We start from the raw sequence: 72,089 nt of genomic DNA on the forward strand, positions 1-72,089 counted from the left end.
AGACACACAGCTTCGCTTCTGTCATGATTTGTTGCCATAGAAGACTAAATAAACCCTTGCTCACCAGAATAATGTCATATATCGATAGAATGAATGCTTCAATCTAGTTGACATCGGTAGCTTGTTTTCTCGTTCTTCTTTCATCTCTGCTTCTCTCGCGCAGCAGCCGTTTAGGGACCGTATAAAAAATGCAATAAGCCTAGCAACAAAAAAAACGGGAAAGATTTTCCTTGCAAAATCTCCAGATGACATCTGTTTAACCAGTTTTAAGGAAATTAGAGCTATTAAAAGGTCCCGAACAGTGAAAATCATGTTTTCATGAAATTGGATGCTCTTTGGATGCAGTTTATAGTAGGTTGACCCAAATATGAAAAATGACTGTTGCTGGTAAATTTTCTGAAGAATGAAGACATCAGACAGCAGTGGCTGCTTTTCATTTCAGGTGGACGGGGTGCACCGAAAATTATTTCATACACATTTCAATTGATTGTTATCATTTCACATTCCATCTCCTTTTGTCTTTCTACTTTCATCAAGCTGTAATGACAGACATCTACTATGTCTGCACAGCTTCCCAGGCAACCAGCGCAGCAAGAATGCTGTGATACAAAATCAGCTTTCCGCAAGGCAAAGAAGGGGGGGATATGCTGTGATTCATGTGAAGACAAACCCAACATATTCTAAGTAATAGTTATATATTTCAAATCAATTCAGCTTTTCAGGCACACACATTCCAAATACAAACATTTCAAAGTTTCACCAAAAAGTACACAACCAAATAGTGTATATTTCAAATGGAGTACATAAAAAATACCTGAACACACATCGTAGAATGAGTAGATCCCTACATAAACAAATTGATAGCATCATAACAGTAAATCAAAGGAAATTCAATTCATTATCCATTTAACAAACATGTCCTTTTTCAAAAACATTACAGGCTATGTAGACAGGCTCCTGGATCTCCTCTTTAACAGGTCAACCTTTATCCAGCGCCATATGTGGGAAAGCTGCGCAAACAGTCCATTCCAGAACCCCTTTCTGCACAGTGTGAGAGCCCTGACAAGTAGGAGGTCGTAGCTGGATCTGTCACCCGTTCAATCTCGGAGATGACTGAAGCCAAGTGGGTGACTGAAGCCTGGTTTATTGAAGTGGGTTACGTGAGTTCCCCTCCTCTCCTGCTCCCCTCCCCATCAATCTCTGTAGTTGGTTGCCTTTCCTAAAGCCTGAGTAATTCACTTTTATGTGCAAGCCTATAGCTTGGGTCTCCAGATTTCATCCCTGCAAGGTTATAAGGCCAGCATTTGAATAGCATGCTATGCTCATGCTTAGATTCAAGGTCAAATATGAGTAGTAATTACGTTCCATTTAGGCACTTAACTCGGGTCGGAATTCCCCCTTATTGAATTAAACTCAGTCCTTTTTTCCTCAGTGGGTCTAAGTTTTTCTGCCCAAGTTCCCAAAAGCTTTTGGGAATTGGCATGTATTTGGCACGCTACAATATCTCTCTAAAGCGTAGAAGCACCTCGAAGTAGCAATAAGATATGTTAATAAATGTATGGATATATGAGTCAACCTGCCCATCACTAACGCTATCTAATGCTGCTCACCAGTGTCCAAAACACAGCAAAGGCTGGTCACCAGCAAAAACACAACAAAGGTTGGTTACCAACTAACAGATTGTTAAAATTGAAATAGTGTATTAGATCATCAGATTGTTTAGCATTACATGTACCTCCCCACTTCGCTTACCTCCATTGAAAATGAATGGGGCTCTGTTGTCTCACCACCCCCATTGTGTTACGTAGACATGCACTGTTACCCTGTATTTTCTTTAACCATTATTGCGGGGGGAGATTTCAAAAATAAACACATTCATTGGACCAGCGCCATTGCTGATTGTACAGGACAAGCATTGAAAATGTGACCAGTGGTCGGGATATCAAGTAATAAAGAGGCTGTAGATAATAAAGGGTTATTAGATTAAAGCCGAAAATAAGGATATTTTATATGTTTGGTTCTATGAGATAATCTTCAGCAGCTAACATACATACAGGCTACATACATAAAGCACATACAGGCTACATACATAAAGCACATACAGGCTACATACATAAAGCACATACAGGCTACATACATAAAGCACATACAGGCTACATACATAAAGCACATACAGGCTACATACATAAAGCACATACAGGCTACATACATAAAGCACATACAGGCTACATACATAAAGCACATACAGGCTACATACATAAAGCACATACATGCTACATACATAAAGCACATACAGGCTACATACATAAAGCACATACAGGCTACATACATAAAGCACATACAGGCTACATACATAAAGCACATACAGGCTACATACATAAAGCACATACAGGCTACATACATAAAGCACATACAGGCTACATACATAAAGCACATACAGGCTACATGCATAAAGCACATACAGGCTACATGCATAAAGCACATACAGGCTACATACATAAAGCACATACAGGCTACATGCATAAAGCACATACAGGCTACATGCATAAAGCACATACAGGCTACATACATAAAGCACATACAGGCTACATGCATAAAGCACATACAGGCTACATACATAAAGCACATACAGGCTACATGCATAAAGCACATACAGGCTACATACATAAAGCACATACAGGCTACATGCATAAAGCACATACAGGCTACATACATAAAGCACATACAGGCTACATACATAAAGCACATACAGGCTACATGCATAAAGCACATACAGGCTACATACATAAAGCACATACAGGCTACATGCATAAAGCACATACAGGCTACATGCATAAAGCACACACAGGCTACATGCATAAAGCACATACAGGCTACATACATAAAGCACATACAGGCTACATGCATAAAGCACATACAGGCTACATACATAAAGCACATACAGGCTACATGCATAAAGCACATACAGGCTACATACATAAAGCACATACAGGCTACATACATAAAGCACATACAGGCTACATACATAAAGCACATACAGGCTACATACATAAAGCACATACAGGCTACATACATAAAGCACATACAGGCTACCTAATTCATAAAGGTCATATTAGCTGACTGATATTATCTAATAGAACAAAACATTTAAGATCTCCTATTTTTGGCATTTATCCCAAAACCCTATTCTTTCTCCATTCAGTTTCCCTATAGCAACGGCTGAACATACATTTACATTTAAGTCATTTAGCAGACGCTCTTATCCAGAGCGACTTACTGAACGAACCAGAGCTAACTAATTTCCGTTTTTTAGGACTACAACTGGCAAGCTCTATGAGAGGCTTTGAGGACACCGGTCGGCCATATTGGATACTCCCCTGAAGAAGCTTGCGTCCTCCACAGGAATGAATGTAATTCTACAGTATTTCAATTAAATGTTTTAAGGACAACATGTCATGAATTTAAGTATTTTTTTTTAGTATTGGGGACAGGAACATTGCAAAAAATGATAAATTAAGGAAAAGGTATCATATTTTTTCATATTACATTTTTATCTCACATAATATCATTTAAAAGTATGCATTAAACCTCTTAAGGATCAGGCCCTTCTTTTTCATTTCTGCCTAAAATGACATACCCAAATCTGTAGCTCTATTTAACCAGGTAGGCTAGTTGAGAACAAGTTCTCATTTGCAACTGCGACCTGGCCAAGATAAAGCGTAGCAATTCGACACATACAACAACACATAGTTACACATGGAATAAACAAAACATACAGTCAATAATACAGTAGAACAAAAGAAAACAAAAAAATATATATATAGTGAGTGCAAATGAGGTAAGTTAAGGCAATAAATAGGCCATGGTGGCGAAGTAATTACAATATAGCAATTAAACACTGGAATGGTAGATGTGCAGAAGATGAATGTGCAAGTAGAGATACTGGGTTGCAAAGGAGCAAGCTAAATAAATACAGTATGGGGATGAGGTAGGTAGATAGATGGGCTGTTTACAGATGGGCTATATACAGGTGCAGTGATCTGTGAGCTGCTCTGACAGCTGGTGCTTTAAGCTAGTGAGGGAGATATGACGCTCCAGCTTCAGAGATTTTTGCAGTTCGTTCCAGTCATTGGCAGCAGGAAGGAAAGACGACCAAAGGAGGAATTGGCTTTGGGGGTGACCAGTGAGATATACCTTCTGGAGCGCGTGCTACGAGTGGGTGCTGCAATGGTGACCAGTGAGCTGAGATAAGGCAGGGACCTAGCAGAGACTTTTAGATAACCTGTAGCCAGTGGGTTTGGCGACGAGTATGAAGCGAGGGCCAACCAACAAGAGCATACAGGTCGCAATGGTTTTTAGTGGATGGGGCTTTGGTTACAAAATGGATGGCACTGTGATAGACTGCATCCAGTTTGTTGAGGAGAGTGTTGGAGGCTATTTTATAAATGACATCACCGAAGTCGAGGATCGGTAGGATGGTCAGTTTTACAAGGGTATGTTTGGCAGCATGAGTGAAGGATGCTTTGTTGAGATATAGGAAGCCGATTCTAGATGTATTTTTTGATTGTAGATGCTTAATGTGAGTCTGGAAGGAGAGTTTACATTCTTACCAGACACCCAGGTATTTGTAGTCATCCACGAATCCTAAGTCAGAGCCGTCCAGAGGAGTGATGCTGGACGGGCGAGCAGGTGCAGGCAGTGATCGATTGAATAGCATGCATTTAGTTTTACTTGCGTTTAAGAGCAGTTGGAGGCCACGGAAGGAGAGTTGTATGGCATTGAAACTCGTCTGGAGGTTAGTTGACAGAGTGTCCAAAGAGGGGCCAGAAGTATACGGAATGGTGTCGTCTGCGTAGAGGTGGATCAGAGAATCACCAGCAGCAAGAGCAACATCAGTGTTGTATACAGAGAAGAGAGTCGGCCTGAGATTTGAACCCTGTAGCACCCCCATAGACTACCAGAGGTCCGGACAACAGGCCCTCCGATTTGACACACTGAACTCTGTCTGCGAAGTAGTTGGTAAACCAGGCGAGGCAGTCATTAGAGAAACCAAGGCTGTCGAGTCTGCCAATAAGAATGTGGTGATTGACAGAGTCTAAAGCCTTGGCCAGGTCGATGAATACGGCTGCACAGTAATGTCTCTTATCGATGGCGGTTATGATGTCGTTTAGGACATAGGAAATGGTCTGTAATCTGTTTGTTAACCTGGCTTTCAAAGACCTTAGAAAGACAGGGTAGGATAGATATAGGTCTGTAGCAGTTTGTGTCTAGAGTGTCACCCTCTTTGAAGAGGGGGATGACCGCGGCAGCTTTCCAATCTTTGGGAATCTCAGACTATACGAAAGAGAGGTTGAACCGGCTAGTAATAGGGGTTGGAACAATTTGTAAGGAAACACTTTGAAGTTTGTGTAAATGTGAAATGAATGTAGGAGAACATAACACAATAGATCTGGTAAAAGATAATACAAATAAAAATTATGTTTTCTATTTTTGTTGCATTATCTTTGACATAAAATAGAAATGCCACACATTCAGCTAGGAAGCTGGAGGTCATTTAGATGTTGTCCACAAGAGGGCAACAGTGTATGTGCAAAGTGTCAGACTGATAACTTCAAGAATGAGCAACCTACATGACATTTAGTATGAAGTCACCCAGGTGTCTTTCACGACTTTCCCAAATGTACCCAAGTGGCCGAATTGGTAAATTGATACATTTTCAAGCACAACTATAGAAAACATACAAAAATGCTATGCTAATAAAAAATACAAGTTTACCCACTCCCAGGAATGTCATACATGATGGATCATTAGCTTCCCTACATAAAATGTACTAACAGGAGATGCGACAAGAATGCTGATCCAATGTCTCCAAACACAGAAGTGAAATATTTAAGATAAGAGCCAAGTTAGCAGCCATCACTGATCGAATGTCATAATTGAACACACCACAAACCACACACAGAGTAAAAAAAATACAAAATAAAATACAAAATGTTCACACTATTTACTATTAAAGTATTTAGAACACCCTCTACACAAGATGTTGCTGCTGGTCCCAAGTCCCAAGTCTTTCTGCTGTAAAGCACTTACCATCCTCTACTTGTAGGCTGGCTGGGTATTCACACCTCTCGATGGATAGGTGGGGGGTTTGTTGTGGAGCCAGAGAGAGCAGCAGTCAGACTAAGTGGGGGATGGAGGACTTGAATGTGGTCTCTTTGAAGTCAGTCTTCACCACTAAAAAAAATCCATAAGAACTCAAGTTTATTACTTATTATATTGAACCTTTATTTTAGCAATACATCAAATAAACAACACATCTTTAAACATATATTATATAGAGTAGGAGGAACACTCTGGTGAAGTGTGTGTACCAATTATTTTAAAGAAATGTTTGACCTGGCTCTGTCAGTCAGCTCACTTTAAAGGTCCATTGCAGCCGTTTAAAAAAAATCTCAAAATCAAATCATTTCTAGGTAACAATTAAGTATGTGAATGAGTGTTTTCAAAGCAGGCTGAAATTTCAGCATTATCATAATTTTCACAATTTCACAGTATTATTCCATTCTCATTAGTGGAAATATACACTGAACAAAATATAAACACAACATGCAACAATTTCAAAGATTTTACTGAGTTACAGTCAATTAAAATAAATAAATTAGGCCCTAATCACAAGACCCTAGTGAGGGTGACAAGCATGCAGAAGAACTTCCCTGAGACGGTTTCTGACAGTTTGAGCAGAAATTCATCGGTTGTGCAAACCGTTTCATCAGCTGTCCAGGTGGCTTTGTCTCAGATGATCCCGCAACTGAAGAAGTCAGATGTGGAGGTCCTGGGCTGGCTTGGTTGCGCATGGTCTGCGGTTGTGAGACCGGTTAAATGTACTGCAAAATTCTCTACGATGACATTGGTTGTGGCTTATCGTAGACAAATTCTCATTCAATTCTCTGGCAACAGCACTGGTGGACATTGCGGCAGTCACAAGCCAATTGCATACTCCCTCAAAACTTGAGACATCTGCGGCATTGTGTTGCGTGACAAAACTACACGTTTTAGAGTGGACTTTTGTCACCAGCACAAGGTGCACCTGTGTAATGACCATGCTGTTTAATGAGCTTCTTGATATGCCACACCTGTCAGGTGGATGGATTATCTTGGCAAAGGAGAAATGCTCACTAACGGGGATGTAAACAAATTTGTACTACATTTGAGAGAAGTAAGCTTTTATTGCATATGAATGTTGGGGATATTTTATTTCAGCCCATGAAACATGGGACCAACACTTTACATGTTGTGTTTATATTTTTGTTCAGTAATAAATATATATATCACACATTTTTGACTGCACTGGGCCTTTAAGAACAGTTTTTTGTTCATTCAGAGTTGTGTGTTTTCGAGTTTGGATGTGATCCTTGTCGAGTACATAGGCAATCAAACAACCTCATCTAGTTGACAATGGGCATGACTGTCTACACACGATCCACAAACCATTAGCACATAAAGAAAGCAGCAGATGTTATGAGTTCTTGTCCGCCGCTCTCTCCATCCTTCTGTTTCTCCCTTCATCCTTTTGTTGCCCACTGAGGACCTCCACCCACCCTAACCCCAGATGCCCGACCAACCCTCTTTGTCCTTCAGTGGTGGGCTTGGGTACTGAGGTGGGGGGGGGGGGCAGAGGCCCTTTCAGTCCTCAGGGCAGCTGTGAAGTTCAGAGACCCCCCCCCGTACACACACATCTTTCTGCCCACTCCGACTAGAGTGAGAGGTTGTTACTTCTACATAACCTCCTTAAACCCTAATCTCAAAGTAGCTGAGGAACAAGCTCAACAGTTCAACCAACACGGCTTGATGACCAAAAACAAAGGCAAGTTCACGCATGCCCTTAAAACTAGAATCCTTTATTGCTTCATACATTTTTGGACTTATAAATTAATTATATACCCATGGATTCTTGAAGAATATAACTTAGAAATGCCTTGAGCTTAGTTCAACTGTTGTACCCCATCAAGAACCCAGAATAAGAGTTTTACACTGTAAACAATATACATGTAAACAAACACTGTACAGCCTCAAAACATGGTTAATACTATAATGGTGATATCATGGATGGTCAGTCCTTGCATCCATATCTCTGTCTATATATTTGAGGGTGGTTACATTTCTCCAGGCACATCCCTCAGCTCTTTACCAAAACAGAGGCGAGGTGGCCACTTTGTTATGTTTCAATCTTTAACTGCTCTTTTCTGGATTCAGCACCACAAGCCCCCCTCCAACCAGCAGCCTGTCCCTCCAAAATGTAAATCCCTTCACGCCGACCCTCAGATTGAAATGCATCTAATTACGTATCCCTGCTTGCTGCCATATTTGGTCACGACGGCTATGAAAGGAGGACGTAGGGAGGGAGGGGTTAGAAACAAAATGCAACCTATTGTGTTGAACCTTGACCCCTTCAAGGGTCAACTGGCATGTGACACCAGGAGGGGAGGGGCTTAACATGGGCCTCACATTATCAACCACTCTGCTCCCCCAGGGGCAAAGTTGTTTCGAAGGGATACAGCTTTTGACAAAACACACACCCTTTGCAGAAGGTTAAGAACTTACACAGCAGGTTAGGAGAATTAGGTAAAGGGTTATCTAAAATGTAAAACAATTAAACTTTTGACATCAATTTGACAAAAGTGGTATCATATCTAGACATGACACAGGGGCAAGGGTGTGTGTTGGGGGAGTAGCTAAGTGGGGTGCACAGGTTTTACACCAAGACAAACAGGCAGGCTATGACCAAAACGACAGCCATTCTCTCCACTGAAAACATCTAATGAAACATTGAAGTGCACTACTACTTTCAGACCAATTCTCCAACTCTAATCACAAAGAAGATGAGAGGCAGGCTAGGTTGATTATATCGCGGGTAGCATTCACCTCATCCTGGTGATAATGGACCTAAGAGGGCTGGCTGGCTGGCTGTGGAGAGATCAGTCTGCTGAAGGAAAGCCTATTTGACTTGGGCACAATAGACAGATGGTAGACATTGCCCCATGCCCCCTCCCCCAACCCCAACCCACCATGCCCAACTGGAACAGGGCCCCCCTAGTCTGGACCCTTCCCCTCCCCCTTTCTGCCCTCTCCAGCACCCCATCCATAACCACCAGTGACAAATTCCCCCGACACACACACACACACACACACACACACCACACAAAAGAAAAACATTTAGTTCTTTCCAATCAAGTTTAATGAAAAGATCTTTATAAAGATGACACTCATATCTGTACATTAAGAGACTGCAGGTTAACCAGTGGACTCTGAATCATGACATTGTGTTGAATCACATGGTGCAGCGAGAACCACACGGATCAAGAAACTCCTTAACACAAGCTCTGAGGAATTGAACTTTGGAGTTTCTCAGTAAAGCATGTTGAAGACTGAGAAAAATATATATAATTGAACAAATATTTAGTAGAACAGAGAAACTTGTTGTACAAAGACAGTAAATGAATACATAAAGCCAGCTTTGACATGGTTTCATGCCCAGAAGTCTTAGGAATTATATGAATAGACCTGCTGCCTTAGACTGCCTTTGGTTTAGTTCATAAGTGGCTTGGTTTGGATTAGTAGTGGCACGTGTGACTATGTACATATTTATGCTGCCATAGACACCTTTGGTTTTCAGATAGAGATTAAACAAGAAGCGTCTCTGTAATAGTAACAATACCAGCCTTTAACAGAAGTTGCTTTGACAAAACCAATGCTTTCTGTAGAATACAATACATATTGCATCTGTACCAGGAGTCAGTGGTCCCATACCAATGGATAAGACCACCTATAGAACAGATGACAACAACAACACATTACATTCTCAGAAAAACAGGAAACAATGTAGCACAATAAAAAACATTTCATCTTTGTGTTCTACATGCTTTGGATGAGGTAAAAGTGGTACAAAACACCTATACCACAGGAGCAGTACATTCCCACTGTCTCCAGTGTCTTGGGCTGGGAGCTTGATCTTATTTATAGCCATATCATGTTTAAAGGGTCCGTTCACCCAATAAATCATGGTTTGACGTTCTCACACAGCGTGGTTGTCAAGCTATTTGGGGTTAACTAACCCTTTAACATTGTTACTGCTAATACAGTTTAGAGAGAAACTAAGTAATAAAGCCCCTGACAATCATCCACTGAGATTTCATAAAGCGGTTTAAAACAGGAAACTAATAAATACATTCATCAATAGACTACACTGTCTGTAAGTGACTGCAACAACTTACTTAATAAGAGAGAGACAGTAAGAGATAAATAGAATAATGGAACTGGATAAAGGGTTTGTGACCAAATCCCTGACTGGTGTACTCGGAGGTAATATTTCCTATTCTTAAAAATAATGAGTTGTAGACTAAATAACTTGATATTACAGCCTACTCCCTTTTCACATGTTGTTTCTACCCCTTCGTAAAACATTTGGTTGGTCACAACAAACAATCAACAACAAACAAGATATCAAAAATGGCTTCATCATATTTTCATAACATGCGGATACTTAAGTTTACAGGCTCAACAATACATGCAAATAAACAATGCTGTTCTTTTCTTTGTTTCTAGACGTGAAAAAACGATTCCTTGCCTGAGGTCTGACTGTTCGGTTTATGTAAACAATGAGATCACGCTCCCACACACTCACACTTTACGCCACACAAGCCGTCAGTCGTTCAGTATGTGCTTTGGTTTAGAAAATAGTCTGTTGATTTGGAACAAGCTTGTATCTTTTATACAATGCATGCTGATAACATTCAAGAACTAATATTTTATAATATATTTTAAAAACACCTCTAACTTTTATCCAGAAGTTATTTGAAAGATAATCACCACCCACCTCCTTTAAAAAATCTCTTGCTTTAGGAAACTAGTGTTTTTGCTTTCTGACAGTACAGACAGTTTGACAACACAGCAGAGGGTTCTTCAGTTAAAATGTGAGGAACCATCCCTGAAGATATGGTTTAGAGTTATCACCCTCACAGCTGAAACATGTTTATCCGTTTCGCTCTGCTCTTTCATTTCATCTGTCGACATTCTAAATGCCTGAACCAAAACAACCAGAGTTTTGCAGTTTAACGAAACTCATAAGTGTGGATATGTACTTGATGGACGCCAGACCCTGACATCGATGTTCCTGAGTTATGTACACCTTTCTGAAGTAAAAATGACTTTTTTTCAACACTTAAGTGATAAACATGTAGGAAAGAGAATTTTAAAACTATGTACTTACTAGTCTAAAACAACGCAATTACAACACATTCTTAGATGTTCAGAAATGACACGTATGTAGTCCTCCTGAGGACATAGTGAAGACAAAGTAAGGCAATGAGGTGACGTTGGTCCAATCAACATGAGTCATTTCTACCACAAGGCTGTTTGTGTGGAACTAGGAGTGGACATAATAGCATCGTTAAAACTACACTGACATTGAAAAACGTTAGTTGTTGTTAGTTTGCAATCATTTTCTCTTTGGATTTCACCTTACAATCTCCTACACTTGTACCAGTAACACACTTATCCAGGAAGCAATACTCTCCCCTCCTCACAGCATTAACAGACGAGAGGAACTTGTTGAAAACCAAAAGCAAACTTAATACAGGGATACTGGGAGAGTATCATTAAATGGTTCATCTGAAGAGTGAAGAGGTAGCAGTGTGACAGGGCTAGTAGCAGTAGACCAGCCTTTTAAAAATGCAGACAAAACAACGGTACCAACAGAATGATGCCTGAAATTAAAAAGAAACACCCCTACCTGACCCAAACCCCTTAAAGTAGAAATACCCAGTCTAAACATTCACAAACGCATAACTAAGTTCTCACTAAGTTCTCAAACATTTTACACCCAAGTTAAACTACAAAGTCTGACGTATGAACTACAAATAAAGCAAACATTGCTGTTAGAACACCCCTGATCATGTTCTAATAATGCCACGTTTCCAACAGGCAGTGTATTTAAAGGTGATAAGTTATTATATGCACACTGGCTAGGCTGACTCACCTGTCCTATCTCGCTGGAGAACATAATATTAGTGACTGCTAGCCAACTTTGCCTGGGGTTCAGTATGTGTCTGATAATGAGGCAGGAGAGCCAATGAGGTCCCCCATTGGCCAGCGAGAGACAGCTACAACAGCCTGGAGGAACGACAGCATGGACTGACACCCTGGGAGGGCTAGTTTGGTTGGATGCTAAAAGCTATCATCAAAACATATTTGAGCCACCTGGGATGGGTAGGAAGGCGTCTTTGGTTTTATGTCAGATGGAGAGGTGTGGTGTGTTGACCCTGAGATAGCCAGAACAGCTGGCTGGCTGGCTGAATGTGGATTTATGATGGGTTCTGAGGGTGAAATAATGGTTGGTATTAGTAAGATGAGGAACAGTTCTCAAATAGAGGTACAGAATCATGGTTGCCATGATGAGGGTGATAGTTGTTAAGTGGATGAGGGTATGGGTGATAGTTGTTAAGAGGTTGAGGGTACGGATTAACACTGGTAACCGGGATCCTGGGACTGTCCCCACATTTCCCAAAAAATAATTGTGACAAGACCCGGGAAATTACCAAATTTACCCCAATGTCACAGTAATGCAATTCCACCAAATGCCCAACATCTACAGCAGCAGATTGGCAAAAAATAAAATGGTACATTATCCAAACAGGTTGTCACATGGAAGCCTTTAACTTAGCATATTTTCTTTACACAAAGTCGTCATAAATGCAAAGCAAATGCCGGATTGCACACAAGACCCGAATGCAGTTTAGAGTTCTCATCAGAAATGACAATTCGATCCCGGGCCGACCCAAGCCAGTGAGCTGAAGTATGATCCCAGGCCTGGTCCGACATCACAGAATTAAAAAATGCCAGATTTGTAGATAACAGTAGGCTATATTGATTTAAACTGGTGTTGAGAACAACGTGGTGGAGGTGGGAAGCACCTGAGTGAGGAGACGAGGAAACAGGCATTGGGCCGAGGAAAAGCGCAGAGAGAGGATAACACCTGAGTTATGATCAACTGAATGATGAAAATATTAGAATAAAGTAGGGGAAAGCAAAATTATTGCAAATATCAAATTCTTGGTTACACTGAAACTGCCAAAGTTTTATCCAACCGTTATACTAAATTGAAGCAATAGTTGTGTGTGGTCACCGAGATGATCATTTCAGCAGTTTTAACGGAGACAGCACCATCGCACTGCTTCGAGACAAGCGTGGGGGACTCGTCTAGATAAATCAATCAATGTCCGGTTTTTATTTTCACTGAATCTCCGTTTGGATATTTGGTAGGCTGGGGAAATGTTAGTCAAGTTGAGGTGAGTGCTAATGATCATATTTACTCTAGTTTGCTCATATATTAGCTGATCAGAAAATGTTGCTAGCATGTTATACAACTCTGCTTGCTCTTCACTCACATAGTAGCCTTTCCTACTCGCAACAAAAAGCCTGTGTCAATCAATCAATGTGATTTTGTTTCACTGAATCTCTGTCTATATATTTGGTTGATTTATCTTGGCTGGACAAGTAGAAGTGGTAGTTAATTTATTTGTTTATCACTGATCAGAAACATTTAGATTGGAATAATGTAGCCAAATTCAAGTGTATTATCTATTGACTCAGGTAGTAGCCTTATATAGAGCCTAGGCTATTTTCCTATAGTCCCAATAATCCCACTGAAACCAGAAATCTTGACTCTTGTCCGGAGTGGCGCAGCGGTCTAAGGTACTGCATGTCAGTGCTAGAGTCGTCACTACCCTTGTTCGATTCCAGGCTGTATCACAGCCGGCCGTGATTGGGAGTTCCATAGGGCGGCGCACAATTGGCCCACCAACTTCCGGGTCAGGGTCTGGCCGGGGTAGGCTGTCATTGTAAATAAGAATTTGTTCTTAACTGACTTGCCTAATTAAATAAAGGTTAAATAAATCAAAAACAAAACAATGCATGTCAAAATACCTGGAACATTTCCCCCGCTTCTCTGTGCTGTTTCGTATTTCTGACCATATGAGAGCATCGGTACAGAATGTGAGATCAACAAACAGTACGAGAGTAGAGAATATGGTCCCCGTTAAGATACATTGATCTTTAAACAATTTCCTCTCTTCAACTACTAGTTATTCATGAGCTGATCTGCCATCTGTATAATCATCAACTCCATTCTGCCAAATAGGAGATATTTTGTCATTCGTTGGAGGTTAACAAGCGTAGCAACTTTAGTCATTTGACTTTTGTTTGACTGCAGTTACAAAGTTTGTATGATTCGACAACACTATAGCCTACTCTGGGTGCGCTCTGTGGGTCCTGACCATGCTCTGTCTTGAGATAGCATATTTCAGCAGTAGTCCTGGGCTAAATTAATTGAGTAACATGATCATGCTCGGAATTCATGAACGGCCTGTTTCGCAATTCACAACAATGTCATTGGTGATCAAAGTTACTCTATCATTACTAAATATCAGTTTCACTTGCTGTGAAACCTTTACAGTGGCGCAGCCAAGCCGGCATTGTGGCACAGCGACAATCTTATTTTGGGAGAACCCAGGCATAGTGACATATCTTGGTTTTAAAGGCCTGTGAATGGGCACTTCAATTTTGTTGCGGTATTTCCCGGGACTCTTGCGATAAATATAAATTATTCCCCGTATTAAAACTTGGTAGGTTTTCGAGAAAATATGAATCACTAGTTGAGGGCATGGGTGATAGTTGTTACAAGGGTGAGGGTATAAGTGATAGTTGTTAAGAGGTTGAAAATATTGGTTAAGTTACTCGGGGTGAGTGGTTATAAAGGTGAGGTAATTCATTTCAAGGTGAGTTTCTGAAGTTGAGGTAGAACCCATGTGTGTTTACAAGGGTGAGGAGGTACTATGGGTAACAGAGGCTCCAGATGGTTAGCTGAAAATGAGGTAGAAGCCAGGTGTGTTTACAAGGGTGAGGAGGTACTATGGGTAACAGAGGGTCCAGATAGTTATCTTAAGATGAGGTAGACAGCCTAATAGAACCCAGGTAGCTGTGGTTCTGCTGCAGTAACCATGGTGAAGTGTCCTCTATGAGGGCGAGGTGTGCATCCTCATATGACTAAGGAGGTTGCGTTGCTGGGTGAACTTTCCGCCACACAGCTGGCACTCGTACGGCTTTTCCCCCGAATGGACCCGCATGTGCTCGGCGAGGCGGTACTGTCGTGTGAAGCGCATGCCACACTCCTCGCAGGCGAAGGGCTTGAGGCCCAGGTGACTCCTCATGTGGCGCGTCATGGTGCCTCGCTGAGTGAACAGCTTGCCACAGATGTTACAGGGGAATGGCCTGTTCAGCCAATGGCTCTTCTCGTGTTGCCGTAGTGATGTCGCGTCCTTGCAGCTCTTACTGCAGACTGTGCAGAGATGCCCAGGTTCTTCAGGGTCAGGCTTCATCCCCTTTGATGCAGAGTCATCTGGGCATGTGTCCGGATCTTTGTCCTTCAAGTATCCACCACATTCCTCTTCCTCTTCCTCCTCCTCGTCTTTCAGGTAGAGTTGGTCGTGGGTGTGTGTGTCGACATGGGCATTGAGCTGTTCTGAGCTGGGGAAGCCTTTCCCACAGGGGATGCAGACGTACAGGTTGTCCCCCACACCGGGCTCAAACCCTGGCTGGGGCTGACGGTAGATGTAGTTGGTGTTTCCGTTTCTCCTCCCTTTTCTTCCTCCTCCTCTTCCATTGTGCCCACTCCCCTCACTCTGATCAAGACCGTTCTCCTCTCCATCTACCTCTCCATCCTCCAGCTCTGGGGTCACTTTATCACCTCGGGGCCTCTTGCGAGGGGCTCTGGGCTGGAGGTCTGTGGAGGTCTTTGGAGGCTCTGGCTTAGCACTAGACGTTGTGGGAGGAGTGGGAGTGGGGGAGAGAGAGGAGGAGTGGGGGGAAGAGCTCTGGAGCAGACTGCTGGGGGACACCTCCTCTGTGGCAGTGCTCTCTGACGGACTCCTTTTGGACAGGTCCAGTCCCAGCCCGTTACTCCTACCTTCTCCAGAAGGGCTGAGGGAGGCACAGCGCGAGCCTGAAATAAACACCTTCTCGGACAGATCCTCTCTCAGCCTTCCCTCCTGGCTCGGTCTCTGGTTCCCCTTCTTGGACCCTGAGTGGTTGTTATGGTGCTGGTGGTTGTGGAGGGGGGTGGAGGAGAGGCAGAGGGGGCTAGGGGTGTGTCCATTTGGGGTTGGGGAGGTGGAAGAGGAGGGGGTCATCTTGTTGGAGCTGGAGGGGGTCTGACCGTTGTGTTTGAGCTTCCTGCGACAGAGAGCAGCCAGTTCAGTCAGCTGGAGGTAGGAGGCGGCGATCAGGAGAGACGAGATACTGTGGTCACTGACGGAGTCAGAACTGGACAGACAACCTGTATAGATGAAGTCCAACACCTAGAGGAAAGGGGGGGTAGAGAGTAATCTTTATATTGTAGCTAGGCTTCACAGCATTGATGTGGAAACTAAAACGTTGATTAATGTTTACTGTCCGTGGCTACTAAATTACATGAATGACAGAGTCCCATACAAATATGTCTGTGTATGTGACTGTGGTCAGTGAGACACTGCCCGTCAAGTGACCCACCTGTCTGAAAATGGAGGGGCTGACCATCTCTGTGTCCAGGTTGATGAGGTTGTCGTGGGGGACCAGCGACTTGAAGTAGACGCTGCTAGCCGCCAGGACGTTCTTGTGGGCACGGAACAGCGCGTTCTCCACCACGATGATGACATCACACAGGTATCCTTTGGCTCGCTGCTGGTTCAGCTGCAGTAGCAGCTGCTTTGAATGATTCTGCTGTTCCATCACACACACTTTGGTTTACACACCTGGGGAGAGAGGGAGAGTTCAGTTCTGAGAACTCAAAGGAATCCCACCACTAATGTTCTGAGACTAATTTAAACTCCTGCAGGTCCAAACGTGCTCCTGAAATTCTTGCAATGCCCAGGATGCCTAAAAAAGAAACGTAAAAAGTTGCCCAAGTATGGCCAATACATTACACCTCTCTGCTCACCCTGAAACCATCACACTGTTTTCCTCAAAGATGGGCCTCAACAACATACTGGCAGGAGGAAGAAAGATAAACTAACCACCAACCCACTAACGAATACCAACAAATATCAAAAACCTGGTAAAAATAACCTAAATAGTTTTTTTTGCTGCTCTACCATTTATTCTTGGCCCATTGTAGCTTCTCTGGTAGCAATAGATTCTGAGGAACCAGAGAAAGTAATCATGAAATGGTTCTATTCATTATCACAGCACACAAACACTGTAACCCAGCTCTACAGTATTGTCAGCTAACCCAGTAGACTATGTGCTCCTGATCAGCTATAAATGGAACTCATTAGATGGGTAAAGGACTGCATGTGTTATCGCTAATGCTCATATCGATATACACCCACCCTGACAGTATGTGAAGTGAGAATTCAGGTGGGCTTTGATAATGGCAAATTCTTAACTGCTTTCGAAAAAGAAACAAGTTAGGCTGCGTTCACACAGGCAGCACAATTCTGATATATTTTTTCTTTTGACCAATCAGATCATGAAAAAGATCTGATGTGATTGGTCAAAAGACACAGAGGAAAAAACATCATAATTGGGCTACAAATTCTTATTTTCAATGACGTCCTAGGAACAGTGGGTTAACTGCCTTGTTCAGGGGCAGAACGACAGATATTTACCTTGTCAGCTCGGAGATTCAATCTTGCAACCTTTAGGTTAGTAGTCCAATGCTCTAACCACTAGGCTAATTAGTTTAGCCAGTCAGGAACATCGCCAGAATACAGATCCCAGCAGAATATCACGGGCTGCCCTACACTGGTGCGGTATCAGGGGGAAACAGGGTCTTCTTAAAGCAGTCTTCTTCGAAGCAGAACACAAATACTCACAGATTGGGGATCGAGACAGTGTACGAAAACAAAGTGTAGGACCCCCCACCCCCTTTTGCCCTCAGAACATGCCCAATTCGTCTGGGCATGGACTCTAGACGGTGTTTGAAAAGCTGGCCCATGTTGACTCCAATGCTTCTCAAGTTGGCTGGATGTCCTTTGGGCGGTGGACCATGCTTGATAGACACGGGATTCTGTTGAGCGTGAAAACCCCAGCAGCGTTGCAGTCCTTGGCAAAAACCGGTGCGCATGGTACCTACTACCATACCCAGTTCAAAGGCACTAAAATATTTTGTCATGCCCATTCACCCTTTGAATGGCACACATAAAAGACAGTACTGTGCAGCCGTCTTCATCCACCTGGCCAAGGCTTTCGACTCTGTCAATCACCATATTCTTATCAGCAGACTCAGTGGCCTCGGTTTTTCTAATGACTGCCTTGCCTGGTTCACCAACTAATTTGCAGACAGAGTTCAGTGTGTCAAATCGGAGGGCATGTTGTCCGGTCCTCTGGCAGTCTCTATGGGGGTGCCACAGGGTTCAATTCTCGGGCCGACTCTTTTCTCTGTATATATCAATGATGTTGCTCTTGCTGCAGGCGATTCCCTGATCCACCTCTACGCAGACGACACCATTCTGTATACTTCTGGCCCTTCCTTGGACACTGTGCTATCTAACTTCCAAACGAGCTTCAATGCCATACAACACTCCTTCTGTGGCCTCCAACTGCTCTTAAACGCTAGTAAAACCAAATGCATGCTTTTCAACCGATCACTGCCTGCACCCGCACGCCTGACTAGCATCACCACCCTGGATGGTTCCGACCTAGAATTTCTGGACATCCATAAGTACCTAGGTGTCTGGCTAGACTGTAAACTCTCCTTCCAGACTCATATCAAACATCTCCAATCTAAAATCAAATCTAGAGTCGGCTTTCTATTCCGCAACAAAGCCTCCTTCACTCACGCCGCCAAACTTACCCTAGTAAAACTGACTATCCTACCTATCCTCGACTTCTGCGATGTCATCGACAAAATAGCTTCCAATACTCTACTCAGCAAACTGGATGCAGTTTATCACAGTGCCATCCGTTTTGTTACTAAAGCACCTTATACCACCCACCACTGCGACCTGTATGCTCTAGTCGGCTGGCCCTCGCTACATATTCGTCGCCAGACCCACTGGCTCCAGGTCATCTACAAGTCCATGCTAGGTAAAGCTCCGTCTTATCTCAGTTCACTGGTCACAATGGCAACACCCACCCGTAACACACGCTCCAGCAGGTGTATCTTACTGATCATCCCTAAAGCCAACACCTCATTTGTCCGCCTTTCCTTCCAGTTCTCTGCTGCCTGTGACTGGAACGAATTGCAAAAATCACTGAAGTTGGAAACCTTTATCTCCCTCACCAACTTTAAACATCTGCTATCTGAGCAGCTAACCGATCGCTGCAGCTGTACATAGTCCATCGGTATATAGCCCACCCAATTTACCTACCTCATCCCCATACTGTTTTTATTTATTTACTTTTCTGCTCTTTTGCACACCGGTATATCTTCCTGCACATGACCATCTGATCATTCATCACTCCAGTGTTAATCTGCTAAATTGTAATTATTCGCCTATCTCCTCATGCCTTTTGCACACAATGTATATCAACTCTTTTTTTATACTGTGTTATTGACTTGTTTAATTGTTTACTCCATGTGTAACTCTGTGTTGTTGTCTATTCACACTGCTATGCTTTATCTTGGCCAGGTCGCAGTTGTAAATGAGAACTTGCTCTCAACTAGCCTACCTGGTTAAATAAAAGGTGAAATAAAATAAAAATACACAATCCATGTCTTAATTGTCTCAAGGCTTAAAAATCCTTTAAGCTGTCTTCTCCCCTTCATCTATACTGATTGAAGTGGATTTAACAAGTGACATCATATTGGATCATAGCTTTTACCTGGATTCACCTGGTCAGTCTGTCATGGAAAGAGCAGGCGACGGTGTGTTGTACACTCAGTGTATAATCAGTGTTAGGAACTAGGCTTACTGTTAACATAAGCCTACAACCATTATCATATGCCAGGTATTGGTATTCAAACACCTGCTTTAGATAAAGTTTTTTATGTAAACAACTTGATTGGAGCAATTAACAATAGTTCTATTTACAGTACTGAACTTCAGCAAAACTTAAAACCGAACTACTCTCTCGTTCTAATCTTCCATATCCCCCTCCTCCAATCTGCTGCCCTACATCTGTACGAGTAGCATTTACATGAGTCATTTCGCAGACGCTCTTATCCAGAGCAACTTACAGTAGTGAGAGTATACACACACATACACATATCCCCTGTGGGAATCAAATCCACAAACCTTGTCATTGCAAGTACCATGCTCTACCAACTGAGATGCACGGGACCCTTGGGTAATTTAAAGACAGGATGGTACAACATTTGAAATAGTACTACTGATAACGCATCTCATCAGTCTTGCCATCAATACAGTATCACAAAACACACGCTCCCGCACCCAAAAATACACACTGAAACAAAAGAGTTGTTTGGGTAATCCATCTAATGACTGCACAACACACTGATGGTGATAAGATGCTGAGGGTCCATTTATGAGCCTACAGCCCCGTTCTGCCCCCCTCCTTCCCTGCCTGCTCAAAAATCACCTCATCGCTTAAGATGAGAGAACCATAGACTTACAGTATATAATCAAGCCATAACCAGGAAAGCAGGCTGGACAGAACAGGCCGTAACCAAGGCATCTGGAGGGAAGAGAGAACAGAGAGCAGGCCATATAACCAGGTGGTCTGGTCTGGAGAGGATGTCTGGCCTGCAGGATCAATGAGTTAGCCTGGCTAGAATCTGATAAACACTCCTGTTTATAAATAATTTCAATATAGGTTGCCTGTACTGTTCTATCTTGTGTTCTAAAACTGTTCTAGTCTGTGTTCTGTAACTGTTCTAGTCTGTTCTGTTCTACCCAGTGTTCTGTGCTACCCAGTGTTTTGTAACGGTTCTAGTCTGTTCTGTTCTACCCAGTGTTCTGTAACTGTTCTAGTCTGTTCTGTTCTACCCAGTGTTCTGTTCTACCCAGTGTTCTGTAACCGTTCTTGTCTGTTCTACCCAGTGTTCTGTAACTGTTCTAGTATGTTCTGTTCTACCCAGTGTTCTGTTCTACCCAGTGTTCTGTAACTGTTCTTGTCTGTTCTGTTCTACCCAGTGTTCTGTTCTACCCAGTGTTCTGTAACCGTTCTTGTCTGTTCTACCCAGTGTTCTGTAACTGTTCTAGTATGTTCTGTTCTACCCAGTGTTTTGTAACTGTTCTAGTCTGTTCTGTTCTACCCAGTGTTCTGTAACTGCTCTTGTCTGTTCTGTTCTACCCAGTGTTCTGTAACTGTTCTTGTCTGTTCTGTTCTACCCAGTGTTCTGTTCTACCCAGTGTTCTGTAACCGTTCTTGTCTGTTCTACCCAGTGTTCTGTAACTGTTCTAGTATGTTCTGTTCTACCCAGTGTTTTGTAACTGTTCTAGTCTGTTCTGTTCTACCCAGTGTTCTGTAACTGCTCTTGTCTGTTCTGTTCTACCCAGTGTTCTGTAACTGTTCTAGTCTGTTCTGTTCTACCCAGTGTTCTGTAACTGTTCTAGTCTGTTCTGTTCTACCCAGTGTTCTGTAACTGCTCTAGTATGTTCTGTTCTACCCAGTGTTCTGTAACTGCTCTAGTCTGTTCTGTTCTACCCAGTGTTCTGTAACTGTAACTGTCCTGGTCTGTTCTGTTCTACCCAGTGTTCTGTAACTGTTCTAGCGTTCAGTCCTAGCCTGTGGGTTCTAACCTGTTTTCTGTAATATCCTATGTTCTGTTAGCCCGTGTTCAGTTTGGCTGTCCAGTGTTTCATCTGGTCTTCCTGGCAGAGATCACTGCCAGTAAATCACATGATCTGGTAATCTAGCTGGGCTGTAGGCATTAGGTCCGCTACAGGATGCAGTTTGGCCCTCTGGTAAGACCTAGGGGATACTGATCACCTGAACCAGTCCAATTGACACTCCTTAATGCTCATTCACTTAAATTAACTGTTTTCTAGGAATAAAATAAACGTCCTTTCCACTCACCAGGTGGGCTGAACGTAGAGCGGGACATGAAAAATAACATCCCCATTGTTGAGCACTCACAGAACACTCCAGGTGTTCTGGAAAAGGGCACCCCAAGGATAGACCATGTCACATGTTTACTCCTAACTAGCTAACATAATTATTACTAAACACATGTTAACTCCTAACAGAATTAGTTTGTTAGATGCATGCCAAGATTTGAGGAGTGTAGTTGGCTGGCTCTTGCTACCTTCTGATGGAAGACATTTTTTTTTTTCAAGTCTATTTGCTTCATATTATGGCAACTTTGTTCCGTCCAAGTTTGTGTTCATTCAGTTCAACCAAAAAAGGCCAGTAAGTTTTTACAGCCACAATCCTGAGTTTGTGTTTCAGCCAAACAGTAGTCTTACCACCTGGTATAAAGCTGAGGGATGTGGCTGAGGAAATGTAACCACTAGAACTTATAGACCAAGCTAAAAAAAGCAGAGACTGGCTGTACATAATAACATTGATTTGACGCCACAGTTTTTAAACATATTGCTACACATTGTTTGTGTAAAACTGAAATGGCAATAAAACATACAAATTTGAGTAAAATAACCTCAGGCCTATTCTGGACCATGATAGGGTAAGAAAGTTGTACTAGCGGATGTAAATAATCATGATGCTTTTGTTATATATTCTTCAGGAACCAATGGGTAGAAATCATTCATAGAAATTTAACAGCAGGAAATATTCTAAGAGATCGTGGCAGCGATCAGAAAATAAATAAATAAACCAAATCTACAAATTCCAGAACAATTATTTTTTATTTCAGCTATATATACACTATTTTGTAGAAATTCTGCTAGATTTTGGTCAAACCTACGCAGCAAAACGTTAAATCAATGCTACTGGTTGCTATGTTGCAAAAGCCCAACGTTTCTCACATACTGGAGAAACATTTAAATTCAATGCGGTGACCATCATCCTACAAGCATTCCAAACCAGTGTTGCTCTACCATGATCTAAAACAGGGATCAACAATTAGAAATTGTCCCGTGGCTGAATCTTTCTTGAGCAGATGGTCAGAACATAATTACAAATAATTTGTAGACTGGAAATTGACTGCAAGAAGTCCAAATAGATATAATATTTAACGAAAACAATTAATTCAAATCTTGCTTACATTTGTATACAATCACATATAAATCTATATTAGCATGGGTATACTTTGGATCAAAATTTCCAAAAATATTATCACTTGCAGCTGATTTGCTGGTGTTTTTACATTTTAACTCTAACAATAATAATAAACTCTAAAATGTATGATTCATTGATACAGTTGAGAGAACAAAATTTTGAAAAAAAAAAAAAAATCAATAGGCGATAGGCCTACTCGTCTACCACACAATTGATAATGCCCTACGTGCAGAGGGGGTGGCGAAGGGATCCACCAATGTCTTTTATTCAATTAGCATATATCTCTCTATATATCTCTATATATCTATATATATATATATATCTCAGTTGCAATAGAGAACTTGTTCTCAACTGGCCTACCTGATTAAATAAAGGTGAAATAAAATATATATATATATATAAATATATATATATTTTTTTTTTACATTTATTTTATTTCACCTTTATTTAATCAGGTAGGCCAGTTGAGAACAAGTTCTCTATTGCAACTGAGACCTGGCCAAGATAAAGCAAAGCAGTGTGACACATACAACAACACAGAGTTACACATGGAGTAAACAATAAACAAGCTAATAACACAATAAACAAGTCAATGACACAGTAGAAAAAAGAAAGTCTGTATACAGTGTGTGCAAAAGGCATGAGGAGGTAGGCAATAAATAGGCCATAGGAGCAAATAATTATAATTTAGCAGATTAACGCTGGAGTGATAAATGAGCAGATGATGTGCGATCGGTTAGCTGCTCAGATAGCTGATGTTTGAAGTTGGTGAGGGAGATAAGTCTCCAACTTCAGCGATTTTTGCAATTCGTTCCAGTCACTGGCAGCAGAGAACTGGAAGGAAAGGCGGCCAAAGGGGGTGTTGGCTTTGGGGATGATAAAGTGAGATATACCTGCTGGAACGTGTGCTACGGGTGGGTGTTGTTATCGTGACCAGTGAACTGAGATAAGGTGGGGCTTTACCAAGCAAAGACATATAGATGACCTGGAGGCAGTGGGTCTGGCGACGAATATGTATTGAGGACCTGCCGACTAGAGCATACAGGTCGGGTAGTATAAGGTGATTTGGTAACAAATCGGATGGCACTGTGATAGACTGCATCCAGTTTGCTGAGTAGAGTGTTGGAAGCTATTTTGTAGATGACATCGCCGAAGTCAAGGATCAGTAGGATAGTCAGTTTTACGAGGGTAAGTTTGGCGGCGTGAGTGAAGGAGGCTTTGTTGTGAAATAGAAAGCCAATTCTAGATTTGATTTTGGATTGGAGATGTTTAGTATGAGTCTGGAAGGAGAGTTTACAGTCGAGCCAGACACCTAGGTATTTATAGTTGTCCACATATTCTAGGTCAGAACAGTCCAGGGTGGTGATGCTAGTTGGGCGGGCGGGAGCGGGCAGCGAACAGTTGAAAAGCATGCATTTGGTTTTACTAGCGTTTAAGAGCAGTTGGAGGCCACGGAAGGAGTGTTGTATGGCATTGAAGCTCGTTTGGAGGTTAGATAGCACAGTGTTCAAGGAAGGACCAGAAGTATATAGAATGGTGTCATCTGCGTAGAGCTGGATCAGGGAATCGCCCGCAGCAAGAGAGACATCATTGATATATACAGAGAAAAGAGTCGGCCCGAGAATTGAACCCTGTGGTACCCCCATAGAGACTGCCAGAAGTCCGGACAAAATGCCCTCCGATTTGACACACTGAACTCTGTCTGCAAAGTAGTTGGTGAACCAGGCAAGGCAGTCATTAGAAAAATGAAGGCTATTGAGTCTGCTGATAAGAATACGGTGATTGACAGAGTCGAAAGCCTTGGCCAGGTCGATGAAGACGGCTGCACAGTATGTGACGTAGAAGTCCGTCACTGGCCGCGGGCAGCATTTGGTTCTTTAACGCACACACAAATTCATCACTCCTCCCTGCGCCATTATAAGATAAGTTAACAATGTGGGTCGACACACAAATTAACATCTGTCTTGGAGCATGCATTTCACACTTGTCAATGTTCATATTTGAGAGATACAATAATTATTATACTTATCAATGTTGTGGATGAGCGCATTGTTTGTTTGTTCTGTTCCTCTCTCTCCATCTCTGTAGCTTCCGGGTATGCTGGAAAAGGACCCGAGCTAAGGGAATTGGGTTGGCTTTATAGTGCCTGTCCCAAATGGCTCATTAATGCATATGGGCATATTGAAAGATATTGTCAGTAGTGATGTAATGTTGTAAATGTTATGTTGTGATATTGTTTAAAACCGTGTTGCAATGTATATCCTTTAGTATGTTTAGAACATGGAAAATGTAGGTTTGTATTGTTAATTGATTAATTAATTAGGGTTAATTGTTCTGAGGGGAGGGGCTAGCCCTACAAAAGGAGCCTCTCTTTCATTCATGGAGAGGCAGTTTGGATTGAGCTGTGGATGGGGCAGCATTGTTTTTAAGCTGTCCTGTAAGGTAGACGTTGATGGCAGTACTGTTGTTTTTTTTGTTCCGGAATCACTTGTAAATAAACACCTTTGCGGTTCCGCCATCTTTTTATTTTGATAGAGGTTAGGTTATCCAGTTTAGCCTTCTGGCCTACTCTACGTGACACAGTACTAACTATTATCGATTGCGGTTATTATATTGTTTAGTACCTTGAGCGTGGCTGAGGTGCACCCGTGACCGGCTCGGAAGCCGGATTGCACAGAGGAGAAGGTACGGTGGGATTCTAAATGGTCAGTGATCTGTTTATTAACTTGGCATTCGAAGACTTTAGATAGGCAGGGCAGGATGGATACAGGTCTATGACAGTTTGGGTCTAAAGTGTCACCCCCTTTGAAGAGGGAGAAAAGCTTCTGCGTCATCCATCTTCAGGGATCTCGGACGATACAAAAGAGGTTGAACAGGCTGGTAATAGGGGTTGCAACAATGGCGGTGGATAATTTTAGAAAGAGAGGGTCCAGATTGTCTAGCCCATCTGATTTATTTGGGTCCAGGTTTTGCAGCTCTTTCAGAACGTCTGCTGTCTGGATCTGGGTGAAGGAGAAGCTGGGGAGGCTTGGGCGAGTAGCTGTGGGGGAGGCGGAGCTGTTGGCCAGGGTTGGAGTAGCCAGGAGGAAGGCATGGCCAGCCGTTGAGAAATGCTTATTGAAATTTTTGATTATCATGGATTTATCAGTGGTGACCGTGTTACCTAGCCTCAGTGCAGTGGGCAGCTGGGAGGAAGTGCTCTTGTTCTCCATGGACTTTACAGTGTCCCCAAACTTTTTGAGTTAGAGCTACAAGATGCAAATTTCTGCTTGAAAAAGCTAGCCTGTGCTTTCCTGACTGACTGTGTGTATTGGTTCCTGTCTTCCCTGAACAGTTGCATATCGTGGTGACTATTCGATGCTATTGCAGTCTGCCACAGGATGTTTTTGTGCTGGTCGAGGGCAGTCAGGTCGGGAGTGAACCAGGGACTATATCTCTTCTTAGTTGTGCATTTTTTAAACAGGGCATGCTTATCTAAGATGGTGAGGAAATTACTTTTAAAGAATGACCAGGCATCCTCGACTGACAGGATGAGTTCAATATCCTTCCAGGATAGGAAGGGGTGGTCGTTTGACCGTGGATAAAGGCAATGAGGCAGTGATCGCTGCAATCCTGATTGAAAACAGCAGAGGTGTATTTGGAGGGCCAGCCCTACATCAAATCAAATTTGATTGGTCACGTGCGCCGGATACAACAGGTGTAGACCTTACAGTGAAATGCTTACTTACGAGCCACTAACCAACAGTTCAGTTTAAAAAAAATATGGATAAGAATAAGAAATAAAGTAACAAGTAATAACAATATATACAGGGGGGTGCTGGTACATGTACATACATCCAATGGTATAAAGTACTTAAGTAAAAATACTGTAAAGTACAACTTAAGTAGTGTTTGGGGGTTTCTGTACATTACTATTTATGTTTTTTTACTTTTACTCCACTATATTCCTAAAGAAAATGTATACTTTTTACTCCCTTACATTTCCCTGGCACCAAAAAGTACTCGTTACATTTTAAATGCTCAGGCAGGACAGAATTATGGTCCAATTCACTCACCTATCAATATAACGCTTTGTCATCCCTACTGCCATTGATCTGGCGGACTCACTAAACACAAATACTGAGTTTGGAAGTTCTTGGAGTGTCCAACGTCTGTCTAAAAATATTTAATCATACTGTCTGAATTGCTTAATATAAGGAATTTGATGTATAGCATTTACTTTTACACAAGTATGACAATTGAGTACTTTTCCCACCACTGCATACATCCAGATTTCAGTTAATATTCTTGGTTTGTTGAAAGTTATTCATCTTATTCCAAAGCTGTGAAAAACAAACAGAAGCCAGCAATCCACAGGCTAAAATTAGTGCAAGTATAGAGGTGGTTGCCAAGCTGGTAATACTAGTTCTGGAATTAGGCTTTGCCCTCTGGGCATACAAGCCATTTGTTAGGCGTTTCTGGTATTTCTTCAAAAAACATAGTGCAACCTCTTGAACACAACCACACATGCCAACTTAAATTAAAAAAAATGACGATCTGAGAAAATTGCATATTTACCTTAATTAATCGATGAACACTTTATTTACTATCCTCTCTCACCTCACAACCCTCGGTTCACAATCTTGCTAAGGCCAAAATGTCATAAATATTCCAACTTTGATTATTTGTCAATTATGCTTTTAAAAACAAATGTAAAATATACTGTATGTTAACAATCCTTCCTACAAAAGGACCCATCTTGTGAAAATACCCAACATCATGGTCTCTTTTTGTCCTTGCTTCGTATTGAATCCCTCTACTGGAGGTATGTTTAGGCCGGAGGTCATCCAGCCTGGTCCTGGACAGCTAGCAGGGGTCTAATCCTAATCAGTACTCACCCAATCGATTTAACCTAACCTGTATTTACCCCGGTTAGTCTCATTGAGATAAAAATCTATTTTGCAGAGAGACCCGGTCCAAGATAGCAACAGGGTCAAAGTTTAAGTGCTGGGCTGGAACTGTCCACATACACGCACAAGACTTTAGAGAGGTAGGGATATTTGAAGAAGTGAGCAAGGCATTGTGAGCAAGACATTCTTGACATTTTCAAAATAAGCCTCTGATCGTCAAACGTCCTCTGTGTTAATGTTGACAGAGTTTATTCTAACCAGAAACTGGTGTACCCGTTCGCCGTGGTTCATGTTAATGTCATGTTCCGTTCCTTCCTTTCAGTGAGAAGGGAGGGGGGTTGGATTGCATTAATCCCAGATACCTGAAATGAGACAGGCTGCCAGTATGGAGTAGGCTACCCCATTCATAGATGCAAACTGTTTTAGAGCCTATTGGCGATAGTGTCTTCTGATCGGGTGAGTTTTGTTAAGAGCCCCAACGCTAATCTAAAACACACATCGCTTGCTGTACGTTTCTGGAAACATAAGGAACGCATCTAACAATATAGATATATTTTTAACAGGTTAAATTACTACACCTTCTTTAGTGTTAGGGGGGTCACACACGGCCATATCTCCACGTTACATCGCTTGTTTTCAGAAGACAGACGGAAGACATAGTTAATAAGCATAGGTGGCTTCCTATCTAGTGTGCTCCAAACACCAGTGCTGTGTATAAGTGTAACTGGGAAGGAAGTGCAGTTCAGAAGCTGGAGGCACACACAGCTTGTAGATCTGTGCAAAACTGCTACAGTAAGTACATTCTTTCTTGCTAATTTGAAAGATAAGGAGCATACCAGCATATGTTTGGAAAATCATTTTGAAAGCGATGATTGACGTTTCTAAACGTTAAAACACAGCTTCGGAATTGTAGTTCACATGGAGCGAACAGTGGGTGAATGTAACTGCTGGAAACCGTACATACGGAGAAGATAGGAGTAGGTTAGTTACCAATAATCTTCCTGCCAGAGTGCCAATAGGAGGAGAGGTAACCTGAAGTGGAGCCAATCAGAGGGGTACACTATGAAGGAAACTATATTGAACAGAAATATACAATGCAACATGTAAAGTGTTGGTCCCATGTTCCATACGCACAAAAAAACTATTTCTGTCACTGATTCCCACAGTACTGCTGCTCATTCCGTTCACCAACCCCGGACTGTCGGTCTGACCACCAACCCCGGACTGTCGGTCTGACCACCAACCCCGGACTGTCGGTCTGACCACCAACCCCGGACTGTCGGTCTGACCACCAACCCCGGACTGTCGGTCTGACCACCAACCCCGGACTGTCGGTCTGACCACCAACCCCGGACTGTCGGTCTGACCACCAACCCCTGGACTGTCGGTCTGACCACCAACCCCGGACTGTCGGTCTGACCACCAACCCCGGACTGTCGGTCTGACCACCAACCCCGGACTGTCGGTCTGACCACCAACCCCGGACTGTCGGTCTGACCACCAACCCCTGGACTGTCGGTCTGACCACCAACCCCGGACTGTCGGTCTGACCACCAACCCCTGGACTGTCGGTCTGACCACCAACCCCTGGACTGTCTTGTCTCATTATTCAGCTTGTCTCATTACACACACCTGGTTCCCATTAATGTTATGGTGCTTTTTTTGGCTGTGTGTTTATAGTAAAAATGAAATAATGTCAAATTAAAATAAGGGGATGATGACACAATCTTTGCGAGAGGAAGGGAATCTGATTCCATTGGTACTCAACTCGTGGCTCAGACACTTTATTCGGGATAAATGGAGTTAAGAGAGTTTGGCGTGTCATTGTGAAAAGGCAATACTGCTCTGTGACCACCATTGACTGGGACGCACAGCCTAAACGCGCAGTTGAACTCAGTTGCCCAAAGTTACCTCGGTAACTCCTCAAACTCGACAAGGCTCTGGTCACAAATTTGAGAGAACCCCGTAAACTGCAGTTATGAAGCCGTACATATTGTGACACTTACAGCCAGGTTCACCCAAGGTGTTCCGGGAAAGGCCAGCGCAAGGATAGCTCATGTCACGTTTACTCCTAACTAGCCAGGGCTGGATTAATGCAAGGGCGGCAATATAGGTAGTAGGGAACAGCAGAGGGAACACCCCCCTATCCACATCAATGGAACAGTAGTGGAGAGGGTAGTAAGTTTTAAATTCCTCTGCATACACAACACAGACAAACTGAATTGGTCCACCCACACAGACAGCATCGTGAAGAAGGCGCAGCAGCGCCTCTTCAACCTCAGGAGGCTGAAGAAATTCGGCTTGTCACCAAAAGCACTCACAAACTTCTACAGATGCACAATCGAGAGCACCCTGGCGGGCTGTATCACCGCCTGGTACGGCAACTGCTCCGCCCACAACCGTAAGGCTCTCCAGAGGGTAGTGAGGTCTGCACAACGCATCACAGGGGGCAAACTACCTGCCCTCCAGGACACCTACACTACCCGATGTTACAGGAAGGCCATAAAGATCAAGGACAACAACCACCCGAGCCACTGCCTGTTCACCCCGCTATCATCCAGAAGGCGAGGTCAGTACAGGTGCATCAAAGCTGGGACCGAGAGACTGAAAAACAGCTTCTATCTCAAGGCCATCAGACTGTTAAACAGCCACCACTAACATTGAGTGGCTGCTGCCAACACACTGACTCAACTCCAGCCACTTTAATAATGGGAATTGATGGGAAATGTAAAATATATCACTAGCCACTTTAAACAATGCTACCTAATATAATGTTTACATACCCTACATTATTTCTCATATGTATACGTATATACTGTACTCTATATCATCTACTGCATCTTTATGTAATACATGTATCACTAGCCACTTTAACTATGCCACTTTGTTTACATACTCACCTCATATGTATATACTGTACTCGATACCATCTACTGTATCTTGCCTATGCTGCTCTGTACCATCACTCATTCATATATCTTTATGTACATATTCTTTATCCACTTACACTTGTGTATAAGACAGTAGTTTTGGAATTTGTTAGTTAGATTACTTGTTGGTTATTACTGCATTGTCGGAACTAGAAGCACAAGCATTTCGCTACACTCACATTAACATCTGCTAACCATGTGACAAATAAAATTTGATTTGATTTTAGTGGCCGCGGGTCAGCTGTTTGTTCACCCGCACCCACCCGCAATTGCTAAAATCCATCCTCAACCGCCCGACTAAGTGATGAAGTGAAAATGTGAGGCCCGCACCTGACCCTAACCTGCAAATATAGAAATGATGCTGTAGGCTACAGTCGGAGATGGAGGACCGATTGTTTTGTCAGGTTTGACAGATACGTTTCTGCTAAGAATTTCAGTAGGCTATCCGTAGGCTTGTCTGTAATTAGATACATGCAGCTTCTCTTCCGTCATTACATGCTGCCCTAGAATAGGGTTTCCCAAACCCGGTCCTGGGGCCCCACTGAGTGAACGTTTTGTTTTTTGCCCTTGGACTACACAACTGATTCAAATAACCAACCCATCAAGCTTTGCCTAGTTGAATTAGCTGTGTAGTGCAAGGGAGAAAAACAAAACATGCACCCAGGGGGGCCCCAGGACGGGGTTTGGGAATCCCTGCACTGGAAGGCCATGCGAACCAGAATAATGTCATAAATGATAGAATGAATGCATCAATCTAGTTGACATAGGTAAAGTTCTGAAATCTCAGCTTCTTTCGCTGAGAAAAGACGTTTAGGAATCAGAGACAAAATACAATAAATAAATACAAAAAATGCAGTCGCATTCTCTCAAGATGCTGAAAGAGAGAAATCATATTTCTCCACTCCTGTTCCCGAGTCAAAATGTACATTTGGTGTATCATTCTACTGCAAGAATTGCTTAATTCTGCAGGCATTAATATTAAGACTGAAAGATTATAGTCAGTGTCCGGATTTCAGTTTCCATTTAACCCCTCCGAACAGTAGGCTACAGTTCCCTTGACGTGCTATAGGCCTATTTGAAGTCCCCTTCTTGTTACTGTCAAATTTGTATAGCGCTTCACAATCATCACACATAACATAAGCATTGCTATCATCCTCTACCACTTCACCAAAACTTTCCTGTACCTCCCTTCTCTTTATTTTCAACTCTCCATTACACAGCTTTTCACTTCTCCATTTTGCTTCAGTGGATCGACGTTAACTTTTTCCTTTCACAGCATTATAAGGCTGCATTGAGACAATGACTGATCAATGACCCAAGCCCAGCTCATTAAATCCCTACCATTGTGTCGCTGAGTTGTCATAATGCTTCAGCAAATGTACATTATCCCAGGGGCGTTGGAAGACACAATGTAATGTACATAATATATGTCCCTCTTACTGCACTGAATGCCTCTGCTGATCCTACAGTTATTGTATGCTGTAATCATATGCCTATGAACCAAAGTTATACTGTTAGCACTGAGGCGGTGTTCCCTAGCAGGAAGTCCACTATGTGTAACTCACCCTGCACTAACATTAATCACCCAAGCATTTCTACCTCTGCTAAGCTTCCCTGGATAACAAGAACACCTATGTGAGAACTGCAACTGGATCCTGGACTTCCTGACGGACCACCTTCACTCAGGTGGTGAGAGTACAGACAACAAAACATCCCCCACAGGGATGAGGTCAAGCGACCTGGCAGTGTGGTGCCAGGACAACAACCTTTACCTCAATATCAGTAAGAGAGAGGAGCTGATCGTGGACTAAAGGAATGAGGGCCAAACACGGCCCCATCCACACCGATGAGGCTGTAGTGGAGCGGGTCTAGAACTTCAAGTTCCTCTGTGTCCACATTAGAGGTCGACCTATATATGATTTTCCTAACGCCGATACTGATTATTGGAGGACCAAAAAATGCCGATAACGATTAATCGACCAATTGTTAAAATGTATTTGTAATAATGACAATTACAATAATACTGAATGAACACTTATTAACTTAATATAATACATCAAAAATAAATTTAGCCTCAAATAAATCGTTTGGTTTAAATAATGCAAAAACAAAGTGTTGGAGAAGAAAGTAAAAGTGCAATATGTGCCATGTAAAAAAAGCTAACGTTTAAGTTCCTTGCTCAGAACATGAGAACACATGAAAGCTGGTGGTTCCTTTTAACATGAGACTTCAATATTCCAAGGTAAGAGGTTTTAGGTTGTAGTTAATATAGTATTTATAGGGCTATTTCTCTCTATACCATGTGTATTTCATAAACATTTTACTATTGGATGTTCTTATAGGCACTATAGTATTGCCAGTGTAACAGTATAGCTTCCGTCCCTCTCCTCGCCCCTACCTGGGCTCAAACCAGGATATATCGACAACAGCCACCCTCAAAGCATCGTTACCCATCGCTCCACAAAAGCCGCGGCACTTGCAGAGCAAGGGGAACAACTACTCCAAGTCTCAGAGCGAGTGACGTTTGAAATGCTATTAGCGCGCACCCCGCTAACCATTTCACATCGGTTACACCAGCCTAATCTCGGGAGTTGATAAGCCTGCAGTCATAAACAGGTCAATGCTAGAAGAGCTGCTGGCAAAAAGCAGTAAAGTGCTGTTTGAATGAACGAGCCTGCTGCTGCCTACCGTCGCTCAGTCAGACTGCTCTATCAAATCATAGACTTAATTATAACATAATAATACACAGAAATATGAGCCTTTGGTCAGTAATATGGTTGAATCCGGAAACTATAATTTCGAAAACAAAACATTTATAATTTCATTGAAATACGGAACCGTTCCGTATTTTATCTAACGGGTGGCATCCATAAGTCTAAATATTGCTGTTACATTGTACAACCCTCAATGTTACGTCATAATTATGTAAAATTCTGGCAAATTAGTTCGCAACGAGCCAGGCGGCCCAAAATGTTGCATATACACTGCCTCTGCGTGCAATGAACGCAAGAGAAGTGACACAATTTCACCTGGTTAATATTACCTGGTAACCTGGATTTCTTTCAGCTAAATATACAGGTTTAAAAATATATACTTCTGTGTATTGATTTTATGAAAGGCATTGATGTTTATGGTTAGGTACAGTCGTGCAACGATTGTGCTTTTCTCGTAAATGCGCTTTTGTTAAATCATCCCCCGTTTGGTGAAGTTGGCTGTCTTTGTTAGGAAGAAATAGTCTTCACACAGTTCAAAACGAGCCAGGCGGCCCAAACTGCTGCATATACCCTGACTCTGTTGCAAGAGAAGTGATACAATTTACCTAGTAAAAAAAAATTCATGTTAGCAGGCAATATTAAATTAATGCAGGTTTTTTATTTATTTATTTAACTAGGCAAGTCAGTTAAGAACTAATTCTTATTTTCAATGATGGCCTAGGAACAGTGGGTTAACTACCTGTTCAGGGGCAGAATGACAGATTTTAACCTTGTAGCTCGGGGATTTGAACTTGCAACCTTTCGGTTACTAGTCCAACGCTCTAACCACTAGGCTACCCTGCCGCGCCAATCCTGCTTAAAAATATATACTTGTGTATTGATCTTAAGAAAGGCATTGATGTTTATGGTTAGGTACACGTTGGAGCAACGACAGTCCTTTTCTTGACTGCGCACCGCATCGATTATATGCAACGCAGGACACGCTAGATAAACTAGTAATATCATCAACCATAATAACTAGTGATTATGAGTGATTGATTGCTTTTTATAAGATAAGTTTAATGCTAGCTAGCAACTTACCATGGCTTCTTACTGCATTCGCGTAACAGGCGGGCTCCTCGTGGAGTGCAATGAGAGGCAGGTGGTTAGAGCGTTGGACTAGTTAACTGTAAGGTTGCAAGATTGAATCCCCGAGCTGACAACTTAAAAATCTGTCATTCTGCCCCCTGAACCCACCATTCCAAGGCTGTCATTGAAAATAAGAATGTGTTCTTAACTGACTTGCCTAGTTAAATAAAGGTGTAAAAAAATGATGATGATAATAATAATAATAATAATAATAAAAAAAAACATCCAAATCGGTGTCCAAAAATACAGATTTTCGATTGTTATGAAAACTTGAAATCGGCCCTAATTAAAATCAGCCATTCCGATGAATCGGTCGACATCTAGTCCACATCCCAAAGGAATGAACATGGTCTACAAACACCCAGCCTCTTCCCCCTCAGGAGCCTGAAAAGATTTGTCATGGGCCCTCAGAGCCTAAAAATGTTCTAAAGCTGCACCATTGAGAGCATTCTGACTGGCTGCATCACTGCTTGGTATGGCAACTGCTTGGCATCTGACCGCAAGGTACTACAGAGTAGAGGTCGACCGATTAATCGGAATGAACGATTAATTAGGGCCGATTTCAAGTTTTCATAACAATCGGAAATCGGTATTTTTGGGCGGCGATTTGCAGTTTTTTTTTTAACACCTTTATTTAATATTTTTAACTAGGCAAGTCAGTCAAAGAACACATTCTTATTTTCAATGACTGCCTAGGAACAGTGGGTTAACTGCCTTGTTCAGGGGCAGAACAATAGATTTTCACATTGTCAGCTCGGGGGATCCAATCTTGCAACCTTAACTAGTCCAATGCAATAACGACCTGCCTCTTTCTCATTGCACTCCACAAGGAGGCTGCCTGTTATGCGAATGCAGTAAGCCAAGGTAAGTTGCTAGCTAGCATTATACTTATCTTATAAGAAACAAATCAATCATAATCACTAGTTAACTACACATGGTTGATGATATTATCTAGCGTGTCTTGCGTTGCATATAATCTGACTGAGCGGTGGTAAGCAGAAGCAGGTGCGTAAACATTCATTCAAACAGCACTTTCGTGCGTTTTGCCAGCAGCTCTTCGTTGTGCGTCAAGCATTGCGCTGTTTATGACTTCAAGCCTATCAACTTCCGAGATGAGGCTGGTGTAACCGATGTGAAATGGCTAGCTCGTTAGCATGCGCTAATTGTCGTTGTGTTGCTGGTTCGAGCCCAGGGAGGAGCGAGGAGAGGGGCGGAAGCTATACTGTTACACTGGCAATACTAAAGTGCCTATAAGAACACCCAATAGTCAAAGGTTAATGAAATACACTGCTCAAAAAAATAACGGGAACACTTAAACAACACAATGTAACTCCAAGTCAATCACACTTCTGTGAAATCAAACTGTCCACTGAGGAAGCAACACTGATTGACAATACATTTCACATGCTGTTGTGCAAATGGAATAGACAACAGGTGGAAATTATAGGCAATTAGCAAGACACCCCCAATAAAGGAGTGGTTCTGCAGGTGGTGACCACAGACCACTTCTCAGTTCCTATGCTTCCTAGCTGATGTTTTGGTCACTTTTGAATGCTGACGGTGCTTTCACTCTAGCATGAGACTGAGTCTACAACCCACACAAGTGGCTCAGGTAGTGCAGCTCATACAGGATGGGACATCAATGCGAGCTGTGGCAAGAAGGTTTGCTGTGTCTGTCAGCGTAGTGTCCAGAGCATGGAGGCGCTACCAGGAGACAGGCCAGTACATCAGGAGACGTGGAGGAGGCCGTAGGAGGGCAACAACCCAGCAGCAGGACCGCTACCTCCGCCTTTGTGCAAGGAGGAGCACTGCCAGAGCCCTGCAAAATGACCTCCAGCAGGCCACAAATGTGCAAGTGTCTGCTCAGACAGTCAGAAACAGACTCCATGAGGGTAGTATGAGGGCCCGACGTCCACAGGTGGGGGTTGTGCTTACAGCCCAACACCGTGCAGGGCGTTTGGCATTTGCCAGAGAACACCAAGATTGGCAAATTCACCACTGGCGCCCTGTGCTCTTCACAGATGAAAGCAGGTTCGCACTGAGCACATGTGACAGTCTGGAGACGCCGTGGAGAACGTTCTGCTGCCTGCAACATCCTCCAGCATGACCGGTTTGGCGGTGGGTCAGTCATGGTGTGGGGTGGCATTTCTTTGGGGGGCCGCACAGCCCTCCATGTGCTTGCCAGAGGTAGCCTGACTGCCATTAGGTACCGAGATGAGATCCGAAGACCCCTTGTGAGATCATATGCTGGTGCGGTTGGCCCTGGGTTCCTCCTAATGCAAGACAATGCTAGACCTCATGTGGCTGGAGTGTGTCAGCAGTTCCTGCAAGAGGAAGGCATTGATGCTATGGACTGGCCCGCCCGTTCCCCAGACCTGAATCCAATTGAGCACATCTGGGACATCACGTCTCGCTCCATCCACCAAAGCCACGTTGCACCACAGACTGTCCAGGAGTTAGCGGATACTTTAGTCCAGGTCTGGGAGGAGATCTCTCAGGAGACCATCCGCCACCTCATCAGGAGCATGCCCAGTCGTTGTAGGGAGGTCATACAGGCACGTGGAGGCCACACACACCCCTGAGCCTCATTTTGACTTGTTTTAAGGACATTACATCAAAGTTGGATCAGCCTGTAGTGTGGTTTTCCACTTTAATTTTGAGTGTGACTCCAAATCCAGACCTCCATGGGTTGATAAATTTGATTTCCATTGATAATGTGTGATTTTGTTGTCAGCACACTCAACTATGTAAAGAAAAAAGTATTTAATAACATTTCATTCATTCAGATCTAGGATGTGTTATTTTAGTGTTCCCTTTTTTTGAGCAGTGTACAAATGGTATAGAGGGAAATAGTCCTATAATAACTACAACCTAAAACTTCTTACCTGGGAATATTGAAGACTCGTGTTAAAAAGGAACCACCAGCTTTCATATGTTCTCATGTTCTGAGCAAGGAACTGAAATGTTAGCTTTCTTACATGGCACATATTTTACATGGAACATATTGCACTTTTACTTTCTTCTCCAACACTTTGTTTTTGCATTATTTAAACCAAATTGAACATGTTTCATTATTTACTTGAGGCTAAATTTATTTTATTGATGTATTATATTAAGTTAAAATAAGTGTTAATTCAGTATTGTTGTAATTGTCATTATTACAAATAAATAAAAAACCTTTAAATAAATTGGCCGATTAATCGGTATCGGCTTTTATGGTCCTCCAATAATCGGTATCGGCGTTGAAAAATCATAATCGGTCGACCTCTACTACAGAGGGTAGTATGCATGGCCCAGTACATCACCTCTATACCAGGCTGTGTCAGAGGAAAGCCCTAAAAATGCTCTACCTCCAGCCACCCAAGTCATAGACTGCTCTCTCTGCTATCGCACGCAACCTGTACCGATGAACCAAGTCTGGAACCAACAGGACCCTGAACAGCTTCTACCCCATACGACTGCTAAATAGTTAACCAAATACCTACCCGGACTATCTGTACTGACCCCCTATTGCACTAACTCGTACATCACATGGAGTGCATTCAGAAAGTATTCAGCCCCCACATGAGACTCGGAATTCATTCTAACATTAAAATATGCAGTACAAATCTCCAAACGTCTTTTAGGTTTTTTTTTATACCACAGTATAATGCTCCAGGGCTAATTTTGTTAGCATTTTGGTTGGATTTTCTAGATACAGAACATAAAACAAGATTTATAAAGCAAGAATTATCTCGTGTCTAATAAAGCAAGTACTGCAATAGTTTGAGCATATGTTGCAGGACAATAAACATATTTTTTTCAGAATATAAAAAAAAGAAAATCAATGTCAAGGGGGTTAGCAACCAATTGACCAACCACTGACGGAGTTGACAACAGAAACTCAAAACAGACATATTCTTGTCTTTAAAAATATAAGTTATATACAAACATTTGTAAAATATGGAAAATTATTAATTTGACAATCCCCCAAAAATTATAATCATTCTATCAGACGTTTCAGCACTCTGACAGAGTTTGTTTTAGGGAGTTGATAAAATTATTAATTTTTCTTTTTTATTCAAATGGTACACAAAGTAACAATTTTGTTTTTCCTCAGTTGCTTTGACTAACTAAAATAAACATTTGAACCAACATTAATATTCTAGCTTAATATTATATAAGGGAGATGGGAGATTTCAATATTATTTAAATCTATCAACAATTGAGAACTTGTCAGACCATAAGTGGTCTTGTTGCACTACAGTTAATGAGGAGATAAGTAAGGGGTTCTCATTGTATAGCTGACCCTGCTAAATAATAATTAATTTATGATTTTAGACAAATCTGACAGAGTTGACCAAACTTCAGAGACATTTTTTTGAAATCACATTTGAGAGAAATATTGCTTAAAGTCAGAGATAGTAACTACAGTACATGTGATACTTTGTTAATATTCATTTATGCCAGTTATTAGAATTTTAAAACACTTTCGTGGCGTTTAAAATTGTGATCCTTTTTTCTGGACCGGGGCATTTCCTGGCAGAGAGCCAACATGAAAATTACTAAAACTGGAAAATTACTAAAAACGAATGTTTTCCGTAATAAAATTCCCCTAAATTACATTTAAGATCAAATAATTAAACAAAATTCACCTTTTCAACTATAAAAATTGAATTTCCCTGCTGGACAAGGATTGTCCCAACTTTCAGGAATCCCTGAGCTACATTGTTTGTTTACAAGACAGAGATGGCAACAAAACAAACATTGGAGTAAAATAACATTAGGCCTATTCTGAGTTATGATACGGTAAGATAGTACCAGCTGATGTAAGCCGATGTAAGTAATCATTGATGCTAATAAGGTATATTCTTTAAGAATCAAATGGGTATAAATCATTAAATGAAATTTAACAGCAGGAAGTATCCAATATTGTAAAAAAAAATACAAATAACATAATAGCTATAATTCCATAACATCAACTTATTGCTACTGCTTACACTATGCAGGTTTCCATGGACCCAAGTTTAATCAACAAAAGCAATGTTAAAAAAAATAATCATTGAGACATGTTTAATGGAAACATCATATAGACAATATTTTTTATGCGTTTCACGGGTGGATTGTTCTTGTCTAACTTGCTTTGAGACAAATGATGATGGAAACTGTTTTTCAAATAAGTTATGATTGTTGAATGATTTTGAAGGTACGAGGGGCATGTGAATCACCTAGGCCTAACTATAAAAAGGTCCATTCCACATTTAATTCTAATTGCTGGCAAAATCTATTTTTTCCAACTATAAAAAAAAGTATGCTTCTTTGCAGGACAACAATTGTCCTGACTTTCAAGAATACCTGAATTGCTTCGCCTTCCTTTTTTGTTCGGCTGGATGCAAGTTTCGCCATATAATTATTTCAGAGCTATAGGAGTGCAAGTTTCACCATGGCACAGACCATGGTGATATGTTGGTACATGAACATTATTGGAATATGGCAAATATTAGTCAATTATGGCATTCTATCCATGCTGGCTTTCGCATGCTACCTGAGACATGAAACAGATAGGTGGGAGGGCAAACTGGTTACCACCAATTTACAAATGAGCATTGCGCAACTTGCCTAAATGGGTAATGGAAACACATCAACCACAATTATGATTTATTTATTTTAAGGTGTGACGTCATTACATCCTGCTGTTTTTAATCGACAATTAAGTTCAATGGAAATGCACCATAGCAGACAAATGTCACATCTATTTCTATGTGAACTTTGTAAATGTTGATAAAATAAAAAATAAAAATCACTGGACAAGTTAAAGGAGTATTGTGTAATATTCTTGATTTGTAATTTCAGAAAATGTCCATAATAAATAAATAAATAAATAAATAAAATGTCAGTAATAGTTTTCCATTATTTTTTCACACAAAAAAATATTTGGGGGCACATACTGGCTACCGGATTCCTTGCTCCGGGCCAAACACTACACCACGCCCACACACGTTCGTTTCTTTGACGTAGTACCTTTAACCGAAACATAGCTGTTGATACACAGTTGAGAGAATACAATCTCGAGAGAAAAAAACCATACAAATGGGCGATACCAGTCTACAACAAAATTGATAACACCTCAGAGTTTCTAAACCCAAAGGCCGAACATCGCGAGACTTCCGGGAACGCTTTAGATAGAACTGCATCGGTCTGCGGACCCAAATGTAGCATGCATCGGTCAGAAAATCCATTCCGACTGAATGAATCAGCGATTCATAATTTTTTGTTGTTGCTCATATTACTTTCTACCTTCCGAGAATACCTCGTATTTTCTGACAACTGATGAGTCCTCTCCTTCAGTGTCGAATTAAGTATGTAACTATGTTAACAATCATTGATCTACAAGTCTTTCTGCATGCCGAACAACTCTAGGGAACGTCAGAAGCCCAGCTTCGCACACTGACCAATGCGAAGTAGTTGGCCTGTTCCTGATCTTACACATCTGTGCAGCACCTTCAGCATTCAAATGCTAAAATAGCTTGCGCGATATTAAGCTGTATTAGTTGAGTGGCAACCCATGTAATTTGCTAGGTTACAGCTTCGCGCTGTTGAAATATGTGTTTTACTGGAATAAAAGTACTGGGGACAACTCATCTGTCTATACCTACATTTGATTTTGATGTTCAAGGTCAACGTCAGCAATAGTTTTGGTAGTGTATATGGTATTTTTTTTATATACTGGGTAAAATGTATAATTTCATAATGAGAAATCTCTTTTTCGAGGCGCACTGCATGGCCAAAACTGGAGGAGAGTAAAAAAAATCTCACTCCAAAAAACCTTCCAAAAGCTAAAAAAAAAAAAAGATTTTGAAATGGGGGTGAAATCCAAAGTTGTGCTATATATATTAATTGGGTATGTCATAGCTCATTTGTAAATGATAAATATAGATATATTACTAGCTCAACCCCTTAATCTGCAAAAACAACAAGTTAATTAGTGGGTGATGGTGATTTCAGAAACAAAGTGGGGGGGACAAAAAACACAACTAAATTGCCCCCCCCTCCCCTAACCAAACAGTGGGGTCGTAGATGCCTAGTGTCCTTTATGGCTCAGATCAGGTGCCTACATATAGTATACAATATAGACATACACCATTTACACACACACATACTGAAGTCAGCTCAGACAGTTCCAGATCAGAGGCCCAGCTCATGAGCTGCATCAACAGCAGATTTGAATTTTGTGCATGAATTGTATCGCATCGATTCGTTCTCTAATCAAACCGAATCGTTTCAAACAAAAACGTATCGCTTCGGTATCGTATCAGAGCCCATGTATCTACATATGTATCGGATCTTCTTGAAAGGGAAAAATGCACATCCCCACGATATAGCCATTTTGACTTTGTGGCTGTGGTAACTAGTGGCAACCCTAGCAGAGGGGGTGGGTAAAGGGGTCCACCAATGCCTTTTATTAAATTAGCCTATATTGATGCGCCTGCCTTGCATATATTAGATTTAAGTAAATGTTTTGTTTGTTTAAAGTTATTTATCTTATTCCAAAGCTGTGAAAAACAAACCGAAGCCCGCAATGCACGGGTTAAAAGGAACACAGGTAAAGAGGTGGTTGCCAAGCTGGCTACACACGGGGAGACCTCTCTGGGCATACGAGCCAAATGTTTGTTGTTTCTGGTGTTTCTTCAAACAACGTAGTGCAACATCTTGAACATGACTACACACACACAAAGTTACATCGCAAAACATACGAGGATCTGAAAAATATTACATAGATTTACCTTAATTCATCGATGAACGCGTTTTTCATTTACCATCCCACCTCACAACCCTCTGTTCGCCATCTTGCCACTGCAGGCTATTTCCCTGGGAAGCCTACCCCCTGGCCCAAATTTAAATAAAAGCCAACTGAAAGGGGGAGAGGAGAAAAGGGCTTGCCTCTGCCTCAGAAATGCCAGACCATCCGCCGATGAGCAGAAGTGCCCTGAACAACCAGGATACAAACCGGATCAATTGACCAGAATCCACATAGATTACAAACGCCTCCGACACACGGTATGTATGGGCCCCTGTCCCGTGGCATTCTACAAACTCAAATATCCTTGAGCCAGGTGCTTGAAACAGACTTGATGTGAAAAACTCACAAGAAGTGATAAGAGGGTGTGGTGCAGGCTGATTATAGGTTACATGTCTCTGTCAAAAAAGGAGTAAATTATTTCAAGTCTTAAACCTTGCTGACATGAAGGCACAGCATTCTTTCACCCTTGTCTCATTGATTGTATGCCAATAATGTGTATTACATCTTATAGTGTGAGATAAAAATAACTGACAGAAATAGTTAGTACACCTCTATCAAATATGAATCTCTCAAAAATAAATGATTAAAAGAAACACAAGAAATACACCCATTTGACATGGTTAATAAACCATGGAAAAGTTGTTTGAAAAACCATTGGTAATTAAATAATAAATACATTCTGTGTTTAAGTTAAACTGTCAATGTGTAAACATGTGACAAGGAGCAGTAAGATAAAAGATTGAACATAGATTGAGCTTGACTAGGGGTGCCTCTCAATAGTGAATTTCAAGTACAGTAGCTTCCTCTGCTTGTATCCTCTCTCTCATGTTCTGATCTGTAAGACCTGGATGCCTCTCTCCTCTGCAGTGGAGGTTGCTGAGGGGAGGATGGCTCAAAATATTGGCTGGAATGGAGTAAATGGAATGGTATCAAACATAATTTCCCTTAGTGGTGCAGCGGTCTCAGGCACTGCATCTCAGAGCTAGAGGTGTTACTACAGACCCTGGTTTGATTCCAAGCTGTATCACAACCGACCGTGATTGGGAGTCCCAAAGGGCGGCACATAATTGGCCCAGCGTCGTCTGGGTTAGGGTTTGGCTGGGGTAGGCCGTCATTGTAAATAAGAATTTGTTCTTAACTGGCTTGCCTAGTTAAATAAAAATTCAATTTACTCCATTCCAGCGTGGGCACTCCATTCCAGCCATCATTATGCACCATCCTCCCCTCAGCAGCCGCCACTGCTCTCCAGCTATCCCTATGAACAGTGGGTCACAAGAAGACAAGGTAAAAAGAGGAGGAGAGGAGATGGTGCCAATTAATCTTTAATTTATTGTGTGTGTGTTTGTGTTTTCTCTGCAAGGGATTATGTTTACCATTATGCCCCCTAGAGGACATAGCATACACTATAATAACACCCATATCAGTATTGTCAAAAATGATATATATACTGACAAGATACTTGTCTCTCCGCCCTAACAACAGGAGTCGTTGTCCACAAAGCGGCATGGCGGTTGACAAGTGCCCGCAAATACATCTCTTTGGATTGGTGGATACATCTAATTATTGTAATAAAGTTTTTAATATTCAGTGAGGGTTGTTGATGTCAACCGCCTGTATTAATTGTAGAGAGATGCTATGCTACTAGCCTCATGTCATTAATTTGCATAGCCATCTCCAGACAACTCCAATATAAAGTGTTTTCAAAAAGTGTCCGGGATGTTACGTGTCCTACTTATATCACTCATAACAACCTAAACATTACAAAACTTATATTCGATTAAATAATCCTCACGTAGCAAATAAGCCATTCTATTTTTTTGTTGATAAAATTCGACACAATCATTGAACTCCATACAAAAACTCCTTACTTAGGCAAGCGAAGGAAACTAAACAACGCCACCTTCTGGAGGAGGTAGATTTTTGTCCGAGTTGGGCCTCTCGCTTCACCTCTTTCTCTCTGGTATCGTCCATGCAAGTTTTTGGAAGTATGGCACTTGTGTAAATTACTTAATTGACAACTTTTACTTTTACTCCACTACATTCCTGAAGAAAAGATGTACTTCCTACTCCCATACATTTTGGTCATTTTCTGACAATTGAGTACTTTTTCCACCACTGAAGTATGGTACCTATGGTATAGCATATGTTCCATCATGGTAGTAGGCTATTCCATAGATTTTAAGGCAAAATTTTGATTCAGTGAGGGATCTATTTTTTTCCCCACACCAAATACAAAACATACACCTATGAACAACAACTTACAGACCAACTACATCACATACGAACAACAACTTACAGACCCACATAAACAAGGACTACATCTCCTCTGCCATGACCTGCATTGTTTATGTGGGTATGTAAGTTGTTGTTCGTTTGTGATGTAGTTGGTTTACACGTTTTGATGACAAAGGGAGGTTTGTTTGCACACCTTATATTGTTCCTGGTGTATAAAACCTATTGGGGAAAAATAAAATCCAGAACACTGGCATTCTTGTACGCTTCAGAATGCTTTATTGATTTGGAAAATGAGCCATTCAGATTAGGCTCACAAGGGGGCATGGCACTATACAAACCATTGTTAAATATTTTGTACTATGTTCTCAGTGCTGGACAAAGTACCCAATTGTCATACTTCAGTAAAGGTAAAGATACCTTAATAGAAAATGACTCAAGTAAAATTAAATGTGATTGCTAAAATATACTCCCTTGTCAAAAGTAGAAGCATAAATCATTTCACATTCCTTATATTAAGCAAGCCAGAAGGTCTGATTTTCTTATTTTTATTTATTTATGGATAGTCAGGGGCACACTCCAACAATCAGACATAATGTACCAATGAAGCATTTGTGTTTAGTGAGTCCACCAGATCAGAAGCAGTAGGGATGACCAGAGAAGTTCTCTTGATAAGTGTGTGAATTGGACCATTTACCTGTCCTGCTAAGCCTTCAAAATGTATGAGTAGGCCTACTTTTGAGTGTCAGGGAAAATGTATGGAGTAAAAACAACATTATTTTCATTAGGAATGTAGGGGAGTAAAAGTTAGTTGTCAAAAAATGTAAAGAGTAAAGTACAGATATATCCCAAAAACAACTTAAGTAGAACTTTAAAGTATTTTTAGTTAACACCTCTTAAGGATCTCACCCTTTTTTCAATTTTCACCTAAAATGACATGTCCAAATCTAACTAATCTAACTACATGTAGCTCAGGATCTGAATCAAGGATATGCATATTATTGATGCCATTTGAAAGGAAACAGTTTGTGTAAATGTGAAATTAATTTAGGAGAATATAACACATTAGATCTGGTAAAAGATAATACAATGAAAAAAACATGCGTTATTATTATTATTATTTTTGTACCAGAGAAAGGGCATAATGTATTATTCCAGCCCATGTGCAATTTAGATGTAGGCCAATAGATGGCAGCAGTGTATGTGCAAAGTTTTAGAATGAACCATTGCATATTTCTTCAAAACGTTGTATCAAGACTGCCCAAATGTGCCTAATTGGTTTATTAATACGTTTTCATAATTGTGCACTCTCCCCAAACAATAGCGTGGTATTATTTCATTGTAATAGTTACCGTAAATTGGGCAGTGCAGTTAGATGAACAAGAATTTAAGCTTTCTGCCCATGTCAGATATGTCTATGTCCAGGGAAATGTTATCTTACCTACAATATATAATAATAATATATCCCATTTAGCAGACGCTTTTGTCCAAAGCGACTTACAAGTCGGCTGGGGCCACTACTTTTACATATGGGTGGCCCTAGCGGGAATCGAACCCACGACGCTTGGCGTTGCAAGCGCCATGCTCTACCGACTGAGCCACACAGGACCACACACAACCTCATGCTAATCACATTAGCCTATGTTAGCTCAACCGACCAACGGTTGAGGGGGGCACGGTTTACACCACTGCATGATCTTATTATTTCAACAGCAACCGGCTATAGGTATGTTTTCAGATGTGATTGTCTCAGCTCAGATGTGATTACACTTTCACTATTTAAATCAGGTGACAAATAGTGGCCCATAATGTGTAGGCTTCTAGGCTAAATACATTGACAAATGCTCTCATTTGACAAAATAACTTCAAGATAATAACTCAAATTACAGTGCGTACACAGTACACACAGTGTACAGAGGTGAGAGTGAGTGGACGATTTGGATATCGCTGTGTATTCTGGGTACAGACAGTAATTCCACGATGGCGGCGAGCAGGAGGCTGCACAAGGTACATTTCCTGATCAATCAAATTAGGATTTTCAAATATTAGATTAAAGAGAATAAAACATTCAGATTGCTAAATCTCCGATAAAATTAAAAGTGTCGTTAAATTGGTTTAATTTAGCCCCACACTGGTAGAAACCTCATGAATCTCAGTAAGCGGAAAATGAAGCTAGCTAAACGTTAGCATGCTAAGCTAACCAGCTAGCAGTTTTTTGGTGATGTTTTGATGTTAGCACCGGTATATTAATATGCAAGATCCGTGTATTGTTAATGTAAATTAAGTACCAATGTGTCATCAAATGTATTTAGATTGAATTCATTATTGTGTCATATATTGCGTGACGCAGGTTCAACATGATTGAACATTGTCTCATAAAAACTTGGCTAGCTAGCTAACGTTACTAGCTGGCTAACTTGCGAACCTTAGCAATGGAGTTAATTGTGCAATGCACAGCAGATACCTAGTTAGCTAACAGTGTGGTTCTATGAGAAAACCAGCTAGTTAGCAACTCAGGTTAATTCCGCTTATTTTTTCAATGTGTAACCGAGGAAGCTAACCAGCTAGCCAATTACATGCATTTCCTCAGATTTGGTTTCTTAGTTTTTAATTTGTTTTGAATCGAAAGCGAAATTGTAGAAATGTATTCTCTGCCAAATACGTTAGCTAAGCTAGTTGAATTTCATTCATTCGACCTCAATAAATTAGCCAGCTAGCTTTCTAGCCAACAGTCACAGCTGACCAACACTGTGTAAACAATCCTCCTGTTCTCAACACTGGGCGTTAACAAACGTAATCGATTAACCTAACTAGCTTTTTGTTTATTTGTGCCACCAGTGGTTATTTCTTAGAACGTTTTTACATAGACTTGTAAACCATGTATTTTCTCCAAACAACCGTAGGACATAGAATAAGTCTACATTCAAGCTCAGATTTATATGGAGAGAAATTAAACCAGGAAGCTGTATGCCCATGTTTTATTGTTATGGGTGTGTTAACTGTAATGTCCTTGTCACAATAACACACTGTAACACTACCTCCAATCTTATGATCTGTAGTGAAAGATTACCGGCCCTGGGATTTATGAGTCATTCCTCTGGTTTGGCAGAGAGCAGTGTTCTGTAGTGAGATCAGTGTGAGAATGCACCGGAACACTTCCTGGGTGGCTGTCTGAGGGAAGGGATGTAGCTGCTTGGCTACCAGGATGAGAGAGAGAGAGAGACAGTTAAGGTGCCCGATATAGGCTCATCCCTAGTACTCGTTGTAGTCATTCGGTCTGTGTTTACCTGTGTGATTCAGTCATTGGGCTGTTTTGGCCTATCGGACACAGCTTGTTTAATGGTTACTAAGACTCAGCCAACAGACATGTTTTATCAGTCCTTTATCTCTAGTTTGATATACACCTTTCTGCTTCCCGTAGTGGTGATGTTTATGGTTTGTGATTAACTGTCATTAATTAGCAGTACAGGAGAACTTGTTCATTATGTTTTCTCTCTCTTTTTCAGGAACTTGATGAAATCCGCAAGTCTGGAATGAAAAATTTCCGTAACATTCAAGTGGATGAAACAAATATTTTGACTTGGCAAGGCCTCATTGTTCCAGTAAGTAGCCTAGCGGCACTACGTACTACTTTCTCCAGACAGAAAACATGAGCAGAATAACAAGGAGGACCGAGGCACTCACAGCGATATTAAAATGTATTTGTTGCTGTGACATGTTCAGCAGGACTCAGTTTACCTTTTAACCAAACATCATTCTCTCTCTTTCTCCCCTCTAAAAGGACAACCCTCCATACGATAAAGGTGCGTTCAGGATCGAGATAATCTTCCCTGCGGAGTACCCCTTCAAGCCCCCCAAGATCACGTTCAAGACGAAGATCTACCACCCCAACATCGACGAGAAGGGACAGGTGTGTCTGCCTGTGATCAGCGCAGAGAATTGGAAACCAGCCACTAAAACTGACCAAGGTACGGTGGAAAGAAGCGCGCACACACACACACACACACACACACACACGGAGAGCGAGACAGAGGCAATGGACACTGGTTTTCTTCTGTAGTTATTATTTGCAATTTTTCATAATTTGTCATTGAAATGCTGTCTGAACCCTAACCCTCTAGTCTCCTCTCCCTCAGAGGCTCATATCTATTTGGCTGGAGAGGTTTCCATCCTGTATCCTCTGCCTGGTTATGGATTTCAATGTGTCTTTCTGACTTGTTTCATATGTCGTCATCCATTGTTACACCATTCTTATGGTCTCTTTTGTCCTGCTTGTCTCTTTGCAGTGATCCAGTCCCTGATCGCGCTGGTCAACGACCCCCAGCCAGAGCATCCTCTCAGGGCAGACCTAGCAGAGGAATACTCTAAGGACCGTAAAAATTCTTTAAGAACGCAGAAGAGTTTACAAAGAAACATGGAGAAAAACGACCTATGGACTGAGAACGCAAACGTGTGACTCCCTCTTCCCTTTCTTCCCTCCCCTCGGGACCCTCTCTCAACTCCTCTCTCTCCCCCCTTCCAAGACCACCTATACCCCCTTTGTTCTTACCCCATCTCCTGAAAATGGCCCTCACACACGTACATATCCTTCTAGCCCCCCTCCTCCTCCTCCTGGGGCGGTATATCTCGGCTCCACTTTGCCCTGGCAACAGGACTTTGTCGTGAATCAGGCTCGTCGGGCACCTCTGGGTGTTAGCTTGTGGCTGTTACTAACTTTCTACTGATTTCTTAAATTAAATTATAAAAGTGCCGGATTTGGGCCAGAGAGAGCAACCTGTAACAGGGAGAGGAAACGAATATGTGGATAAAATGTTGTTCTGCTCATGATTTGTTCACAGAAGTGTATTGATTGCTGGACCTGTATAAAGATTGTTGACTGTTTTGAAAGCTATTTGCTAAATGCTCAACTTGTGGTCTGTTTGCTAACCCTTTTCCTCTCACTCCTTCCCCTCACTAAAATATGTAACATAAAAAAACAACCCCAAAAGCAACTAAATGATAAACATTTAAAGCATCCAGGTTCAGGAGGTGTGTGACAAAATGTTTATTTTATATTTCTTTTTATTGTTTTGCTCAAGTTGCACTTTGCTCTGTGGAACTAGCTTTTAAGTTCACCATAAAACTTCAGTTTGTCACCAATACGATGTTTCAGATGTTATAAAAAGGAGAAGAAAAAAATGTGTGTGAACCTTAATTGAGAAATTATCATGAAATGTTTTGTAAAGCAGATATATGACACTTCCTGTAAAGGTCTGACCATGTGACAGGAAGTACCCCTCTTTACACCTTCGCCCACTTGCCTTTTCCAAGAAGGGAATCGAACTATCACATCTTGTTCCCATGGAAACTGCTTATCATTCTTCCTCTGTGACTGGGGGAATGGCAAAATGTTTTCTGGGTATTGAAGTGATCAGCCCTAGAAAGGCACTGCACAAATTCACTAATCTTGTACACAAATATGTCATACAAAGTGATTTGTGAATCAGATGATTAAATTGCAGAAGTTTAGTCATTTACAAATGTGTTTAGTCATTCCACCTGACCAGTACTAGGAGAAGAACAGCTGCCATTGGGGAATAATAATGGCTTGGACCAGAACATTTGATTATTTTAGTAATATATCTAATTGTAAATGAAAGTTAGCCAGTAACCACCTAGAGGCAGGAGGCAGTTTCCCATCCTGTCCACAGGGATCTGTAAACACTGAAGGGTTAGGACCAATGATGTGATGAATTGGTTGACTGCCAATGAGATGCATGCAAGGTACTGAAGAGACCAGTATATGTCAGTAACACTTTTTCACCACTAGAGGACGATACTTTACAAGAGAAATGGAGCTCCTTATCCAAGGTCTCTATGTCTTCAATTGTTTTTAATTTAACAAATTCTTATTTACACTGACGGCCTACCCCGGCCAAACCAAAACCTGGACTATGCTGGTTCAATTGTGTGCTGCCCAATGGGTCTATCTCTGCCGGGGTTCCTCAACAAGAGACCCACAGGCCAGGTTGCCTTATTTGGCCCCCAAGGTTTTCTGAGCATAAAATTATAAAAAATAAATGGTTTATTTACATTTTTTATAGAGGGCATAAATGACACCAGGAGATCAGCTCCAAGTGATTTTAATTTGAGATGTGTTCCCTATTCCCACGCATAATATAGAGACGTGTTCGTATACAAATTTAAGCAAGGTTTGAAATGATTGTTTTAGTCAAATATATCTTATTTGAGATTCTTCAATTTGAAGTCAAATGGTTTGTAATCATGTTCTGTGCAGATTAGTGATTCTGCGCACTGCTTTGTTCAGATCGATACCCTCACGTGTAGTAGAAACTAGTGTTGTATTTGTCTTTGAAGTGAATGTGGACTCAGTTTCCCATGGTCCTCTAGTCTACACCTCCATTGGAACATTTCCATTGATGGTTTACCCCAGTCTTTTACCCAAAAGGCTCAGACTTTTATGTTTCCATCTACGGGGGCCAGCACCCGTGTCTCACTGGGCCTTTGGCTCCGGGGGACCTGCTCTAATTTGGAGACAACGCAAGGGCCTGGGTATTTTTCAAGTGGCATTTATAATAATGTCTATAACTGTTAACTTTTAACACCTTCTCACAAAGCAACAGTCTTGAGTGATGCTGAGGTCGTTGCAGAGGTTCTGTGCATCACACGTCTTTAGTGTCCCTCCTGATGGAAACACAACACTACAGCTTACATTAACATAAAACGCTGGCGAGCCACTAGTGTGGGAGTAAGTCTCAATGGAAAAGCACCGAAGTGAAGGGCCCGTAGGAGTTGGAGCAGCGAAGTCAGTGTGGTGACCCCTGCTACTGATGATGAGCAACCGAGGATCGTAAGGTTGTGGAAAAATTCATTTACAGACAGCACTACACTATTATGCTGGTGTAGTATTACATAGCTTGACCATTATGTGAATTGTCCAAAGGAAAATTAACATTTTAATAGAGCTCAATGGCAGTTGTGATATTATTAAATGGGATTTATTTTTGCTTTTATTTCAGTGGGTAGTCTAGATTCTACTATAGGACAGATCATTGTGGGATACAGATGAAGAATATGTATGGAAACTTTCAGTAAACTACAAAAAGCTATATTCTGGTTGTTTGTGCATTATACCAAACCCCACGGACAAATCTACAACCCTCATCTCTCAAATTTCTAATGTCTCCTCCTTGGCATTAGACAGAAGACTAGTGGTCAGCACACAGAACACTGCTAAAAATACACCGACCAGATTCAGTTTCCTCTCTGACCATGTTAGTGGTCACAGACCCTCTTACACCTACACACACAAACCCACTGGCACTTGCCCTCTCAGTCACGCAATGTCCAAAGCATAGAAGCAGAACATCTAGAGCAGATCTGCCACCTGGTCTTTCCGACATGCAAAAAAATGTCCTATATGCCCTCTGTTTCTGTGGTCCTCTGACCCTCTCAGTGTAAATATAGCAGGCAGCGATTAGCTGATTATCTCCACGCCACTAAGCTGCTCCAAGTAGCCCAATTACTCTCCTAGAGACAGACAGACGGACAGACGGACAGAATTTACCCTTTTAAGACAGACAGACGTTTTGGCACTGAGGCTGCTCCCATTCTAGTCTGGAGCTCTCAACTGCGATTTGGATTTGATCTAATTGAGACTAACCTGTATGAATAAAGGTTAGATTAGAGACACCTGTGCCAATTCTACTGGTAGTTCCATTGGTGGAATTGGAACTCTGTTCCTCTGTCTGACCTCTAAAAGTGCTTAACTCAGGGTTAAACTCTGTTACTGCAGTAAACCCATTATGGCAGATCAGCTGGTGGGAGACAGAGGCCTGCTGAGAGAAGAGACTCACTGGAGCGATTGGAACTGTACACTGCCAGCCAACAAATCCAGAAAATCACATTGTAGGATTTTTAAGGAATTTATTTGCAAATTATGGTGGAAAATAAGTATTTGGTCAATAACAAAAGTTTATCTCAGTACTTTGTTATATACCCTTTGTTGGCAATGACAGAGGTCAAACGTTTTCTATAAGTCTTCACAAGGTTTTCACACACTGTTGCTGGTATTTTTGCCCATTCCTCCATGCAGATCTCCTCTAGAGCAGTGATGTTTTGGGGCTGTTGCTGGGCAACACGGACTTTCAACTCCCTCCAAAGATTTTCTATGGGGTTGAGATCTGGAGACTGGCTAGGCCACTCCAGGACCTTGAAATGCTTCTCACAAAGCCACTCCTTTGTTGCCCGGGCGGTGTGTTCGGGATCATTGTCATGCTGAAAGACCCAGCCACGTTTCGTCTTCAATGCCCTTGCTGATGGGAGGAGGTTTTCACTCAAAATCTCACGATACATGGCCCCATTCATTCTTTCCTTTACACGGATCAGTCGTCCTGGTCCTTTTGCATAAAAACAGCCCCAAAGCATGATGTTTCCACCCCCATGCTTCACAGTAGGTATGGTGTTCTTTGGATGCAACTCAGCATTCTTTGTCCTCCAAACACGACAAGTTGAGTTTTTACCAAAAAGTTATATTTTGGTTTCATCTGACCATATGACATTCTCCCAATCTTCTTCTGGATCATCCAAATGCTCTCTTGCAAACTTCAGACGGGCCTGGACATGTACTGGCTTAAGCAGGGGGACACGTCTGGCACTGCAGGATTTGAGTCCCTGGCGGCGTAGTGTGTTACTGATGGTAGGCTTTGTTACTTTGGTCCCAGCTCTCTGCAGGTCATTCACTAGGTCCCCCCGTGTGGTTCTGAGATTTTTGCTCACTGTTCTTGTGATCATTTTGACCCCACGTGGTGAGATCTTGCGTGGAGCCCCAGATCGAGGGAGATTATCAGTGATCTTGTATGTCTTCCATTGACAGCTCTTTGGTCTTGGCCATAGTGGAGTTTGGAGTGTGACTGTTTGAGGTTGTGAACAGGTGTCTTTTATACTGATAACAAGTTCAAACAGGTACCATTAATACAGGTAATGAGTGGAGGACAGAGGAGCCTATTAAAGAAGGATTTATAATGGTCTGTGAGAGCCAGAAATCTTGCTTGTTTGTAGGTGACCAAATACTTATTTTCCACCATAATTTGCAAATAAATTCATTAAAAATCCTACAATGTGATTTTCTGAATTCTTTTTCTCATTTTGTCTGTCATAGTTGAAGTGTACATATGATGAAAATTACAGGCCTCTCTCATCTTTTTAAGTGGGAGAACTTGCACAATTTGTGGTTGACTAAATACCTTTTTGCCCCACTGTATATATAGTCAACTTCACAGTGAATGATGGATCTTCTACACTTTTAGTTAGGGTAGAATAATTAGTAGGAGAAAACACAAGCTGTAACATTGCCTTGGAATCAGAGAATTAGTTGTTTTATTGATCAGAGATCAGTGGTTTTATTAGGGTTGATTTTTATTGAGGTTAGTGTTACAGGTAAGACTTTCGCTCCTGGTAGAAGCTGTCCCTAACCACAGATCTAGGATCAGATTATGATACCCCCAACCCCAGACTTAACCATCAAGGGGGATACACCAACACTTGTCCCTGGACCAGTGGAAAGACATTCTACTTCTACTTTACTCCAAATTGCTCAGTTTGGGGATGAGGAGGGATCAGGCCTAACTCCTCTTCTTTGGCCCTCTCTAACCGCAGAGCGGGTCACTCCCTCTCAGACGTTGGGCTCAGGTGTTTTACTTTCTGAACTGGGTGATGGGGGAGGGGACCTTGATGTCCTGGCCCCTTTCCAGCTTCTTCTCACAGTCAATCAGATAGTTGACTCCATCAACCAGCAACTGGACCAGCTCCACCTATACACACGCACCGATACACACAGTTATCAGCGGTCAAGGGGAGTTTAATCTCTAGTCCAGATAGAGATGGTTTACAGTTTCCTTCAGTTATTCATTCATTCATAGAATATCGGTTCTAGTTTTACCTCAGATTTTCCCAGACGGTCGTTGTTGGATATATCAACGGTGTCTCCAGTTGTGGCTGAGTCAACTCCGCCTGTCCCTCTCTTCTGCAGACGCATGTTGTCCAGGATCTTACCAAAGCGAGGGTCCTGCATGGTAAGTACAGAACTTTAATAAATGCTTTGTCTAGGGAAAGAGGGGTCAATGCACAGGGACAATCCAAGCAAAAACTTTGAGGAAAAGGAAAGAGAGAGCGTCTGTGTTACCTTGCTGAGGTTGGGCAGTCTGATGTGCACTCCAGCCCTGAGTCCAGTACCCAGGTTAGAGGGACAGGTCAGGATGTATCCCAGGCGCTCGTTCCACATGAACTCCCAGCCTCTCTCCTGGATCAGCTTCTCCACCTAGAGGATGGGGTGCCACATTAATGATCTACTGTACATGTCCATGTATATTATAGACAAAAGGGTGCTATCTACAACATAAAATGGTTCTTCAGCTATCCTCATAGGATGACCCTTCAAAGAACCCCTTTTGGTTCCAGGTAATACTACCTGGAACCAAAAATGGTTCTACCTGGAACCAAAAAGGGTTCTCCTATGGGGACAGCCGAAGAGCCCTTTTGGAACCCTTTTTTAAGAGTGTACAGACAAGCATCATTACATGTGACATGTAAATGTAAAGTACCTGTTGGAGTCCTCTGCAGAACCTCTCGAACACTCTCTTCATGTTTCCTCCCTTCTCCATGGAGATGACCCTGGTGTGGTCCTCCTCATTGACCCAGATCAAGAAGGTCTTCTCATTGTTGTGCCTGGAGAGAAAGAACACACTCCTAAGAATCTAGAAACATTTGTTGGTTGCATTGATTGTCAACTTCTGTGATCACAGCACACACATGCTGGTTAGAGGATTCTGCTGATGAGAGCCTTGTAGACCCTCCCAGTGGCCCCTGCATCGGGCCATGAAATGCACACGTCAACAAGGGGGGGACAGGCTTGTCAAACAGGAAGTGGTCCTACAGGGGAGAGGAGAGGGAAGGAGGAGGAGGAGGAGAGGGAGGGGAAGAGATAGATAAGGAGGTGGTCACGGAAATGGGAATTCAGGGCTAGGACATTGATGTAATGACACTTTGAGGAGAAGAGGACGAGAGGAGGAGGATGAAGAGTAGTCAGAGGAAGAGACCTTTCCCAATGCCATAATGTTATGGAAACACAGTTCTGCTCTCTACTGGTCTTATCAGATGCCCCTAATCACCGATAGTACGATCTCTACAGCTATTACGATACAAGACAGTGCTACAGGTTTTTAAAGCTACAGGGACAGGGTTGGGCTCTCTACTACTCTGGCCTTACCAGTTTCTTAGTACTAAGTCTCTCTACAGGTAGTGTAGTTTTGGGGACATGGGTTGGCTCTCTACTACTCTGGTCTTACCAGATGCCCCTGGCATCAGGCCAGTCACGGGCCATGAAGGCAGAGGTCAGCAGAGGAGAGACAGGCTTGTCGAACAGGAAATGCTCCTGAGGCAACGTGAGGTTCAGAGGACAAAGGTTAATGAGACTGAAAGTTAAAGATCAAGACTAGTGTAATCTCTCCCAAAGATTACCTCTATTTCCAATCTTAATCTTAGCCGTTAGGATTAAACGCAAAGTCACCCCAGTCTGTCTAGACTGAGTGGATTACCTGGGTAAGACCCTTTTTTCCACTGTGCTAAACTTCCTGAAATCATTGGTAGGCCTACCACTGGGGAATGAAGACAAATGAGTGCAATTAAGAACCATGTCCTCAAATGAGTCGGGTCAAATAAAAGTCATGAAACAATGCTGTCACTACAGTCCAGGTTCCAGTTGCACTATTTCAGCATAATCCTCACAACAATCCCTGCCATTAGCATGGCAATATAAGTAGACATTATCATGGATATGAGGAATCCCATATGCAGTCAGATTATGATAATACATGTATGTACATTTTGGGATAAGAGGCGAAGAGACAGACAAAGAGGAAGAGAGAGAGGGGGATGCAGAGAGAGCGAGAGAGAGAGAGAGATACAGACGGATGACAGACAGTCCCACAGACAGAAAGATAGATAGGTAGATTAAATAGATAGATCGACAGATAGATAGATGTCCTCTGAGTGTCTCACATCAATAAGCTGCTGCTGCTCCTTCTCCGTCATGTCTCCCAGGCTGTAGTAACGTCCGGCCAGATCACCCTTCAGGCCGGCCAGGGCCTGGACGGTCACACGCTCTACCTCACGGCGCTCCGAGCGGGAGCAGCACGGGGGCAGGCTCAGACCACGGATACTACGGCCTGTACGCACGCGAGACGACAGAACGTATTTCTCATCAAACACACCGTTGGTGATCTGAGGAGAAGGAGGTTTATCAGTAAATCGGAGAATAATGGACTATCTCATGTAGTGTGTAGAGGTTACTGGAGGTGTGTGTGTGTTACCTTGGACGCATCCAGATCAGTGGGGTGTTTCATTGTTTTGGGGTCGTAGCCATTGTGTCGGTCTTTGATGACGGGGTCAAATATATCAGCAAACACCTGCAGAGGACAGGATGAACAGTTAACCAAAAGGAGATACCTCCTTCAAAATATAGAAAAACACACACAAACTCAAGCACACATACAGTACCTCATAGCTCTCCTCGTCCCCAGCCACCATGCCAACAGTCTTAATGAACGGGTGGCCAGGGTTGTCCACTCCGGTCTGGATGCACTGGTCCAGGCTCCAGTTGTTAGGGGTCACCTTGTCTCTCAGCTTACCGTAGATAGCAGGGGTCAGGGAGTGCGCCATGCAGTTATTGTGCCTCCTCAGGTCAGGATAGTCAGCGCTGGGGATGATGGGAAAAGTAGTTTTCATTCAAAACATAGAGATTCCAAATTAATTATCCGTCTGTATAGGATGTGAACTGTGAAGGACATTTCAAATAGGGTTTGATTATGGACACACCCCTTGCCAAGAGGGCTGCGGTTTTAGATGTAATGTGTATGTCGTTTTTTTGGACAGGTACATATTAATTGGTTGCTTGATTGATTGAGACAAGTAGAGGAAGTTATTTTAGAGTGCTGGTGATCTGTCTAATCTATGGCTCAAGCCTTAGTTCCTGATCTGGTCTCCCCCTGGCTCCTGTCCCTGTGTGTGTGTGTGTGTGTGTGTGTGTGTGTGTGTGTGTGTGTGTGTGTGTGTGTGTGTGTGTGTGTGTGTGTGTGTGTGTGTGTGTGTGTGTGTGTGTGTGTCAGAAAGGGCGTGAAGGAGGTGACTGGCAACACTTGTATCTACTAAGGATTCATTCCCCGCCCCCCTACCTTAGACTTACATTTGGACTGCACACTGGGTGTCAGATTATAGTTGTTCCTAATTCAATAGATGCAGCTATCCTAGGCCCAACACCTGTATTCCAAAAGAATTATCCGTCTGTGTCACACCCTGACCATAGTTTATTTGTATGTTTCTATGTTTTGGTTGGTCAGGGTGTGATCTGAGTGGGCATTCTATGTTGGATGTCTTGTTTGTCTATTTCTATGTCTGGCCTGATATGGTTCTCAATCAGAGGCAGGTGTTAGTCATTGTCTCTGATTGGGAACCATATTTAGGTAGCCTGGGTTTCACTGTGTGTTTGTGGGTGATTGTTCCTGTCTCTGTGTTTTGCACCAGATAGGGCTGTTTTCGTACGTTTGTTAGTTTCATCGTGTATAGTTTCCTTATTAAATAAAATGAATCACAACTACACTGCATTTTGGTCCGCTCCTCCTTCCCACAACGAGAGCCGTGACAGTCTGTATAGGATGGCCGTCCACAGTCCATTAGAGGCCATGTTGTTTGTAGTCCTACCTGGGTGGATAGAGCTTCCTCCTCTCCTCAGCGGACAGGATGTTGCTGTCGGTCATCAGGTAGCCGGTTGCCATGGTGCCTACTCCCAGGCTGGCCAACAGCACGGCCGTGTTACGGCCGGACATCATTCTTGTGAAGGAGGTCGCCATCTTGGGCAGTTCAGAGGTCAGAATCAGGTCAACTGGGGGAGAGAGAGAGAAATTAGGGAAGTACACATTTCAAAGGTTTTACTTCTTAAAAATTATTAAATATGTATTTATCTATGCATTAGTTTCTTTGTGTGTATGTCCTTCTCATCAGGTGAGCTGTGGGAAGAATCTCCTCCTACAGAACAATACACTTCCTACCTTTAACCCATTGGCCACTACCTTTTGTCTATGAAATACAGACTGTGGATGCTGCAGCTCAAACTTACTCCATGTCCTCAGTTGAGTTACAATGCACTTCCAGTTGGTTGATTGTACTGTATTGTATTTTTAAATGTTTTATATCTTATAGAGTAGATGTAGGTCGTTGATAACGAGCTTACAGTATGAGACGGGAGTATCAGCAGATGGCTGATTAAGCTCAGTCTCCTAAACTGGCCTCACAGGATGGCCTCTTAGCAAGCACAATCTGGCCGCCACCATCAAGGAGGTGTAGGTAGGATGAAGTTGCCCGTATACACTGATCTTAGGTCACCAAGATAAAATTACATTTGGTTTTGCCCCTGCCCGAACAACTTATTCCTCTCAGTATGTCCTGTGACTAAAATCTAAATGTGAAAGCTTGTCCTTCACCACAGTGCAGAGGACAGAGAGAGAGGGAAAGCTGTCTTAAAATAGAGAGGTCTACTGTATTTAGGTCTGTAGAGGTCTAGTAGAGGTCTATTCACTAATCCCTGTCAGAGCGGAAACAAAAGCTGGGATTGACTTCCTGTCTTGATTATCATTCTACACATCTATTCCATCATGATCTGCAGTCGTCAGTTGACTTAGTCCATGCGATTGTTCTTCATTAAGAATACAGGAAGAGTACTATTCCATCAGATCATCAGTTGGCTGCAAAGCTAATGATCCACCCTCTCTGCTCTATGATCCATATCAAGGAAAATTACATGCATATCTGTGTCTGAACACAAGGTAACATCTCTGGGTCATTTAAACTCTATTGACATCAAAGTTGTGGCTGTGTTTTCCTTGATACAGCATGACTAGAACACACTAGATGGCTGAGGAGTCAGAATGGAGGAGGCTGTCAGCACTGCAAATAAATGATTATTTATAGAAATCTGGAGGAGAGAAACAGTGCCAGATGGGTCTAATGCCAAGACCGCTCTTTCTGGAATCAAAACACCACAGGCCTCGTGTTCTGTTCTGCTCTGACATTCTGAACCAGCCACAGTCTCTCGAGACAGGACACAGGCCAAGACAAAGACAGTGGGATGGGAAAGGAGAAAAGAGAGAGAGAGACGCGCACACACACACACACAGCGAGAAAGAGATACAGAGAGTTATAGAGACAGAGAAAGAGATCGAGAGATAAGTGAGAGACAGAAAGAGAGAGATAAGGGAGAGACAGAAAGAGAGAGATGAGGGAGAGACAGAAAGAGAGAGATGAGGGAGAGACAGAAAGAGAGAGATGTGAGAGACAGAAAGAGAGAGATGAGGGAGAGACAGAAAGAGAGAGATAAGGGAGAGACAGAAAGAGAGAGATGAGGGAGAGACAGAAAGAGAGAGATGAGGGAGAGACAGAAAGAGAGAGATGAGGGAGAGACAGAAAGAGAGAGATGAGGGAGAGACAGAAAGAGAGAGATGAGGGAGAGACAGAAAGAGAGAGATGAGGGAGAGACAGAAAGAGAGAGATGAGGGAGAGATGGAAAATAAGAGGTGAACACAGAGATGTAGAAAGAGAAAGCGGGGCTACATCCCTGACAGCAAAGACCAGTGAATCAGTGATAAGGTTATGACAGAAACAGCAACTTTCTGGTATGACAGGCCTATATGGTGGTTTATAAAGGCAGCCATCAGTCAGTCACATTGGATTGTAATGCTTTAAAGCCAGGATTACTACAGATCTAGGATCAGTTTATTATCCTCCCCCAATTCTAATCATCAGGGGGAGAAACGTAAAACTGACCTTAGATCAGTGTCGAGAAGCAACTTTCATCCCTACTAGCCATACGGAGAGGAGTGTTAACACTGTCACACTTAATTGAATTAATTGTATTTTTTTTCTTCCGGGATGGGGGAGGGGGGGGACTGTGGGAGGGGTCTCGAATGGTTGAGGGACAGCTATTGGGGAACTGTGGGTGGATCTTGGAGGGTTCGGGTTTTACAAGATTGTGATCATGAAAAGGGAAACTATGACATATATTTTATATCACCATCATGCACACGCACCCTCACACATAAGGATGGCTCTGTTGCGGAAAGACTGGTACATGTTTCATAGTGTCCTGATGCAGTATTGTTTGTTCTTCATGTTCTAATACTTTTGTGTTACCCCTTCCTTGTGTTTTTTTTTGTAAAAAATAATTGTACAAAAAACAACAACAAAAAACAACAAAAACACTGCTTGAGTGTTTAATATGTGGGGATGTAGTTATCAGACATAATACTACTTCTTTGTAAAGCTCTCATAATGATGCATGAAGCAGTTACTGACAGTTAATAATCTATAGAAGGATTAAGTATCACTATGAACATGCTCTGCTGTCCTTTAGAACATCAGACTAGACCAGGGCTCTCCAACCCTGTTCCTGGAGAGCTGTCATCCTGTAGGTTTTCACTCCAACCCTGTCCCTGGAGAGCTGTCATCCTGGAGGTTTTCACTCCAACCCTGTTCCTGGAGAGCTGTCATCCTGTAGGTTTTCACTCCAACCCTGTTCCTGGAGAGCTGCCTACCATCCTGTAGGTTTTCACTCCAACCCTGTTCCTGGAGAGCTGCCTACCATCCTGTAGGTTTTCGCTCCAACCCTGTTCCTGGAGAGCTGCCTACCATCCTGAAGGTTTTCACTCCAACCCTGTTCCTGGAGAGCTGCCTACCATCCTGTAGGTTTTCACTCCAACCCTGTTCTTGGAGAGCTGCCTACCATCCTGTAGGTTTTCACTCCAACCCTGTTCCTGGAGAGCTGCCTACCATCCTGTAGGTTTTCGCTCCAACCCTGTTCCTGGAGAGCTGTCATCCTGGAGGTTTTTGCTCCAACCCTGTTCCTGGAGAGCTGCCTACCATCCTGTAGGTTTTCGCTCCAACCCTGTTCCTGGAGAGCTGCCTACCATCCTGTAGGTTTTCGCTCCAACCCTGTTCCTGGAGACCTGCCTACCATCCTGTAGGTTTTCACTCCAACCCTGTTCCTGGAGAGCTGTCATCCTGTAGGTTTTCGCTCCAACCCTGTTCCTGGAGAGCTGTCATCCTGTAGGTTTTTGCTCCAACCCTGTTCCTGGAGAGCTGCCTACCATCCTGTAGGTTTTCGCTCCAACCCTGTTCCTGGAGAGCTGCCTACCATCCTGTAGGTTTTCGCTCCAACCCTGTTCCTGGAGAGCTGTCATCCTGTAGTTTTTCGCTCCAACCCTGTTCCTGGAGAGCTGTAATCCTGTAGGTTTTCACTCCAACCCTGTTCCTGGAGAGCTGCCTACCATCCTGTAGGTTTTCGCTCCAACCCTGTTCCTGGAGAGCTGCCTACCATCCTGTAGGTTTTCGCTCCAACCCTGTTCCTGGAGAGCTGCCTACCATCCTGTAGGTTTTTGCTCCAACCCTGTTCCTGGAGAGCAATCAAGCTGTAGGTTTTCGCTCCAACCCTGTTCCTGGAGAGCTATCATCCTGTAGGTTTTCACTCCAACCCTGTTCCTGGAGAGCTACCTACCATCCTGTAGGTTTCCACTCCAACCCTGTTCCTGGAGAGCTATCAAGTTGTAGGTTTTCACTCCAACCCTGTTCCTGGAGAGCTACCTACCATTCTAAGGTTTTCATTCCAACTCTAATCTAGCGCACTTGATTCTAATAATTAGCTGGTTGATAAAATGAATAAAGTTAGTTACAACTGGGGTTGGAGTGAAAACCTACAGGAGGGTATCTCTCCAGGAACAGGGTTGAAGTGAAAACCAACAGGAGGGTAGTTCTCCAGGAACAGGGTTGGAGTGAAAACCAACAGGAGGGTAGTTCTCCAGGAACAGGGTTGGAGTGAAAACCAACAGGAGGGTAGTTCTCCAGGAACAGGGTTGGAGCGAAAACCTACAGGATGACAGCTCTCCAGGAACAGGGTTGGAGTGAAAACCTACAGGAGGATAGCTCTCCAGGAACAGAGTTGGAGCGAAAACCTACAGGATAGCTCTCCAGGAACAGGGTTGGAGAGCCCTGGTCTAGACTATGTAGACCCGTCTACATTTCAACACCAAAAGGCTCCTGTTCTGTTCATCAAATATCATGTCAGTCTTACAATGATAGTGACTACATCAGCAAAATCTTATTAAAATATGCAGAAGGAAACATTAACTTCAAATCCATCTGTAGTTATCAAGGTGGGAGGGAGGGGCTCTCACCAAAGTCATTTAGATTTGAACAACTACTTGGCTTCACCTACCATTTTAAAATGTATCAAGTATCTAGTTTGTTAATATCCCCCCTTCCAGAATGAATGAGAAATAGAGGAGAGCTATAGAGAGAGGAATCATAGAGAGTACAGTACCTGTTTCACTGCCGGTGTCCCTCCCTGCTATAGAATCCTCTTTCAGGAGTCTTTCTCTATTTCTCATCCCACACTCCGCCCACTAATGTGGGATTAGGACCTGTGCTTTAAACCAATTAAAAATTCAGAATTGACGCTGTGGGCCAATGGGGAGATAAGAACCTGTGCTGCTGACCAATCGTATTTTTATTCCTCGTGCAACACCTTGGACGGTCCTTGCTCTGCTGTCTGTCTTGACCTTGTTCTTTCCTTAATCTTTACTAGAGGTAACCCCCGCTCCCACACACACAATGAAAATTGTATTTCCATTGTGAATTCATGAAACATATATTGACAGGCTGTATCATATAATTTTATCACGTCAGTGCATCTGTTAGATACTAATGCATATCACATATAACATAATTTGATCAATTAGAGGCACGTGTGAAAGTGAAACCATTGTTGAGATAGGCTACTATAAAAGACAGAGATAATGGGAAGTCGAATGAGAGATCTAAATATGATTTTTATTTGTCAAATGCACCGAATACAACAGGTGTAGTAGACCTTACTGTGAAGTGTAGTAGACCTTACCGTGAAGTGTAGTAGACCTTACCGTGGAGTGTAGTAGACCTTACCATGAAGTGTAGTAGACCTTACTGTGGAGTGTAGTAGACCTTGCCGTGAAGTGTAGCAGACCTTACCGAGAAGTGTAGTAGACCTTACCGTGAAGTGTAGTAGACCGTACCGTGGAGTGTAGTAGACCTTACCATGAAGTGTAGTAGACCTTACTGTGGAGTGTAGTAGACCTTGCCGTGAAGTGTAGCAGACCTTACCGTGAAGTGTAGTAGACCTTACCGTGGAGTGTAGTAGACCTTACTGTGAAGTGTAGTATACCTTACCGTGAAGTGTAGTAGACCTTACCGTGAAGTGTAGTAGACCTTACCGTGAAGTGTAGTAGACCTTACCGTGAAGTGTAGTAGACCTTGCCGTGAAGTGTAGTAGACCTTACCGTGAAGTGTAGTAGACCTTACCGTGAAGTGTAGTAGACCTTACCGTGGAGTGTAGTAGACCTTACCGTGAAGTGTAGTAGACCTTACCGTGAAGTGTAGTAGACCTTGCCGTGAAGTGTAGTAGACCGTACCGTGAAGTGTAGTAGACCTTACCCTGAAGTGTAGTAGACCTTACCGTGAAGTGTAGTAGACCTTACCGTGAAGTGTAGTAGACCTTACCGTGGAGTGTAGTAGACCTTACCATGAAGTGTAGTAGACCTTGCCGTGAAGTGTAGTAGACCTTGCCATGAAGTGTAGTAGACCTTACCGTGAAGTGTAGTAGACCTTGCCGTGAAGTGTAGTAGACCTTACCGTGAAGTGTAGTAGACCTTACCGTGAAGTGTAGTAGACCTTACCGTGGAGTGTAGTAGACCTTACCGTGAAGTGTAGTAGACCTTACCGTGAAATGCAGATGGCTATTCATGCTCTGTTGGAAGACCCTGCGTTTTGCAGAGTGTGTTTTTAGAGACAGGTGGGACTTTTGCAGAAAGTACAGACTGGCTCATCAGATATAGATTAACAAAACACATTTCATTAGATTTTTGCTAGTATTTAAGACCTCCATTAAAAAGGCAAACACATGCCATTCCGGTGCACATCTGTCACGCCTTGGTCTTAGTATTTTGTGTTTTAGTTAATTAGTTGGTCAGGCCAGGGTGTGACATGGGTTTATGTTATTGTGTTGTCCTATTGGGGTTTTTGTAGGCATTGGGATTGTGGTTGATTAGGGGTGTGTTTAGTTTAGGTTTGGCTGCCTGAGGCGGTTCTCAATCAGAGTCAGGTGATTCTTGTTGTCTCTGATGGGGAACCGTATTTAGGTAGCCTGGGTTTCACTGTGTATTTCGTGGGTGATTGTTCCTGTCTCTGTGTAGTGTTCACCAGATAGGCTGTAATAGATTTCACGTTCCGTTTGTTGTTTTTTTGTATTTATTAGTTATTTCATGTATCGTTCTGTTTTTCTTCATTAAAGACATGAGTAACCACCACGCTGCATTTCGGTCCGACTCTCATTCAACAAACGAAGAACGTCGTTACAACATCTAAGTGCTATACACCATCAGGTTTTGGCAATGGATACTTTTCAGCGGGAGTTTGCCGATCAGCATCTCACAGGTCTTGATGAGCCTGTGGTTTTATATTCACACATTCGGACATTCAACAGACATTCAACAAACATTCATCAGACATTCAACAGACATTCGCCAAAAGCCATTAAGAAATGTAAAAATCAATAACTAATTCACTTTTTGTCAGAGAATGATCAAACTAGATATGATTTCTTCTATAAAAGTCTAGCATATTTTTACAACCTTTGTTTTGAGTAGAAATTCCAGTTGGAAATACATAAAATATATAAAATGGAATTTAAAGCAGTATAAATCATTAACTAATTCACAGTTTGTCAAAGAAGCATCAAACTAAGTAAATGTATTCTAGAAATGTCTAGCATACTTTTACAACCTTTATTTTGAGGAAATATTCCAGTTTTGACTTGATAGAAATACATAAAATCTATCAAAAGCCATTTTAAACAGTATAAATCAGTAACTAATTCACTGTTTGTCACAGAAACATCAAACTAGATATGATTTATTCTAGAAATGTCTAGCATACTTTTACAACTTTTGTTTTGAGTAAAAAAATCCAGTTTTGATTTGATAGAGGGCATGTAGTCCGTCTAAAGGGTGTGTGGTCAAAGTTCTAACCATTCTGGTATACCCTATTAGAAGGGGCCTGGCATAAACTTCTGCATCTTCAGTCATTTTAAAATAGATAACTGGAATAAACTACGGGATGAAGGGGTCAGGCCTGACTAACAAAGACAGGTGGATGGACCAAGAGGATCAACATGGACATTCCACAGGGCCACAGAAGGTACAGAAGGTCACAGTGGAAATAAGGAAAACTAAGATTGAACCATAACATAGACTACCGTTCAAAAGTTTGGGGTCACTTCGAAATGTTATTGTTTTCAACAGTGAAAAGGCCACTCCGGGATGTTGGCCTTCTAGGCAGAATTGCAAAGAAAACGCCATATCTCAGCCTGGCCAATAAAAATAAAAGATTAAGATGGGCAAATGAACAGACACTAGACAGAGATTTGGCTTTTTCTTTGAAACTCTACCTAAAAGGCCAGCATCCCGGAGTCGTCTCTTCACTGTTGACGTTGAGACTGGTGTTTTGGGGGTACTCTATTTAATGAAGCTGCCAGTTGAGGACTTGTGAAGCGTCTGTTTCTCAAACTAGACACTCTCATGTACTTGTCCTCTTGCTCAGTTATGCACCGGGGCCTCCAACTCCTCTTTCTATTCCGGTTAAAGCCAGTTTGCGCTGTTCTGTGAAGGCAGTAGTACACAGCATTGTATGAGATCTTCAGTTTCTTGGCAATTTCTCGTATGGAATAGCCTTCATTTCTCAGAACAAAAATAGACTGATGAATTTCAGAAAAAAAGTTATTTGTTTCTGGCCATTTTGAGCCTGTAATCAAACACACAAATGCTGATGCTCCAGATACTCAACTAGTCTAAAGAAGGCCAGTTTTATTGCTTCTTTAATCAGGACAACAGTTTTCAGCTGTGCTAACATAATTGCAAAATTATCAATTAGCCTTTTAAAATTATAAACTTTGATTCGCTAACAAAACATGCCATTGGAACACAGGAGTGATGGTTGCTGATAATGGGCCCCTGTACACCTATGTAGATATTCCATTAAAAATCTGCCGTTTCCAGCTACAATAGTAATTTATAACGTTAACAATGTTTACACTGTATTTGATGTTATTTTAATGGACCAAATTGTGCTTATCTTTCAAAAACAAGGAAATTGACCGTAAACTTTTGAATGTTAGTGTAAATTAGCATGGGTATTGAAAGATAACAGTTGGTGGATAACACAAAAAAAGCACTAATTTAAGAAGTGGACGGTACATGTTTTGTTTTTTGGCTGAATGTATACATTATGATTTGCCTCTGAACTGTATGTGCACCCTTCTGCAATCTACTGGCACTGACCATTAAAAACTAGGACTTCAACCAGGCTGTCCCTATGCTATTTGCTCTCTTTCTCTCTTAAACTGCTAGCACAAAGTCTACGTGAAAATGTGGTTTTTCAGAAAAGATCATGAAAAAAAAATAAACTGGCTCAAATCAGCTCTACATAATTCAGCAGGGAGGTGAGCAACTACCACACATTATACTCATTATACCAGTGTAGAAACTACGTAATACCTACATATGGAAATACCTACATAGGTATTACCATATCCCTTTCAATTCACATTACTTGCAGAAATAACTATTTGCAAACCTTGTAAAACGTCCAGAAAGACAGTGGTCTTAGAAGGGTATTTATACTTTAAAATACATATTTTATGTGAATGGATGTAGATAAAAAAATTCTGCCAGTGTTTTAATGTCCTATTTTCATATTTTTTCTTTACCTCCAACTCTATATATCTGAGTGAGCCTATGAGGACCTTGGGGATAAGATTTACCATTATACCCATTGATCAAATGTATGTGTCACGCCCTGACCTTGGAGATCCTTTTTATGTCTCTATTTTGGTTTGGTCAGGGTGTGAGTTGGGGTGGGCATTTCTATGTTTTGTGTTTCTATGATTTTCTATCTCTATGTTTTGTCCGGGTATGGTTCTCAATCAGGGACAGCTATCTATTGTTGTCTCTGATTGGGAACCATACTTAGGTACCCTTTTTCCCACCTGTGTTTGTGGGAAGTTGATTTTGTTTAGGGCACATAGCCTTTGAGCTTCACAGTTTGGTTTTGTAGTGTTTATTGTTTTGTTTGGCGTCATATTGAGTTAATAAAGAAAATGTACGCTCACCCCGCTGCACCTCGGTCCACTACTTTCAACAGCCGTGACAGTATGACAGCCAGAGACTGTTTGAAGGGTGTTGTTTATCTACACTCAGTTGACACTTTATTATGTTCACCACACTATTCACTAAAATAAATTGCTCCTACGTACACCAAGTCCTGTGGTCTTGCCTTGCTAGACACTAAAGCATGCAGAGAAGTATTCAGGTATTCTGTTACTGTTTGTTTGAACTTTAGAATGTGCAAAATGACAGTACATTTTGTGATGGTCATTTGTAACTCAAAAGTTCCAAAACTTGTACTGACAGTAAACTCCAACTGGACTTAAAAACTTTAACCGTCAAATAAAATCAAACCAAATTTAGCAGATGTTAATGCCAGTGTAGCGAAATGCTTGTGCTTCTAGTTCCGACCATGCAGTAATATCTAACAAGTAATCTAACAACTTCACAACAGCTACTTTTTACACACAAGTGTAAAGGAATGACTAAGAATATGTACATGAAAATATATGGATGAGCGATGGCCGAACGGCATAGGCAAGATGCAGTAGATGGTATAGAGTACAGTATATACATATGAGATGAGTAATATAGGGTATGCAAACATATAAATTGGCATTGTTTAAAGTGACTAGTGATACATTTATTACAACCTATTTTAATTATTAAAGTGGCTAGAGATGAGCCAGTATGTTGGCAGCAGCCACTCAATGTTAGTGATGGCTGTTTAACAGTCTAATGGCCTTCAGATAGAAGCTGTTTTTCAGTCTCTCTGTCCCAGCTTTGTTGCACCTGTACTGACCTTGCCTTCTGGATGATAGCGGTATGAACAGGCAGTGGCTCGGGTGGTTGTTGTCCTTGATGATCTTTTAGGCCTTCCTGTGACATCGGGTGGTGTAGGTGTCCTGGAGGGCAGGTAGTTTGCCCCCGGTGATGCGTTGTGCAGACCTCACTACCCTCTGGAGAGCCTTACGGTTGTGGGCGGAGCAGTTGCCGTACCAGGCGGTTATACAGCTCTTCAGGATGCTCTCGATTGTGCATCTGTAAAAGTTTTTGAGTGTTTTAGGTGACAAGCCAAATTTCTTCAGCCTCCTGAGGTTGAAGAGACGCTGCTGCGCCTTCTTCACGACGCTGTCTGTGTGGGTGGACCATTTCAGTTTGTCCATGATGTGTACACCGAGGAACAAAACTTTCCACCTTCTCCACTACTGTCCCGTCGATGTTGATAGGGGGCTGCTCCCTCTGTTGTTTCCTGAAGTCCACGATCATCTCCTTTGTTTTGGTGACATTGAGTGTGAGGTTATTTTCCTGACACCACACTCAGAGGGCCCTCACCTCCTCGCTGTAGGCGCAGTGTATCTCCTTTCCCAGTTTCATCAACAGTTTTGAATTCACGCTGTTCCAGATGCAAAGGGGGTTGTACATTATAAAGTGACCACTGTATCTATAGACTTTCCAGAATGTGTCCAGTCATTGAATTAGTTACTGATTTCTTCATCTTTAAATGCAATATTTGAGATTTTATGTATTTCTATCAAATCAAAACTGGAATTTCTAATCAAAGCAAAGATTGTAAAAGTATACTTGACATTTATAGAATAAATCATATCTAGTTTGATGTTTCTGTGACAAATAGTGAATTAGTTATTGATTTATACAGCTTTAAATGGCATTTGATAGATTTGTATTTCTTTCTATAAAATCAAAACTGGAATTTTTTCCTCAAAATAAAGGTTGTAAGAGTATGCTAGACATTTATAGAATAAATCATATCTAGTTTGATCATTCTGTGACAAATGGTGAATAAGTTATTGATTTTTACATTTTGAAATGGCATTTGGAGAATGTCTGTTGAATTTCTGATGAATGTCTGTTGAATGTCCGAATGTGTGAATATAAAACCAACTTTACTTCGGTATCGTCAGCTAAATGAACAGTAGTAACACATTCAATTTCCATACACCATCACACAACATGTTGATGTCAAGAGGGGTTTCTTATTTATGATGCCATCAATGGGTTCCCAAATATGATCTGAATAGACGGCACCCACATCGCCATAAAGGCACCGTCCCAAAACGAGTTTAACTTTGTGAACAGAAAAGGATTCCACTCCTAATATGTAGGTGATAGGTTATGTGATGCGCAAAAGGTGACCAGGTGGAACGCACAACTCTTCTTTGTGCCTTTTTCCCCCACCTTTATTTAACCTAGGCAAGTTGAGAACATATCCTCATTTACAATTGCGACCTGGCAAAGCAGTTCAAACAAACATACAGTCAGGAATAATTTTTCCTTTATTCAACTAGGCAAGTGAGTTAAGAACTAATTCTTATTTTCAATGACAGCCTAGGAACAGTGGGTTAACTGCTTGTTCAGGGGCAGAAGGACAGGTTTATGCCTGCTCGGGGGTTTGAACTTCCAACCTTGCAGTAACTAGTCCAATGCTCTAACCACTAGGCTACCCTGCCGCTACTTGATGATTGTGAGTGTTGCAACATTTGAAGTATATTTGCCATTGCTGAAGCATCTTGAATTGTCCTCAAGGTCATCTCTTTGAAGCTATGTTTTTATTTCTAATGGGAAAGCCACAACTGAGCGAGACAAATAGAACATTTTTGTTGTACCTAATCTCTGACACCAACACCTATTTCAGTCTCGGAAAAGTTTATTTTCTTCCTCTCTTTTTTTGGTTAAGCCATTGTATTTCCTGGTACGGCATTGTATATTCCACACGGGCTTTAAAGGGATTGTTTGGACCATACGGTTAATTAGATTAATGAGAAATGCAAATAGCCAAGGTCGTGCACGGGCACTGAGGCTGAGAACCAATGGTATTTATCAATTGTGTGCATTATATCATACTTTTTTTTATGCCTACGAACATTCTAAATTCCGTTCGTATGTAGTATTTTAGAATAGTTTCTGTGCAATATTGACCAATTGAGACCAAATTGAGGCCATTAATGGTCAAAATCATCCCTTTAATAAAGCCCGCGCGGAATATACAACGCTGTACCATGAAATACAACATCGCAACCAAAAAAACTACAAGACAGAAATATGTGCTGGTGTCAGAGATTGAGTACAACCAATATGTTTTATTTGGCTATCTCAGTTGTGGCTTGACCAGTAAAAATAAAACCACCTCTACAAAGAGAGGACTATTAGGACAATTCAAGGTGCTTTAACAATGTCAAATATGCTTAAAATTAGTAGGCAACACTCACAAATCACAAATAAGCTATCCATCCTCAACAGCTCCCTCCTGTAGGCGTATAGGCGAACATTGCTGTTCTGCAGAATTAACGAGTAATGCATTCCACCTTTCCTCCACATTCAGCAGCGTCTTTGCACATCACAACCTATTACTTGCAGATTAAGAGCGGAACCTTTTCTGTTCACATAGTTAAAATCATTTTGGGATGGTTCTTTTGTGACTATGTGTGTGCTGTCTATTGCTCCGTTCATATTTGGGAACCCATTGATGGCATCATGGCAAAGAAATCCCTCTCGATTTCAACCTGTTGTGCGATGATGTATGGAAATTGCATGCGTTACTGTTCGTTTTGCTGATGTTTGCATCCAAAACATTGTCTCATCAAGGGCTGTGAGATGTAGGCAAGGTCCCATTGAAAAGTGCCCTTTGCCAAAAAAACAGGGTGGACAGCACTTGGATGTGAACAGGATTGGCCAGCCCGGTCTCATAGACTAGACATAACATAGTACAAGCAAATCCGGGAGTCAGACACTCAAATTAGTATGTTTCAGTATATTATGTTTGTTATGGTTACATGAGACAGAATTTTACTTCAGGCAAAACAAAATTGCTGTGGCAGATGGATGGGCATATAATGCAAATTTCTAGCAACCCAAAGGTTGCGAGGTTAAATCTCATCACAGACAACATTAGCATTTTAGCTAATTGGCAACTTTTCAACTCCTTACTA

At 42.0% G+C, this 72,089-nt stretch overlaps 2 protein-coding genes and 1 pseudogene across 2 annotated transcripts; 1 reads left to right on the plus strand and 2 right to left on the minus strand.

The window, feature by feature from the left end:
• Positions 1–9,223: 9,223 nt before the first annotated feature.
• On the minus strand, positions 9,224–42,738 carry LOC135548258 (hypermethylated in cancer 2 protein-like). The gene is made up of 3 exons (XM_064977658.1): positions 42,597–42,738; positions 16,600–16,841; positions 9,224–16,409 (listed from the first exon to the last, which is right to left on the minus strand). The coding sequence occupies exons 2-3, from the start codon at positions 16,816–16,818 to the stop codon at positions 15,069–15,071; spliced, it is 1,560 nt and encodes a 519-aa protein (XP_064833730.1). The 5' UTR covers positions 16,819–16,841; positions 42,597–42,738; the 3' UTR covers positions 9,224–15,068.
• A 4,006-nt stretch (positions 42,739–46,744) lies between these two features.
• On the plus strand, positions 46,745–49,984 carry LOC135548260 (ubiquitin-conjugating enzyme E2 L3-like; annotated as a pseudogene).
• Positions 49,985–54,217: 4,233 nt separating this feature from the next.
• On the minus strand, positions 54,218–63,291 carry LOC135547915 (creatine kinase S-type, mitochondrial-like). Its single transcript, XM_064977123.1, has 10 exons — positions 63,267–63,291; positions 58,601–58,781; positions 57,401–57,599; positions 57,214–57,309; positions 56,903–57,124; positions 56,191–56,276; positions 55,447–55,570; positions 55,029–55,163; positions 54,786–54,911; positions 54,218–54,657 (listed from the first exon to the last, which is right to left on the minus strand). Exons 2-10 carry the CDS (start codon positions 58,747–58,749, stop codon positions 54,541–54,543), a joined length of 1,254 nt encoding a protein of 417 aa, XP_064833195.1. The 5' UTR covers positions 58,750–58,781; positions 63,267–63,291; the 3' UTR covers positions 54,218–54,540.
• Between the last annotated feature and the right edge of the window lie 8,798 nt (positions 63,292–72,089).

This window comes from Oncorhynchus masou, chromosome 11, assembly GCF_036934945.1.
Source record: "Oncorhynchus masou masou isolate Uvic2021 chromosome 11, UVic_Omas_1.1, whole genome shotgun sequence".
Lineage (NCBI taxonomy): Eukaryota > Metazoa > Chordata > Actinopteri > Salmoniformes > Salmonidae > Oncorhynchus > Oncorhynchus masou.

Bases quoted from the DNA above. Each gene is read 5' to 3' on its own strand.
- LOC135548258 (XM_064977658.1), bottom strand. From the start codon at position 16,818: ATGGAACAGCAGAATCATTCAAAGCAGCTGCTACTGCAGCTGAACCAG. The intron at 16,410-16,599 runs GTGGGTCACTTG...CCTTTCCTCTAG, and splicing joins GCCCCTCCATTTTCAGACAG to GTGTTGGACTTCATCTATAC.
- LOC135547915 (XM_064977123.1), bottom strand. From the start codon at position 58,749: ATGGCGACCTCCTTCACAAGAATGATGTCCGGCCGTAACACGGCCGTG. The intron at 57,310-57,400 runs GTACTGTATGTG...TGTCCTCTGCAG, and splicing joins GGGACGAGGAGAGCTATGAG to GTGTTTGCTGATATATTTGA. The intron at 54,658-54,785 runs GTAAAACTAGAA...GCGTGTGTATAG, and splicing joins ACCGTCTGGGAAAATCTGAG to GTGGAGCTGGTCCAGTTGCT.